This window comes from Ursus maritimus, unplaced genomic scaffold (assembly GCF_017311325.1).
Source record: "Ursus maritimus isolate PB19 unplaced genomic scaffold, ASM1731132v1 scaffold_3, whole genome shotgun sequence".
In the NCBI taxonomy this organism is placed as follows: Eukaryota; Metazoa; Chordata; class Mammalia; order Carnivora; family Ursidae; genus Ursus; species Ursus maritimus.
Window position 1 is genome coordinate 68,316,501 of NW_024425563.1, and position 53,819 is coordinate 68,370,319.

At 38.5% G+C, this 53,819-nt stretch overlaps 1 protein-coding gene across 1 annotated transcript; it reads right to left on the reverse strand.

Annotated features, from left to right (window-relative positions):
• Positions 1–44,923: 44,923 nt before the first annotated feature.
• LOC103658734 (guanine nucleotide-binding protein G(I)/G(S)/G(O) subunit gamma-11) lies at positions 44,924–49,166 on the reverse strand. The gene is made up of 2 exons (XM_008686252.2): positions 48,822–49,166; positions 44,924–45,351 (listed from the first exon to the last, which is right to left on the reverse strand). Exons 1-2 carry the CDS (start codon positions 48,915–48,917, stop codon positions 45,226–45,228), a joined length of 222 nt encoding a protein of 73 aa, XP_008684474.1. The 5' UTR covers positions 48,918–49,166; the 3' UTR covers positions 44,924–45,225.
• Between the last annotated feature and the right edge of the window lie 4,653 nt (positions 49,167–53,819).

Genomic DNA, 53,819 nt, shown 5'->3' on the forward strand with positions numbered 1-53,819 from the left:
AAAATAGAGAAGATTGATATAACTTCTTAATACATAGGAAAATATTAATAATTAGTAATATTTAATGAGTAGAATAGCAACATTAAAAATTCCTGCTTATTACCACAAAAGTTTCATAAAAAGATATGACATTAAGAAAAATTAAAACCACAATAAATTTCTATTCCACAAGAATTAATATAATTTTAAATTATTATTTTGGGGGCACCTGGGTGTCTCAGTCTGTTAAGCATCTGCTTTAGGCTCAGGTCATGATTCCAGGGTCCTGGGATTGAGTCTCACATTGGGCTCCCGGTTCAGTGGGGAGTCTGCTTTTCCCTCTCTCTCTACCCCTCCCCACTGCTTGTGCTCTCGCGCGCTCTCTCTCTCAAATAAATAAATCTTTAAAAAAATTGTTTCTGACCTGTACTTGCTTCTATTATCACAAGAAAGGAAAATAATATTTTTTTAAAAAAACTAATGGTTATGAAAGAGATTTTAGGGGCAATATGATCCACTTAAAAATTTAAATGTGGCCATTTAAAAAATGATAAGACTAAGAAATCATCAGATGAATTGAACTAAGATCACAGAAGTAGGTGGGGCAAAGTTGAAACTAGGTCTGGTTACCTTTAAATCAAGTGTTTGCTCACATCAGTATCTAGACTTCACCTCAGCCATGTTTGCTTCTCAATCACTTTTATCATGAGAATGTTAGTGAAAGGAAATAGAGTTAATGGCAAGTTTGTTTGTTTTAAAGTATCTAAAGGGACATGTGGCATTTTGTTCATATTTCACTGCCAGGGCCCATCTCATGGCCACCCAAACTTTAGAAGGCAGGAAAGGAAATCTTCCTGTGTGCCTAGAAGGAAAGAGAGATATTTGGTGAGCAGCATTAATAACTATACTTTATATATAATATATATATAACATATATATTATATAAACGGCTATATATATATATAAATGGCTATTCCCTTGAGCTTCGCAGGGAAAATAGTCACTTCATTATACATTCACTGATTAATGAATATTCATGTATCTGTGAAACTGTTACCAGAAGACAGAAGGCTGATGAAATTTGATATCGGAGTATACCTATCTGCTTCATGAAATATATTACTAAGCAGATTTTTAAATGGATAACATGCAAGACAAAAAAAAAAAATACCCTAGAATTTAAAACCAGATTCTGAAATCCCATATTGATTGGAAGATGTAATTTTTTCAAAAATACACTTATTTATTCATTAGGTCATGCTTGCTTTTCCCCTCAATTCAGCTTCACCCAACTTAGTAATGAAGTCAGTGCAGAAAAACTATGCTATAGGTATTTTTTTTCTGTTTTATTGAAAAACCATCATGGTTTGAGGGAAGAAACTGGAGAAAGAATGAAATGCCCTACATGTAGAGAAGCCCTAACCATCTGAATGGGGAAATATCAAGATTGTCACTAATAACACTAAATGCTTTTAAGGGGAAAATGCTAGAAGCCAAATAAATTGCACCTTCCTTGCTTAGAATGTATGTTAGCTCATTTAAACATCTGTTATGTTTCAGGTGCTGCGCAGCTTATACGACAGTACTATCTGAGAACAATTGCCTACACAAAGACTAATATTACCACAATTTTAAGAATGTAATTTACCCAAGGTCTTAAAAAGCCAATCAACTAAAGTTTTGATGGGGCAAGAAATTTGAGTCCGAAATACTTAGGTTTACATTTGAGCTTTTCTATTTTTAGCAGGGTGGCAAGTCATATAATCTCTCTCCAGCCCCGTTTCCTTTTCTCGGAACTGGGGATACTTTTAACCTATATCACAGGACTGTTGAGGGGGTCATTCATTCACTCACCAAATGAGATATTTAATAAGCCTCTCCATGTGCCATGCACTTTGCTAGGCATGAGGGATACCACGAAGCACAAAGCAGAGAAAAGAGAAGCTAAATCCACAGACTCCCTAAACAAGCCTATTTTGATAAAGAAGTAGGATAATCAGCATGAGAGTGATTGAGGAGGCCACTTTAGGTGGGACGATCAGAGAAGGCCTCTCTGAGAAGCTGAGATTGGGAGGATGCAGACAAGCCAAGCCAAGCAAAGAGCCTGGAGGAAAAGCCAGCTGAGCAGAGGAAATATCAAGTCCAAGGGGCTAGAGGCTGACTCAGGGAGATGGCGCTCTACCAGCCCCCACGCAACATGCAGCACTTCCGCGTCTCAGCTAGCCTCCCCCCCCATCCCCACCTACTCACACTCTTGCAGTCCTTCTGCTTTGCACACAAACACTTCACTGGATGTGTGCTAACAGCTGTGATGAGTTTCAGTGGCAGCAAATCTAATGAGTAAAATAGCAACCAATAAGAGCCTTTGGGGGAAATTCATTGTTAGTGTTAATATAATCATTTAAGCCTAAGTGCCCGAGACATTTTCAAAGAGGAGAAAAAGAGTAATCTTGAATACAGTTACCTAGGAATATGTAATCTTGGAACAGGTCATCAATTCTAAAACATTCAAATAAAAAGGAGTCTGGCACTTGCCTCTTTACAATTTAATTAGTAGGTTAATTGTCTGTATTAACTTTCCACCAAAAGAAACATTCTAACAATAATATTCCTTTTAGTCAAAATTACGTTCAAGTTCAGTTACTGAATCTCAGAGAGTAGTAGCTGAGGCTGCTAAATTATCCAGTATGAGCTGAACAAATATCTTGCTTATGAAAGTTTTCAGCTTGATGCCCCTTGAGGTATTTGTATATTTTACATGTCTTGTTAACTTCACTGAAAAATTGCCTTGAGGAAAACAATCACAGACCATCCAAATAAAATCATCTTTAAGAGGAGCAGTAACAAAGCTCCATCACTATGCTCCATGCAACATTTTGATCAAGTACTCCTGTCAAGAGCTAGGAAATCGTCTCCCGATTCAACATACATAAAATTCAAATGTACGAAGACAAACGTGTATTCAGGACCAGAAATACCCCAAGTACTATCCTGGTTTACAAGTTAGAGCAGATTCTAAGTCATTGTCAAAGAAAAATGCTTCATCACCTTCGAGGCTGAAAACTCTGTGAACAGTGGACAAATCTGTAACCCATGTTATGACCCTTTGACAAAGATCTATAGGACACCACACTGAAGTATCCAAATGTTCATCATTAAATCATGACACTTTTATTAACCACAAATGACTGAGATGAGGTAAAATATGAAACAAAAAGCATTGCAATGGTAAGCTAATTCCTATTGTTTCAAATACAATAAAAATTAAAATTTTTCTTTTACAGTTACCCAGAAAACCATTGTTCAGAGATCTTGCCTGTATTCGGCTTGACCAGTGAAAAAAATAAAGCTGATAGCATCAAAACATTCATATATCTGATTGTTATCCCACCACTTAATATGAATATTATATATAGATAGATATATAGATATATGGAGATAGATATATCTATCTCCATATGCCACTGAGGGGACACCTTTCAATGTATCCTGCTTAGTAAAGCTCTCAAAATGATCTTGTCATACCTTCTTTGCTCCACTTTTGAAAGTGAAAGCTTAACATCCTTTCTTTGCAATGTGGAAAATGATTCTGGATGTGAGGGGGGTGGGGAGAAACAGGGATAAAAGAATGATTTAGGTTTCCTATCATATAAGCCTTCCATTAATTCACTAATTATCTGTTCAGTTTTTCTGCAGCTCTCCTGAAACTATGTCTTCCTTCATCTTAAACAATTTTTTTGAATAGCTTAGAAACTACAATGTGGATTTTCTCACAGTGGATCCTTCAGGTTCCAAGTACTGATACCAGTGGAAACCTGTTTCTGCTCATTTCAGCTGTTCCTTGGCATTTGTCCAGAAGCCTAAAAAGAAACAGGCTTCCTTTCAGTTCCATCTATCACAGCCACAGAATTATATAATAACATGTCAAAATAATGACTCGGAGGCACTGTGAAATCCTGCAATGCCTTCCAAAGCTTCCAAAAAAGATGTAAGGTTTAGTTTTGTTTTTTTTTAACAAGTATATTTTGTAGACTCATAATACTTTAAAAATTGAAAATCAATATATGGCGGTATGGTTGAGCATAATATTAAAAGACAGTATCAGGACATTCTTCAACTATTAAAAAGAAAGTGGCATTTTCCACACTTGCTCATTCTTACTGGGATCATTTCAGCTTTGGAAAATGGTAAGAGACTGCTTGTGTTCAGAACAAAAGGATGACTGAATGACAATTTAAGTATCTATACAAACACAGCATTAACTGGCATGGAATTTCTCCTGTCAAAAGCTGAATCCCCTTTGCTGTTAAAGCTTTCAGATGCTTTCTAACACGTGATACAAAAATTTTTGCATTTTCTATTTTTAAAATAAAAATGTGTTAATTTTTTTTACAACCGAAGTCACACATAGAGAATTTCCTGACCGAACATTAAAATGATAATGTCTTTTCTGAATATACATGCTTACTGTATAGAGATTTTAGAAAACAGAAAAGTATGAAGGAGAAAATAAAAATCTATATGTTCACCTTCCGAAGATAACTGCTCTTAATATTCTGGTACATTTTGTTCGAAGTTTTTAAAGTTTTTGTTTTGAAAGAGTTTTAGACTTACAGAAAAGTTGCAAAAATAGCACAGAAGCTACCTTCTATGTTTCACACAGCTTCCCTTCATGTTAATACCTTGCTATGAACATGGTTAATAACCATAGTACAATTACCAAAACTAAAAAATCAACAATACTGTTTGCTAAACTACAGACTGTATTCAAATTTTTCCAGTTTTCCTATTAATGTCCTTCTGTTCCAGGATCCTTGAGGAGGCCTTCCAAAATGGCAGGCTTTGGGACAGTAGTAAGACTGGGGTGTCTTTAAGGACTCTCGATTCTCTTGTCCCATAGTATGGACAATCTTTCATCCCACATGTGAAGAAGTTTGGACATCTGTGGCAACCGAGACTGCAAGGAGCCCAGGACTTTTTTGATGTCTGTGAACTCTCCTTCAAATCAAATGGTTCATTGATCCTCAAGAGTTAAATGAAAAGAATCTCAAATTTTCCTGCTCTTCTTTGGATTCCTGATACTCTTTAATTTTGGAGCCAAGTTTCCAGATTTGAAGTTGAAAAGACTGAAGAACATAGCCAGTTTACAGCTTCAAAAAAATAAGTAAAATGGAGAAGATAAGGCTGTCTTGAGGCAGTACAATCGAGAGTCTTCCCACTGAAATGTACAATTGCCTTTAAAAAATTGTTAAGGGCAGATGGGAGAAGAAGAAAAAAAGGTAAGGATGATGCCGTCTGCCCACTTTTTTTCCTAAGGCGAGTGTTGAAGATTTCTCAAGTAAAATAGGAATATTCAATTTTATCTCCATGCAGGGATTCTTATTTCAGTCCAGTAGGAAATGGTTTTCTACCCATGTGAAAACGCTCTTCTCAGCCAGAGATCAAAGATTGGAGCTCGGGTTGCGAGCAGGGGTGGGGAGGAAAGAGCACACACGCTGAATCAATCAGCCAGGATTTGAATCAGCCTTCCCTCAATTACCAGCTAAGTGACTTTTTAAAGAAGTCACTTAATCTCCCTGGCTCTCTGTTTTCCTACCTGTAAAGTAACACAGACCTCATGGGTTGTTATTAAGATCAAAGAAAACATTTGTGCCTGGTTCTAGGTTTTCTAGAAATGTTAATTGAACCAGAAAATAACCGGCTATATGTGGTTCAACATACTTTGCCTTTAAGGCAAAGCCAGTGATTGCACTGCATGCATATTGGTTTTGTTCCCTGGCTACTTGGCACTAAGGTGGACATTATAACTCAGGAGAAACAAAATTTGTCTCCGATGGATGGCAGCTCATGCTCTAGAGCTGACACTTTACAGCCAACCACATATGAACAGGAAGATACACTAATGTCTACAGCAGAATTATGGCCAAAGAGCGGATGTAGAGAGTGTCATTCTCTGGGTGGGGAAGAATACAACAATAGCCTGACGCCTCCGATAAATCTCTACTTAAAAAAAAAAAAACAAAAACAAAGTCTGAGCCGTGGGTGTTATATACAACTGATGAATCCCTGAACTCTACCTCGAAAACTAATAATACACTATATGTTCATTAACTGAAGTTAAATTTCAAACATGTGACAAACAATTTAAAAGTAAAATAAATAAAATAAAAAAAACAAAGCCTCTTTGGGGAACTTAAAAAATCTTACTTTTTTTTTTTTTTAAGATTTTATTTATGGGGCGCCTGGGTGGCTCAGTTGTTAAGCGTCTGCCTTCCGCTCAGGGCGTGACCCCGGCGTTCTGGGATCGGGCCCCACATCAGGCTCCTCCGCTGGGAGCCTGCTTCTTCCTCTCCCACTCCCCCTGCTTGTGTTCCCTCTCTCGCTGGCTGTGTCTCTCTCTGTCAAATAAACATAAAATCTTAAAAAACAATACAAATAAAAATAAAAATAAAAATAAAGATTTTATTTATCCATTTGACACAGAGAAAGACAGCCAGTGAGAGAGGGAACACAAGCAGGGGGAGTGGGAGAGGAAGAAGCAGGCTCCCAGCGGAGCAGGGAGCCCGATGAGGGGCTAGAGCCCAAGACCCTGGGATCAGGCCCTGAGCCAAAGGCAGACGCTTAACGAGCCACCCAGGCGCCCCCCCCCTTTTTTAAAATCACAATTGGACTTTAAAAAAAAAATTGCAGCTGCTGAAAAGAGCTGCAAAATATAAAAAAGAATTTTGTTTAATATAGCATTTTTTCTGCCCCTTTAAAAGTTAGCTGACTTCATGGAAACTTACTGTTTAATTAAAAATTTTCCTAGTTAAATCTCATTAGCAACACAACCATATCATTAATAAAATTTCCTATTTGTTGCGTTAACTAAAATAGTGTAACTATATAATTTATTATCCAGACTGAAATGCTTTGGGGAGGAAAAGTGGGCTTCATTAATAATTATGCTGGGACCTTAAAACATATTTAGAGATAGTTTTGGGAAAACGTGGACAGAGGGCTACTCTAACTTTCCAGAAAGGTCAACTCGCTTGATCACTAATGTCTAAAAGGACTGCACAAGTGTGCTACGACAGGAAGTGGGGCTGCTTAGAAACACACTGTGATTCTTTTTCTCCTCGAATTGGAAGATTCACATGGAATTTTCATTTTAGCATTAACTGTTATTCTAAGAAAAACTCTACAGCCTTAAACTGTCCCCAGATTGCAGAGCAGGAGTAGATTTCTCTTATTGATGGCCTACACCTTGATTTACTGTTTGCTAATGCATTAGAGACAGCATGGCAATTTTGTGATGATTAGATTTGAACCTCATCATTCGGCACCCTCCTCCCCTGGGAAGGGACACATTATTTTCAACAGATATGAGAACACATGGTTAAAAGACAAATGTAGGCGTTCAGATCATGTGTGAAGGGAAAGAGGAGTGCCTATGTATATATTATTGTTTTCTGATATTTCTGTTTAAATATTACAGTGTATACAGTTTATATTTGAGTCTGTTAGATTTATCAATTAGGTGGGACTTGTCTTGATATTGTGCAGTATTCCTTCTGTCAAATAATTTGCCTAATAACATAAATATCCTCAGTAATTGTTATTATATGTAACTCACAGTTATTTAAAATGCTCTGCTAATGGCCTCTCCCCTTTTCCAGGATTCAGGCAAGGCCTATTTATTCTCTCTCTGCCCTGTCTTTTTCAAGCTTCCTACGTTCACTTCGAAAATTCACCACTTAGCTCTACCTTCTAATTAGTTATATTACTGGAGACACTAAAAGATTTAAAGAAAAAAAGAAATGGTTGCATTTTAAAACCCCTGATTAATAAGTTTTTTGTCAAAAGCCAGATACTATCTAATATTTAACATGTTTATCCCAGATACTATATAATATTTAACATGTTGCACTTGTAAATTCCCTTTTCCCTTCTTTTTTATATGATTCATTCATTTTATAATCCAACAAATATTCTTGAACTATTTTCTATATGCTCAGCATGAGTATCAGGGGGAGATGACTAAGAAAATAAGACATGGGCCCTGTGTCACAGGGCTCACTACCTCATTTCTGTTCTTTAGAATAAGGTAACAGGGGTAAGGATTATGACTGTGTTTTATATGTGCTCAGGGTTCAGAAAAAAACAGTGTGCAAAATATGCAAATTCTAAGCTTCTTTTGAAGTCTAGCTATTTAAAAGGTCAAAAAAAGTGTTTTCCTCTCCAGAGCTAATAGAGATGGAGGGATATCTGCCAAGCAAAGAGGTTCAATTTGGCCATGTATTCATTAGCTTCTCCATATACTGCCACTCTATTTAGACAAGAGGAGCTACTTACCGAATGTTCTGTGGGCGGTCAGGCTGAATGAGTGCATTTCCCAAAGGAGAAATCCCATTTTTCACTGATATTTAATTATTTCTTTTATTTTTTTTTCTCCGTTAAACAAAGGTCTTGATAAATGGTCTTTGCAAAACCCACCCATTTACCTCCTTCATGAATGTTAGATTATATGAAATTTCAGTTCAGAGTAAAATATCTTTAATGCAAATGCTCTTGTATAACATCAATTTTGTATAAGAGATTGATTGTGAATTTAGATATTTCATTAACAAGGAACCAGTGACTGAGCGTGATTAGCAATTTATATTCTCTCTGTGAAGACAAAAAGACTTGCCAAAATTCATCAAATTAATAAATATTTGGCTAATTGCGACTTACCCAAGGTTGATTTAAAATACTATATATTAAATTTCCTGCAGTTCAATGTCGAAATTCAAAGCTAAACTCCAAGAAGCTGACTAGACATTTAAAAACAAACTGACATTTCCAAAATTATAAAGAGGCAAGGTCAAAAGAAACATATGAAAAATAAGCACATAAACAACTTAAATAACCCCAAAACTAAAATATAGAAAGATCGGTTGTATGAGATTTCAGATTACTGAAATCTCATTTCCCAAACTGACAGAAATGGGAAAATATATCCACGAAGATAGCATACCCTTAGGAGAGTGTCCTGATTGTTATGACTTGGGTTTTTTCTGCTTCCCAGACAAAAGCAGGTCATAAACGCATCTTTATCCAAGGGGCAAAGTGGCCCAGCATCTATGTCTCCGTCCTGGTCACTCATATCCATCAACATTACACCAGACAAATTTATAAGCTGACTTGTTATATTGACAGTTGGAGAGTGACTACCAAGTTACAGTAATTTGCAAGGGAGGGGGCATTCTTTAGTGGAGCTAGGACTTTCTCCAGGGAAGACGGAGCCTTCCTAAAGCTGTTCGATGTTGGAGTCCCTTGTTACCAAATAATCACACACTTCTCCTGTCTGAGTTCTGAACAAATTGAGAAGTGGGCTCGAGAGTCAGATAGTGATCAAACCATCTACTGAAATTTCATTAAACCTGGATTAGAGCATTCCCTTGGACCCAAGAACAAAAATATGCCTCTAATTCTTTCTCCTCTGCACTCCCAGCTATTCACCCAGTCAGGGGCAAAGACACTGGGCAGCAGGGCAGGCTTTCCTCTCATCAGGAAAGAGGGACATGTGAGGCTCCTAAAGTAAGCTGAAGAGAAGAAGAGAGGGACAGAGTGACAGAAAGATAAGTGACATATGAGCTGGGCATTTTGCACCCTAATTTTGCCTAACAGGAACCAGTGGTTAGATAAATCACCTTAGAGAAAAGGAGCTGTTCTTACCTCATCCTTCACAGAGGGCTGAAGTCACTGGTGAATGGGTGGGGAAGAATGTGAGAAGGAAAGAATGAACTTTATAGAGGTTGAGGGAAAAAATGCAGATCCTCTAAACCAAATGCAATAAGAGACAAAATCCTCTTCAATAGGTTATACTTGCTCTGTGTGTGTGTGTGTGTGTGTGTGTATAACATATATATATATATACTCTGACTACACACACACACACACACACTGAATTCTGGTAGAAAATCATATTTAACTTCTCATTATTACTTAAATGTTTTACATGTGTGTTTTCCTTCCCCGACTATAGATTATAAATATATAATTATATATAATGTATATAAATAAAACATAAATTTATGTGCGTGTGTGTGTGTGTGTGTGTGTGTGTGTATTCCAATAGGAAGACAGTATAGTGCAGCAAAAGCATCTGGGCTTTAGGTTCCCAGAGACCTGGGTGCAAATTCCAGTTCTGCCATTTGCCAGGTGTGTGAACTTGGATGAGTTATTTAACTCTGCAGAGGCAAGATCTCCACCTCTATTAAATGGGCTAACTCCTAGTATTGTTATGGGGCATACAAACAATAATGCATATAAAACATCTACTAAATGTGTGTTAGTCATACTGACACTCGTATTTTTCCCCCACAGAAGGCATTCGTTATCTCTTTTGAATTCTATGCATTGTCAAAAGTGTTGAATGATTTAATGAATAGTAAGCTCCCTTGCCCTGCCTGGGAGCCGCTACTGAGTAGATACTACTTTTGTATGTATGGCTTTGGAATACTCGTATATTTTTAGAGTTCAAATATTCTAGTCTGGTCAATTAGAAATAATCTGCTTTTCCAATTAGATATCTTTTGTAAAACAATGCCACCACATTTGCAGTTAATTGTTTCTAAGAACAATTGAAGGCTTATTACAAGGGTACAAAGTTTCAGTTATACAAGATGAATATATTCAAGAGATCTAATGTATAGCCTGCTGACTATAGTTAACAATATTGTACTGTACACTTGAAATTTCCTAAGAGGATAGATCCTAAGTGCTCTCCTGGTAGCTATGGATACATTAGCTTCTTTGTGGTGGTCATTTCACAATGTGTATGTTTATCAAAACACAAAGCTGTACATATTCAATATTTGAAATTTTTGTCCGCTATAACTCAATAAAGCTAAAAAATTATTATTTGTTTAATTATGTTTACCAATATCTATAGATTTGATGAACCACCAAGAGAAGGATTATGCTAAACTTGAAGTGGAGATGGTGGGAGTAGTATGGAGGAAATAGATTATAACTAAACCGAAATGGATACAAATTGAATGTGCCCATTATTACGTTAAGAAAATAGAAAGATCAAACAAAATGCCATTTTACTGTCTCATGTAAAGCGGACAACTCTGTAGTAATATGTTCTGGTCAGTATGTGTCAAATGAGTTTCTCCCAGGAGTAAGTTTGGTTGTCCTTCATGGGCAAAGAAATTCTCAATGGAAATGCTCATTAGTAGCTTGGTTTTTCAAATACTCGTGGAATACTGTGATAATTTGCAGAGGTTTCACAAATAGAACTAAATATGTGATAAATTCTGTGGAATGAAATATATTAAACTAAAAAATGCAGCTCTTAATCATCTATGAATAACAGCATTTTTGGTCCTCTAGTGTGAGAGAATTCATTAGAGATTGTTAAAGATTTGTAAAGAAACAGAAATTTTGAGTTATGAGTAGACTTTTTTAAAAAAAGATTTATTTATGTATGTGACAGAGAGTGAGTGGAGAAAGAGAGAGTGTGTACCAGCAGGGGGAGAGGCCATGGGAGAGGGAGAGAGAGAGATTCCTCAAGCAGACTCCGTGCCCTAGCACAGAGCCCAACACAGGGCTGGATCTCAGGACCCTGAGATCATGACGAGCAGAAATCAAGAGTCAGATGCTCAACCAAGTCATCCAGGCGCCCCGAGTTATGAATAGACTTTCTAATGCAAAATTCCATTCAGCTTTTAAAAACAGATATAAAATCTAGTTTCAGTTTCTCCTAAATATATGATTTTCAAACAAACAAAACTTTTCTTGCCATCTGCCATTACTGCTATTACTACCGTTACTAATACTTTTGCACATACATGTTTTAAATGTAAACGAAGCCACAGGAGGTTGAAAGTCAGTAGTATACGGAATGGAAAGAGTGACATTAAACTTGCACACTTGTCACTGCCCCCTAACTAGCTCTCCTTTTTACTTCCGCATCAGGTGCAAGGGGCAGAATACTTCTCTAGAAGACCTACTCTACCTTCCGTTTCACACTCAGAGAGCATAAATGAAATTAGGTACCTGTCTACATTTACTACCTCTGTCATTTTTCAGGCAAAGTTTTCTTTATGTTCAAGCAAACTTACAGCATTTTTCCAGGGTGAGTCCTGATTTGATTTATGAAATATATTGTTTTTTTTTTGAAATAGAGAAATTTTATGTATTGAACTACCTAAGGGACGCTAAGATATATTTATTCTTAATTACCTTAGAAAAATGGGGAATTAACATCAACAAACAAGATACAGAGCCAGTTTCCAGAGTGACCACCTTTTGGTGGCTCAGATTCATGTTTCTCGCCCTTCATTTAGCGGGGTGCAACCTGGCGGCCACGTTGGTATTGAAGCTGTCAATGACCAGAACTAAAGTCAACAAATAACCCCAAATAAACCAATTGGATTGTGCTAAAATTAGGGCAGCTCTCCTTTTCCCTCCCTTTCCTCCTTCCTTCCCTCTTCCTCCCTCCCTCCTCACCTCCCCCCTACACACACACACACACACACACACACACACACACACACACACACACACACTTTTTCTCTAGCTGGAACGTGATTCATGAAACAGTTTCCACCACTTAGATAGAAAAGCAGCAGGGAACACTGGCATGCAAGAGGGAGGGGGAACAAACAAAACAGCAGAATAGGGGGGAATTGTGGGAGAGACAGTCTAGAGTCCATTTTAGTTCTCGGTTTTAGTTCTTTTGTGTCTTTGGCATTCTTAGGACATTTCTGTTTAATGATTTTCTTTTCAGCTCAAGCTTTTTCAAGTTTCTTCCTCTCACTTGTAATTAAAACAGTCCCAACTAGTATAATCTCCCAGTCATACCCACTGGCACAAGATAACATGGATTGGTTGCCAGTATTTTGCTCATACTCAGAGACTGGTATACATAACAGCAGTTTCCCCAAAGAGCCCCAGATTATATCTCTGTGAGTAAATGAACAACACGGGGACTCTGTCGACAATTTGCTTTGTGCTTCAACTTTCTTAGGAGTCGCTATGGCAGTACTAGATCCTCTGGGCCTGCTCTGTTCTGCAGTCAACTCAGGCTTGGCTCATTTATCAAAACTGTCTGGTTTTCTGTTCCCTGCCTGGCCAAAGTTATTTTTGCTACTTTGGCTAGAGGAAGGTGGAAAGGAACTAATGGGCAGAAAATTAAGAAAAGTCGAAAAGTGTGAAGAATGAGAGATGCAAGGAAAACAAATGATAAAAGGGAAGGAATGCCAAAACTAGAGACAGTGGGCTTGGTCAGAAATAATGGAAAACAGGTGGACATAATAAGTAAGGGGAGTGAAATAAATAAGGGGAGAGACTAATGCAAAAGACCGCATCTAACAGAGAGATGGTAAATTGCATTTTCATTGTTCTTTCCTCTTCCAGTCCCACTGTTTCCTGATTTTCAGTGAAAAGATGACATTCCTTAATGGCTCCTTAAACTCAGCAGGTATTCAAATCGTCTCTACCTTTCTTTACCGCCTGTATATATGGCCACCCTAGACTTTCTTTCTAGTCTGTGCTTCTCAACCCTGGTTGAACACCAGGATCATTTGGGAAATATTTAAAAATACTGATACCTGTATCAGTGCTCCACATCAGACCATATATATCAGAATCTCTGGAAATGTAACCCAGCATTGATACTTTAAAAAGCTGCCCAGTTGAATTGCAGACTGCTCACTTCCTACTTCCTATGATCAGAACCATATAATAAAATCTCTATTATTATTATTATTATTGTTGTTGTTGTTGTTGTTATACCTCAAATTTCTTCAGCTATCATCACTCATACATCCCTTCTTCTCTGAGATCTTAGAGGAAAATTATCCCATATACTTTCTAAGACCATGCCTCTGTGTGTACTCCCCATTTCACCATCTACTCTTTGTTACACTAACTTGCTCTATTGTTACTTCTCTTTCTCATTTCAACTTCTATCTTTTCTGAACCTAAAAAAACTGCCTCAAACAGCTTCTCATTAAGGAATCTTCTCTTTACCTTACTACCTCAGTTCATTCTCTTCACCATCTTTCCAGACTCTTAAATCTTATTTTCATGTTTCAGTAAGGTTTCATGTTCAACTCTGGTGGCACTGTTCAAAGGCCACTGGTAACTCCCTGGTGCCTGGATCCCATGCCCTCCCTCAGTCCTCATTCGGCCCCAGCTGCCTACCCCATTTGAAGTGCTGGTTCTGTTAGTCCTCCGGATGCTCTGCTCTCTCTCTCTCGCCTTTGGTTAACAGGTTCCATCTGCCTTCCTATATCAGTCCCTCAGAGTCTCACCCATCTTTAACCCTCATTTCAAACTTTCCCCTATCCTTAAAGCTTTTATTTCATTGAATTCTTACATTATAGAATTATCCTCAACCACTGTTAACAGTAACCCCCCACCCTTTATAATTGATCATTTTTGGCATTTTTAAATGTTATTTTAGCAAAATGTATCTACTTTTTGCAATAAAACTTTAAAAATTTTTCATAAAGAAATACCAATAGGTCTAGTGGGAACTATTTGGATGGAGGAGTAAAGAAGGCATAAGGGTCAAAGTTGGTTTCCAGGTGTCTGGCTTGAGCAAAAGACCTTTGACGAGGAACATTTAAAGGAGTGAAAGACAAAAATTATTACATTTTAGAACGTGCTGTATGCAAGAGGCCTGTGGGCCTTTGGCACAGATTCATAAGCAAGACAAAGACATACATTTTTGTTGGAGTTGGGGCCATGGAAGTGAATCTGTTTCTCGTTAAAAGCATTTAAGTGAGAAGAGGTGAAGGACAGAAGCCTGAAGACACCAATATTTGAGAATCAAACAAAGGAAGAGATTCCAGCTTCCTATTTAGGTAAAACTCACAGAAGGGATAAAACCAAATACTTTGAAATTTTTGATACCAAATAGATATATTGCAACTTTCTTCATATTCATCTTGTACACAAAACAAGGTACTGTACCATAAAAGGAAATTAAATCAATCTAGCAGAAGCTCTGTCTTCATGAACTCACTCTAGTTTTTAATCACCCCCTCCCACACTTCCACCACCACCAAGTCTTTGCTTGTGGCTCTGCCTGTGACACTTGAAGTTCTCTATGTCTTCTGTCAGAAGCTAGCATTTCCAAAGTATGTGGTCCTGTCTTTTAGTAAAGTCATTGTCCCTACAGATACCTGGGGATGTCTGAACCCCGAAGTACCTGCTGAAATGTGGTTCCGTGTTTGCTAGAGAATTTTTAGACGCTAACAACTGCAGCAACTGCTACAGAAAAGCATGAAAGAAGACACCACATGGGGAATAAAATAACCCATCTGATCAAATATGATTGCATCTTCTTCATTTTAAAGCCTTCTCTGATATTTCATTACCATTCATCCTCCTTCTCCCCAATATTTTGGAACATCATGTGTTCTAAGTGCCTTTCCTCCTTATAACAACTCAATTATGATCATCTTAAATAAAAGCAGAAACCAAGGTTTAGAACAAATTGCCTGAGATCACGTAATTAATTATTAATGCAACGATCATCATCCCATGTAAATGTATCACAAGGGCTCCACCACCCCGACCACAGGAACATCCCCTCTTTTGCTCTACCACCAGAACTGGAAACTGACTTACTAAAAGCTCTCTCAACCGACCTCCACTTAACAAGTGGACTGATGCGCTCTATTTCCTCAATAGCACAAGCGAACTGATACCTAAAGCACGCTGCACGATGTGGTCAGGATGTCCCTGCACTTCTCCCACAAGCTGAAACTGTGCGCTCACCAAGTCAGTTTGCGTGTCTTCTCCAAGCTGTTTATGCCATTTGTACATGTCATTTTAATTATATGGCTTAAGTAAACATGACATAAATCAATGGTATAGAGGGTTAAAGAAAGGAGGTTGTTGTTTAATGAAAACAAAATTGAAGACATTTATAAATAATGTTGAAGAAGAGGAATTGTTTAATACTGCCACTAAATGGGATGGGTAAGATTTTAGTGAAATTTCTAAAATTTTATTCAGCATTCAAATTGCTTTTCAAGTCTCTAAACTCATTTCATTTCTCTTAAAAGCCAGAATTGGGCACTAGGCATTGCATATGGTTGTGGTTTATGAGAAAAAAAAAGTAGGCAGTCCATTCAGCAGCAATTCATTCAAACTTCAAGTGAACATACCTTCGTAAGTTTTAAATTTAAATGAAATATTTACAGAATATATCAGTTTTTTTATGACTCACTATTTAATCAGCTTTTTTGATTACCTGACCAACTCTGGTCCCATTTGCATCAGATAGCAGGGTTTCTACCAAATATCTAATCCCACACTTTTCACAATGTAGTGTTTGCTAACACGCTTGTCTTCTAACTAGCTTGTGAACTCCTTGATTGAAGCACTATTGATCTCCTCATTGTTTTATATGACTTTGAAATATATCTTTGTACTTAATATTTTAATAAAAAATAGTCTGATAATCTGATAACTTGCAACAGCACAAAGATAAAATCAAGCCATTTGTGATCTTGATCCCGAGGAAACTTAGAGATTCAGTCATCACATTCTCTACCTGCATGTCAAGAACTATTACAAATATTACCTAAAACACAGTTGCCATTCCCCTTTTTAAATGATATTTTTCATCTGTCTTGATATGGTAAATAATTGGTTTAATCTAATACCCCCCCCCCATTTAAAATTCTTCTTAGGTGATACAGGGAAGATATCTAGTATTTATTATCCACCTACGACGTGGTAAAAATGGGTTAAGTACCTTACATGACATTTAATTGTTATAGCAACCCTGCGTGGTAGAAATTATTACACTCATTTTATGGATAAGAAAACTAAAACTCCAACGAGAGAAGTATTGTTCAGTGTTACACAGGAAATAAGGATTCAAACACAAGTTTGCCTAATTCCAGATTCTACGATCATTCTGATGCACCATGGTATTTATGTCACCAAAGAATAATTACATAATGTGGGTAAATAGCAATAAGAATTTGAAGGGAACAGAGTTTTGTACAACCGGCTTGTTACTTGTTTGTTTGTCACTTAAAGATCTCATGCTGTTTTTTAAATAGGCCTCTAAAGGCTAAAGCTTTGAAGAGGAATGATCTACTTATTTTGAGACTAGAAGTATCTTCATCCACAAATGCTATGATAGTATAATCCTTGTCTTAAAAAAGAGATAGATTGGGTAGATAGACAGACAGACAGGTAGAGGGAGAGAAGGAAGGAAGGAGGGAAGGAAGGAAGGAATTTGCAGGCTATTAATAATGGATATAAAATATACCTCAGGCATATATACATATACACATACAGATGTAAATATATACATATCAACTTATGTTGCCATTTTTCTAGACCAAATAGTTTGACCAAGGAAATGTATATTATATTTAGATATTAGCACCTGTATGTCTCTGTAAATTCTCCACCTGCAACTCTTTTTAAGTATTTGCTACAATGTGTTACCTAAAATACACAGAAATTCCTCCAAATACACATCTGTGATTTCCCACTATTCTAGCATGTCAGGAACTGCATCTCCTTTTCTGTGTCCCATTGGGTGCACTCAATTTTGTTTTCAACAGAAGTGTCATGTCCTAATCATGCAATGCTGACAGTCCATAAAATAACTTGTGTTGATGAGCAGCTCATCTTTTTAACATCTTGGCAGTTCTCTTTTTCTTTTATGTAACTCTGTGGAACCATTGTGAAAACCACCAATAGCAGGCTCCTGGTTACACATTTGTATGTGTGTAAGAGGGAGAGAACATTCAGGCTTAGCATAAACTCTGCCCTTCTCCATGTCTTTCAAACCAACAACAGGTATGGTGCACGAAACCTCCATCATGGTTTCTTGAACAAGGAGAGGGAGAATGTCTTCCTTTCCGTTGTACAAGTTCTAATCATAGAAGTTCTCCTTTGAGAGTCGGTGTAAATATTAGGGATATCTGTTTTTGCCCTGCTCCAATATGCAGATTCTATTAGTAACTGAATAACAAAAACATAGCTTAGAAGGGTAAAGTTACAAACCCTTCGGGAGGAAAATGACTTGTATAATGAAAATGCTACCAGGCACTTAACTAAAGCAGCTCTGGCAGGGACAATTATAATATAATTTATCACCAGAAAGCACACTTAGATGCAGAATACATAATCATCTTATCAGTAAGCTGAGAGCGATGGCAAAACTCATTTGAATTAAGAACCAAAAATGTAAGTCTCAAGGAAATTATAAGGTGTCAAGCAATCAGTAAAATTGAGATGAACGCTAACAGTCTTTCAAGAGGTATATTTAATTTAGGGGGGAACTGAAGTTTGTAACTATACAAAGGGTTAAAAATGTACTATAAGTTAAAGAGTAAGAAGGGCTTATTAGGGATGTACATGTACTTGAAACAGAAAAAAATGTTCTACCTTTTTTTCCTTTTAGAGAACTATATACTCAGGTATTATAACTATAAAAATCAAATTTTTTCTTGCGTGTCAACTATGCTCAAATAAAAGAATTTAAAAAAATAAAATTATTTCCATACCTGAGAGCCTGAAAGTACATCATCCAGAGACTAAACTGCATTAAATGCACAGCATTTAGGTTTTCTCCACTATAGTCCCAATTTTGTGTTGTTTTTAAGAGACTCTGTGTTGTGTATAAACAACACAGTTCTTTTAGACTCAATCTACCCACAGTCAACCGCACTAAAAATGTCATATCTGGCACACTTAAACAGTACTTTGTCCTTTTCAACCATTTTCACCTGTGCTTTTGCAAGAAAATTGCTCTGGGTAGGTGAGAAAAGAACAGTCTTTTTTGTTCCGTCCATTCTCCAGGGAGAACTTAATAATAAATGCCCGAGCCCTAGGGGTCTTCCCACCTCTGCTTGGACGCAGCCTTGTGAACCAGGGGTCCCTGTGGGCACAACATGGACAAGTCTACTCCTTTTCCTTTTTCTCTCCAATGCAGTCAAGCCAGGATATAATTTCCAAAAGGAACTATTCTAAGAAACAACGCAAAAGTAAACAAAGGAAATGCAAAAACATAAAAATAAAATACATTATTAAAGTGGCAGTGTCCAATCTAGATTATTTAAAGACTACAAAGAAGTAGCGGTAGCAAAGGAGAAAAGACATTAGATGTAGGCTTAACTTGTCTTGATTTAAAGTCTTTGGTTTGCCCTGCCTTATACCGGATCTGTGTGCTCGGCTATGGCACGTAATCTGCTCACCCTCAAATCTCTGCTTCAATTTATTTGCTGTAATGTATGAAATGTGATTAGTAACTCCCACTTTACGGGGCGGTTATAGAATTAAAGTTCTGGATGCTAACTTTCCTGGAAACTTCCAAGCATGATCAACCCTAAGGCATTTGTTACCCTCTTGAAGCAGTTTTGAACAAGAAAGCCATGTGCTACACTGTTACGGTTAGCACTGCCTTTCAGGGATGAAGAGTTTCCTTACTGTTCGTTTAAAACTCTTAAGTAAAATTAATCGTAGTACTCTCTGTGACCTCTCAGGAGCCGGGCCATGACCCACAGTAATAAATTAAAAAACAAAAAAAATTTTACCTGGTCCAGCAGCCCTGTACTTTCTAAGGGCACATGCCACCCCAAGATCTTGCCCTCCCCTCTCTACCCAATTTTCAATTTCTCTCCTAGGTGAGACTCTAGTGTTTACTTCATTTGGATAGCCCTATGTCAGGCTCATAGGTAACCCACTGAAGCCACTTCCTTCCCGGATTCACATTTTCAATTCTAAACACAGCTGAGAATCTCTTCCTCTTCCCTCTCCCATTCTTCCTGTAAGGGTGTGTTCTTCTTAACTGGGTGCTGTTTCCCAATATTGCAATTACTTAAGCATTTAAAAAGAATCCTATGCATATGTTCACTCCTTTGTATTGCCTTAGATCCCTCCTGGGACAAAAGCTTTGCTCATTAGTCCTCACACAAATCACTGCCGTGGCCAACCCAAGGCATCGTTCAGGACATAAAGGACGCTGAGGGACACCCCTCAACCTCACCACTGGGATGCAGGGGGTTTGCCTACGACTGAGGCAGAACAGGAGAACCAAGAAAAAACTTCCTGTAGTCCTGCTCCAAGTACACGGCAGTGATGGTCTACGTCAGAGGGAGGAGCGGCCGTGCAGAGAGGGGCCCTCGGTGAGGTGCAATAAATGAAGGCCCTTTCGTGTCTGGGGGTGGAGGAGAACCTACGAGGACTCTCCAGCACTCCTGATCTTCTGCTAAGTATGCCTTTTACACACAATGACCAGCATTCCATTAAAAAAGTTAAATATACATGAAAAAACAAGAAACAAGAATGAACAGTCAGTAAATGAAAACCTAGGCATGGCACAGACATAAAAACGATCAGACTGAGACTTTAAAATAACTCCTGGTATCGACCAGCAGTGGCAGAACAACCACAGCTCTCTAGCTGTGGCGAAAGTGCTTCTCAGAGTGTGTGCCTGGAAGACCACTACCAGCGGCATCTCCTGGGAGCTTATTGCAAATGCAGATTTGGGACCTCACACCATACCTACAGAATCCTGGAAGGGGGCCCAGCAATTTGTGTCTTAACAAGCCGGCCAGGTGATTGTTATGCCTTCTAAAACTTACAAACCACTCTACTAAAGAAATTGAATTCACTACCATCAATAAATACATGGCTTAAAATAGCAATGCAACATAAACATTTTCAGAACATAAAGGAAAGTGGAACAGTTTTGAACTCATTTCAGGAGGCCAGCATAACCCTGATACCAACCTGATGAAGACATTACAGGGAAAGCAAACTATAGACCAATGTCCCTAATGAACTCATACATTAATTTTTTTTTAAATCTTAGATAAATTAATCTAATAATATATAAAATGATAATACATCATGACCAATGAGATTTATTCCAGGAATGCCAAATTGAGTTGACAACAGAAAATCAACCATGCAATTCATACTAACAAAATGAAAGAGAAATATCATATGGTCCATTTAATAGATGCAGACAAAGTATTTGACAAAACTCAACACCCGTAAATGTTAAGAATTTCCCATCAAAGTAGGAGAAGAAAAAATCCTAAATCTGATCAAAGGAGTCTACAAAAACCAACAGCTAACTTCCTACTTACATGTGAAACACTATGCATAAAGCTTTCAGAACAGTACCTGGTACAAAGTAAGCACTAAAAAGAATTTGAAAAAAAAATTACATACATTTTTAATCTGTCTTTTCAGAAATGCTACAAGTAACTACATGTTGTGAAAATTTATGATACAATATTAACTTTCATCCTGGCAGAAAGTAGATGTTCAACGGATGTTTTTTTATATTTTCCCTTGGATCGCTACACTTTTTAAAGAAATTTTGTTTAAACTTAGTTTTGAAATTATGATCCTATGAATACTTCATTACAAGAAAAAAGAGACGTTGAGTCATAAAATTAATTTTAAATACTTTTACCATTTTCTTCTTCTCCAAAGAATGGGTAATGCCTTCCTATTTTCATAGACTGAAAGCTTTGCAGCAAAAATACAGGTTTCTCATGGTGTGTGTGTGTAGGAGTTTCTGAGAGAGCTTGAGTGTATGTATCTGACCTGTCTGTGAATTGGGGTCCCCCCTTTTTTTATTTAATAAAGGTTTTACTTATTTATTTTTAAGATTTTATTTATTCATTTGAGACAGAGAGATACAGAGAGAGAGAGAGCATGAGCAGGGGGAGAGGGAGAAGTAGACTCTCTGCTGAGCAGGGAGCCTGACGTGGGACTCAATACCAGGACCCTGGGATCATGACCTGAGCCAAAGGCAGACACTTAACGAGCTGAGCCACTCAGGTGCCCCCCATCGGGGTCCCTTTTTATCTCCACTATATTTCCATCTGCATGAGGCCTGGACTTTGCTTTCAGCATCATGTATCACCAAAGCACATACATTTAGGTATGGCTCAGTGGTTCCAACTGGACCTCTGTGTCCCAGGAATGTTTCCCAATACAGACCTTAAAAATAAAAAACCCATTTACAGAAGCGCAGTATTTCTCTACTTCTCTTTAGGTTTCTGAAGGATAAGAGGTTTTCTTCCTTAAAAAGCTGCCTTCAGAGATATGAACTATTCCTAACTCCTTATTTCAAGCTCTCTGAACTTCCATTCTCTCCTCAGAAAGAAAAAGCCCCACCTTTATCCATAATAATTCATATCCTCATTGCAGTCCTATGATCTGGTACTCATATTATCCTCATTTTATAGATAAGGACTCTGAGTCAAAGGCAGAATCGACAATTTAAAGTGCTGTGACTAGTAAGGGGCAGAGCTGAGTTTCAAACCCAGGTAGGCTGGCTCTGAACTTCCAGCTCTTAAACAATGCATATACTGCCACTCATATTAGCCGTTTGCTTCATGACATCATTAAACTGCAGGATTCATAAAGCCACCGACTAGTTACCTTGCTCACAGGACTTCACACATAGTAAATATCTAAGAAATAGAAAGATGCTGAATGAATGAACACTATCAGGTAGCTATTCTTATGCCTGATCTACAGATGAAGAAACATGGATTAAAGAAGTCAATGTAGTCTACTCAGAATCAAACAAATAGACAGTACATCCAAGATTGAACCTGGACCACTGACACGAATCTTTTTCTCATTCCTCTTAGAGCATGCCATACTAACTCTTCTTTAGATATCTGGACATCTCCAGAAAATTAATAGACAGCAAAAAAGCACTGGACAGAATTTGGCCCTTTGAGGGAGTGTATATGAAATCACTTTGGGCATGATGCCTCTATAAAAGGCTCATTCATCCACTCGACATCACCTACTGGTGATGACAATGGCCTTGAGGTACCTGATGATGATGACGATGATGAAGAATTAGGGGGAAAAAAGGAGGCCAATGTTCAACTCCTAGAACATAATACCTTATACAGCCATCAGGCATCAAGTTTGCAAACTTTGATGTGTTCTATAAGATAGATCTGTTACTTAATGGTCAGACATTATCTAGGTAAGTAAAAAATTCATGCAATTCAGTAATAAAACATCAGAATATTGATTCAGTCCTGTCATTAAGATAACACTGCACAATCCACTTCACAGTTGTTTATTTAAAAAATTGTTTTAAGCTTTTTACTTTTTTTTTTTTTTAAAGATTTTATTTATTTATTCGACAGAGATAGAGACAGCCAGCAAGAGAGGGAACACAAGCAGGGGGAGTGGGAGAGGAAGAAGCAGGCTCATAGCGGAGGAGCCTGATGTGGGGCTCAATCCCATAACGCCGGGATCACGTCCTGAGCCGAAGGCAGACGCCCAACCGCTGTGCCACCCAGGTGCCCCTAAGCTTTTTACTTTTTAACTGCATCTTTGACACTGTATAAAATGTGTTTAAACAGGAACATGGTAAAATGAATGTAAGTGAAGTTAGACAGACTGGACTGAAAGATATCAATACAATCATAATAAAAAACATAAAGGAAGTAAATCAGATTTGTTTGTGTTCTCTACAGATTCAGAGGTAAAAATGGAAAAATTCACATTTTAGCAGATAACTAATTATTAGTTTTAATAGGAGCAGACTTCTTGTCAACAGTAACAAAGTCAGAAACCCATTATCTTAACAGTGATGTTCAGTGTATTTCTATCTTGTTATATCCAATTGTTTTCTTAAAGAAGGAAACTAAAAAGGAATTGAAAAAGCAGCAGTTTGCTACCATTCAGGGTCAACTGCAGGCATAGCCATGGGGTCTGTCCACGTAAATAATGGTCTGTTGCTGTCCAGACAAGCTGGTGAGTCATTCCCAGACTTGCCCTCTGGATAGAATCACAATTACTGGAAAATTTCACAATTTTCTGCCTCATGATGTGAATAATAAGAAAGCACAAATGTATGTTTAATGAACAAATAAAACATTTGTTTTGTTGGTTTGAGTGACCTAATCTAATGCTTCAATCTTTTGATCAATAAAAGACTAAAATACATTCCACTAACTCTGAAAGTAGCCAGAAAAGGAAGAGGCATCAGTAAGACATGGGTTGACAACAACTTGTGAATAAAAAACAAACTATACTTGTCCTTACTTTTATGCCTTCTTTACTTCCTCACTTCGCTTATTCATTCATCCATTCAACAAATATGTTTGGAGCACCTATCATGAGCAACGCTAAGAGTGTGGCCACGGATGCTGTGCAGTCAGGACACCTGAGAAAGTAGGACGCTACACAAAACACGGCAGCATACGGTGGATCACGTTAGAAGGAGTGGTAAGCGGGGCTCCTGGGTGGCTCAGTCAGTTAAGCACCTGCCTTTGGCTCAGGTCATGATCGTAGGGTCCTGGGATCAAGCTCCGCATCGGGCTCCCTACTCAGTGGGGAGTCTGCTTCTCTCTCTCCCTCTCCCTGCTGCTCCCCCTGCTTGTGCACACTCTCTCTGTCAAATAAGTAGATAGGAATCTTAAAAGAAAAGAAAAAAAGAGCAATGAGCAGTTCAAACAATTGTGGTAAGTGAGGCTGGATCTTCATCCAGAACTTCTAGCTGGGGTAATGAGACAGGCATCTGAGACCCTTCTTGACTCTCATCAGGACCACCAGTCCAGTTACAACTCCTTTTTAAAAAATACACTAGCCTTATGTTTTTCTTCACTGTCCTCTGAACCAGAATGCAGGTATTCCATTATCCAACATTTCCGTAACACTCTTGGTCTTTCTCTAAATGTACGTATATCCCTACATTTTGATTTCATTGGTTTTATAAAATACCAGTCCTGGATAAACTCACCAATTGACTGTATCTTTGTTATATTCCTTCTTGGCATTCCAATAACTTTTTTCATATTACTCTGTAATCACATTACTCAGACGTGACTATTTTAAACCTTTTCTATTCTCCTGAAATTTTCATCCGGGCTACTTTCCACTTCTTCCTTGGTGTCAGCATGTAACATTACCTACCATCTCAGAAAGAAAATAGATGCCATCTGTTGGGCATTTCCTCAACCTCAAAATCACCAGACACACTCCTTCTCTGTTCAACCACCTGTACCCTCTCTTTTTGCAAGAGAGGAGGTGGTCCTCCTCCCTGTAAAATTCAAAATCTCCCAGCTGTGATTTGTAGCCTATTCTCTCCCACCTTCTCAGAAACTTCAGAAAATCAAATATTTTTTCTCTCTGCTATATTTTCTAATTTTCTTTTTAAACTTGAATATTTTCAATTGCTTTTAAGCTCTTTGAAGCCTGCCCTAAAGAAAAAATTAAAATGTTTACCTGATCCTTCATTCCCCTTCAGTGACAACAAACTTGTCAAAAACATTTACATATTTTATTGTTTCTAGTTGCTCATTTCCTGATCAACCTTCTATGTGGCTTACCCCTCACCATTCCACCAAGACAGCTCTTGTAAGGTCCCTAGTGGCCTCCATGTCATTAAGCGCAATTATCTTTTTTTATGTTTTAAGTTTTCACCTTGTTTGATTTCTCAGTAGCATTTGACAATGTGGAACACAGTCTCCTTCTTGAGACACTTTCTTCTATTGATGTGTCATGTCACACTCTCCTAGCTTTTCTCCTGTATTTGGCTATAGCTTCTTGGTGTTCTTTTCATGCTCTTTTTCTTCTACCCAGGAGGGAACTGATAGCTGTTCTCCTGGCCAGGCCCAGGCTCCCTTTTGCCTTCACTTCTCTCCCTAAGCAACTCCATGGTTTTAGTTAGCATCCTTGCCTCTATTGGACATAAATCTTGCGTACCTCCTAAGATGTCCCTCAACTGCCTCCTTCTTACTTTCTTGCTCAGCACCCCACCTAGACCTGGGCATACCTCTCTTGCATGGTAAATACTGGGATTATTTAATTTAGGTGCTAAAGGTTGAGGAGACCTTTCTGAGGTGATGTATACAAGTAGAGAAAATTATCCCAGATACCGAAAATGGCAAAGCGAAGGCAAAATCCGTAAGAATAAAAGATCAAGGTAAATTTTGGAATCAGGAAGTAACCCGCTTGTATGAGCACAAGCTTTACAAATAGGTTGAGCCTGGGTCATGGAGGCATATAAGGAGCTCAGGCCCCACTCAAACAATAATAGTAATCCCGTGATGGTTTTCAACAAGGGATAAATGGTATCAAAACAGTGCTTTAAGATGGTAAACCTCACTCAGGTCCTTATGCAAGGTGGCTCTATGGAAAAAGACAATAGAAGCTAGAACGTGAAGTTGGAATATAAATATTTCAGGCTTTCTGTTTGGGGTAATAAAGACCTTAATCAAGATGGCAATGAGAACTAGAAGAAAGAATGGGCTAGAAAACACAGTGAAAGATAGCAACTAAATTTGATGTGCAGGATATGCAGCAGATGAAAATTCAGGCTAAAAGTCTCATGAAGGTTGAAAGCAATTGGAAAAAGAGAATCACTCTTCAATATTCAGAAGGGGATTTGAAAACGTGAAACTAGCATCTAAGAAAGAAGCCTGGGGTGTTCATATTTATTTAAAAGTCACACTCAAAGAGATGATAGCAGAATTTTTGAAGTTGAGTTTTCCAAAGAGGAGAATGTAGAAAAAGGGAAGAGAAGAAGGTTGAGGATAAGACTTTAGAAGGCATAGAAAATGTTAAGGAAGGAAATGAAGAAAGGACAAACGAAGAAGAAATTTAAGTTGTGCAGGGCCAGAGAAGCCAAGGAAGAGAAGCATGTCAGGAATGTTGAGACACCGAGGGGGAGAGAAAAGCACTTGGCAAGTTCTGAGTGTTTTTAATCCTTGCAAAGGATTAGGAAGGGTTTGATGAAAATAGCCCAGTCTTTGAAGAAATGTTGTGGTTAAAGGGGAAAAAAAGTTATGTTAGTTTAAGGAGGGAGTAGAATTGCTGAAAAGTTGATATTTTTGCTTATTTTAGGCAAAGGAAAAGCTGACTGCATATTTATACAGTGTGGAAGGACAATTATTGGAGAGAGGAGACATAACATGGTAAGGAAACGATGAAGTGAAAAACAGCTTAGAGGATGGAAGAAACTAATGGAATTTAAGGAACAGAGAGAGATAAGTTCCAGAAAAAAGGAAGGACGCCTTGTCCTTCCAACCATTGCTGAAAATAGATCAGTTGTGAGGACCTGAGAATGATGTGCTCAGAAGTCTATTCAAAATGGATGGGATCAAGTTTTAAGGCACTGTTGGAGAAGAAAGATAAGGCAGGAATCGGATCACCCGCAGTCATTCATCTCCTAAAATGGCCATGTACAAAATAGAAAAGAGGGACTGCCAAGATAGTCTTCCAGCATTTTTTTTGAAAAGTGATTAATGATAACTTTTGCCCAAATAATTGTTGTATCTGTTATATTTAGAAAAGTCCAAACCTGAGAAAGAAAATGGGTTTAATCTGTCATGTCAACTCCAATTGATTAGTAAGCTTGCAGTGCTATTGAGAAGGACTATGAAACCTGTTCTACCTCAGCAGGGGAGTACCCTGTGATTGATCAGCCATGTCTACTTTGGGCCAAGCATAGAGGATTGATGTTTTTGCTAACTCTGGAACCATAACTATAAGTTATTTAGTCCAGTTTTCTGATATACAGATCAGAAGCAAGATAACATTTAGATATTCATCACAGGCATATATAAAAGTAGAAATGTCAGGCAAAGCCACCCTACTTTAAGATTCCTTAGCTGAGAGATTTGGATTTTGGAACCCAAGTTTTGAAACCTACAGAGTTCAAGTAGAAATGCCAGACCCCTCTCATTTCTCTAAACTGTTTTCAGATTTCATGTTCACTTCTTTCTTCCAAGTTCATCTGGGACTGGTGTGGAAACACATTTGAACTTTACATTAAAGAAAGTATGACCAAAATTTGCACCACTATCCAAGATTGGTTGTCTGATTTTTTTTTTTTCCCCAGTGGAAAGAAACACTATTCTGGATCAAATTGCTTTCAAAATGTACTCTTTTTAGTGGGATGAAGAAAGAGACAGGATGGTAGGGAGGGAGGAGAGGAATAGTATCTCTGTACACAGAGAAGTATCTACAGAAGTGGCAAGGTAGGTAGGATCGCCATGGCAAAATACGTTCTATAGTGTCAGCCCCTATCAAAGATGCAAATGTTGGTCAGGGCCCTAGAAAGAAGGGTGTGATTGGGGGAGGGGGCAGCAGTCCTCTTCATTGGCTTCAATGTCTCAATTTAAACTGGATGTAGAAATTAGCTATAGAAAAGTAAATCAGAAGGTCCACCATTTCATTAAACACATTTTACTAAGAATATAAATACTGATATATTTATTGAGTATAATTAATTTTTTGATTAACATTGTTGAAACTAATTTCTATATTTAATAGTTGCATTCTTGTTCCTATACTTGTGTTATAAAATTCCTCTGCTATTATGTATTGCATTGTTCATGTGAAGCTGTTTTTAAAGGAAACACAGCTCTGTCTTGATAAATATCAGGAAACTACCAGATGTTTCCTACTGTCTAAGCCAAACCAGTCAACAGTATGATCACGCTTTCACTGACAGTCGTGAACTATAATACCACCCACAGCCACCCTATAATACAGAGTCCAGTGCTTTAGCACCCAGCAAAATGTACAACTTGAAAAGTTAGAAAACCAAATAAAACAAAAAATGAGGAACTTCATTCTAATATTATTTTACCTTTCTTACCAAAAGAAAATTCAGTAGTCATATTTGGATTCTTACTTCAAAAAAAGGAATAGACTTGCTTTCTTATATCATGTAACACTTCCATAAATAGAATAGAATTTATATTTCTTTCTCTTCTGAAAGTAGAACATTATTTAAGAGAGCAGAGAAAAAGTCAACTTGTTGTTTAAGAATAATATATTAACACAGGCTAGTAGCTAAGCAAGCTTCTTATTGGAATAACCCAGAACTAGTTGTAGCTCCCTTGCTGAGCGTGCATGCTGACGTTGATGCCACATGGACAGGGGGCGAGGTGGTTTTCAGACTGAGTAAATGGCATCTGCAAAAACTGGGATGCAGAAAAGCTTACGGCTTACTTAGCCATCATCTAGCAGTCCCTTGGATAGGTATGCATAAGAACAACAGGAGGACAATAGTACATTCAAAATGTTTGGTGTGGAACTTTGAAGTCAAGCTGACTTGTTTGTACCTACATCTCAAGCAGGCAAAATAAGGCCAGGAGAGGTTTCTGAAAGAAATCTATTACAGGATTGCTGATGAGATTCTTCATGAAGGGGGTAAAGAGAAAAGTGTGAAGGGCAGAGGTCATGGCATGTCTTCATATAAGAGCCTGGAAAAAATGGCTTATCATACAGGGTGGAAAAGCTCCAAGAGGTAGAAGCAGGCGGAGAAGCATGGTGGATGAAGTTCTGGAGTCAAAGAAGCAAAGGGCTTTGAGTAAAGAGCCGCTTCCAGCGATAGAGAAGGTCACCAGTGAATGAGAATTTCAATGCACTGGATTTGACAGAGAGGTATATGGAGAACGTCAGTAGTGACAATGGAAGTAGGGTTGCAAGATTTCAGAAGAATGAGCAATTAGTAAGGGACAGAGTCAGGCAAAAGATACAGGCGATGCTCTCAACAGTGGAAACTGAATAAAAGCATGGAAGGTATTGTGCACACAGGAACCAGAACAAGGGAAAGTTTCTCCATTTATTTTATTATTATAATTGTCGTGGTTATTATCGATTTGGTGGAGGGGGCAAGTTACATTTTTAGGCAAAAAGAGGAAGCCCATGGAGGGTAAGAATTAGAAAATCTAAGGGAGACAGCATAATTTATAGACTTAAGTCCCAGAAGATCCACGGATACAAGAGCTCGAAAAGATAGGCTTAGCAACAAAAAGGAAAATGCTTGCTTGTCCATCAGAAAAGAGAGGGACCAAGAAAGATGAACGTTTGAGACCTTCTCCTACAGGAAGGAGGAGAAGTAGGAGAGTATATGCATGATGCTCCCCAACTTTTCTCCTGAGTAAGAGGGTAGGACAGCTGCTGGCAAGATGGCAGCCTGAAGGAAGGCTGGACTTTTGAAGAGAAGGAAGAGAGTTGGTGACTGATACGGTGGAGAATTCAAATGAAAATAACAGAATCCCAGTCAGCAAAGGGCCTCACCAAGGTTAGCCAGGTTTTCTCCATACCTACTTGGCAGCCTGAAAGCAAAAGAAGCCTCAGACGATGATAGTGGACAGATGGATTTTCACTACAAATTAACTGGAATTTGGAAGTGAGATAGAGAAGAAAATAGGGGGTACAGAGGACACACGCAGAAGGAGGACTGGATAGTGAGGCCTGCCAAGAAGGATGGCAGGAAGAGGGTACCAGAGACAGCAGACATTCAACTTAAGGTTGTTTCCTCTTTTATCTTGTAACTTCCTCTTCACTTAAGTGGTCAGTGATATCTGCTACACACAAAACTACCGTCTGAGAACAGTTGTGGGGAGGTGAAGAAAAGACTCAGAGCAGAGCACAGTAGCAGGAGGATGAGTTGGGTAGGATTCAGAACCAGAGTGACCTTGAGAAAGTAAGCCTCAGGAATTCACATCCGTGGGCCTTGGCTTCCAGCAGACTTGCCACGGAAGAGCTGAGTGAGTTCTGTCAAACTCTTGAAGGATGGTGTGAAATCATCTGACATTGGAGTGATAGAAGAATGGTGTGAAAATGGCTGGCTGGCTGGGCCAGGTTGGACAGAAGCAACAAAACTCAGACTGTGGGGGAAACAGGGGAAAGTAAAGGGACTACGAAAGGAGGATGTGGACAAATCTCTGGGCTTCTATAAAGAAGAGGGAGAGACAAAGTCCCCGAAAACTCACCACTTGGGGACTGAAGATGAACGCGTTTTCAGGTAAACCCGTGCTGGCAAAGATAAAGGGGAAGAGAAGGGAATAGAAACAGAGTGGTCCCTGCAACATGGAGGCACGAAGACAATGCTGGTATTTTGATATTTAAGTTGGTGATTTATCACAAAGCAGGATGTGGTTGTCATCAGATTCTATATTCCACCCGAGGTGCTGCTCTCCCTGAAAGAGGGTCAGGGTCCAGGCCTGAGGTGCCTTTGACCTTCTGGCTCAGATGATTGATGAAAAAAATCCTTGTTTAAATAAATCATCTAAGAGCACCAGGGGTCAGGCCCCTGACAATTTACCGGGCTTCAAATAAGAAGAGGAGGAGAGTGAAGTGCATCAGTAATCAGCCTACAGGGCCAGCCTGGGATTGGACGAGGTAGTGACCTCCCACCCTCCATTGCTCTCTTCTACCCCCACAGCCCCTACCGCACACCCTCCTAATCTCCCTGTTGTCCCTTTCAGAAAGTGCAGGACAAACTGGCTTTGGGAGAACTACAAATGATTAAAACATAAAATTCGAATTCACTGGTAACCTGGGGAGTCCAAATTAAAACAAGAACATTATCTTTTAGATAGCTTCAAAGGGGAGAAAGGACCTCAGAGTATTTTCTGTGATCACAAACAGTGCATATCTCATCAGAGAATACAGCACAAAGAAATATTTCACAAAGTGTGTAATGGAGGACCTCACTCACCCAACACCAAAAACATTACCAGCCTCCCAGAAACTCCCCTCCTGCTTGCCTGCAGTCACACTATACACCTAAGAGCAACCCCAATCTTGACTTCTTACCCCATAGGTTACTTAGGTTAGTTTTACATTAAAAAACTCACTGCCAAAAAGCAGAAAAGAGAAGAAAAGATACGCAACTTGCTCATTATTAAAGAACCACAAATCAAAACAACAACACAAAAATAAAAAAGTGAAAAGTTCACCGTCATTTTGTTCACATTTTTAATACTCTCTGGGATAGCTCTAGCTAGAAATTATTAATATCTCAGATGGGTGTTATGCCAACAAAAATACTAGTACTTTAATGCATTAAAGTAGCACAGTATAATGGAAGAGTGGGATGTGCAAAACCAGCATTGTAATCACCTGGGTAAAGGAGATGAGAAATTCCAAGTTTAAAGTGTTAAGAGGGTCATCGTCTTAGAAGCTGGCAGGTGGAGTCGAGGTCTCTGATGTCATCAAGGAAGAAGCAAGGGTGGCAGGTAACTAATTGCGTTTGAGAGGAGGGCAAAATCAACAGCCTGAATTTCAAACATTAAGTGAAGGCAATCACTTAGTGGTCAGGATCTGGCAACTCATGAAGGAAAACGTGTGAAAGAAGGAGCAGTCTTTTGGACTGACTGGGATAATAGGAAGAAGATAATTGGGAATATGGGTCAGTTTGGTTACTGTGGAATGGAAGGGAGACAGGGCACAGAGGAGGGTACATGGGGCTTGCGCTCTAAGTCTCCTGGAAGTCCTCAATATAGTGAGACAGTACCTGGTCTAGACTAAAGGCCCAACACAACCTCTCTCATATGGGTTATGTAGGCAATCTCCTTCTTAAGGTAAATACTCTTGACACTTTTAAGATTAAAATAGACTGTCTTGGGGTGCCTGGGTGGTTCAGTTGCTTAAGCATCTGCCTTCGGCTCAGGTCATGATCCCAGGGTCCTTGGATCGAGCTCCATGTCAGACTCTCTGTTCAGGAGGAAGTCTGCTTCTTCCCTCTCCCTCTATACTCTCCCTCTCTTCCCAAATAAATAATAAAATCTTTAAAAAAATAAAATAAAATAGACTGACCATGGGGGAGGGTGGTGAGCGTATATGCATGTTAAACTGAATTTCAGAAGGTTAGCTGACTCCTGAAACTCATTGACATATATTCATGCATACTACAGGTTTACAGCTCTGGGTTTAAAAAAAAAAAAAAAAGTGTGTTTGAAGAAAGAGCTCACCAACTGAGGATATTTATTTAAACAAAGGAAAGTCAGAAGTCCTGACTTAGACATATGACCTTCAGAAATTCCTTGACCTGGGTGGGGGCAGGGGGGTAAATCTTGTCATCTCTAGGATGAAAATAAGTCATAAGGTCTTTAGGTGTTCTGAGGCATTTCAGTGTTGGAGGGGTGCATGTGTGTGTGGGAGGGGTCGGTTCCTACAAGACACCAAGCAATTCTTGGACATCAGCTGCGTGTGTCGGAATTTGACTCAATTCTGATACTGTCCACCTGAGATAGCATCAGATCCCACAGGTTAAGGGTTCAGTGCTACAAGACTGGCCCCCCCACCTCCCACTTCAGATACCAGCTCAAGTCCAGATTGTTACCTACACTTCTGACAGACTGGCTATAAATCAGAGGTCCCCATGCCCTCCTCGTTGGGTTTGATTATTTTGCTACAGAGGCTCACAGAACTCAGAGAAACACGACTTACTAGATAAGGATCTAACTCAGGTCCAGCCAGGAGGAAGAGATGCACACAGCAAGGCAGGAGCAAAGGCCGCGGGGCTTCCATTCTCTTCTGGCACTCATTCCCTAATCTCCACTTACACACCAACCAGAAGCTCTCCAAACCCTATCCTTCTGATTTATTTTTTAAAGATATTATTTATTAGAGAGAGAGCGCGCCAGAGGGGGAGAAGCAGACTTCTGCTGGGCAGGAAGCCCGGGGCTCTGAGCTGAAGGCAGATGCTCAACTTACCGAACCACCCAGGTACTCCTGTCCTTTTGCTGTTTTAAGGAGGCTTCATTATATAGGCACGACTGAATCATGGGCCCTTGGGCATTGATTCAACCTCTAGTGCCTCTTTTCTCCCATGCCCCAGGTCAGGTGGGGGACTGAAAGTACCAATCTTCTACTCACTCACATGGTTGGTTCTTCCAACCAGCCCCCATCCTTAGGTGTTTTCCAAAAGTCACCTCATTAACATAGCAACAGACACCTTTGTTGCTCTCATCACATAGGAGTTGCCAAGGGTTTTAGCAGCTCTGTTGCCAGAAACCGGAGGAAGACCAGATATATATATTTACTTACAAATAACAATATCCCGTGGGGTTTAATACTTCCACTATTTCCCCCTCAGGATCAAATGAAATAATGTGATGGTGCCCAGAAAGTATCAAAAGACCACAGAGATAGATAGAAGTCACTGTTAGTGTTACGCTTATTTATTACTTTTTGGTTTATTCATCCCAAGAATCTAGCTTTTCCTAGAATATCGAATACATGAGGAGCAGGAAAACATCTTTTTCCTCCCACTGGTGAGTTAATGGGTGAATTTCCTCATTCCTACTCTGGAATTAGGATTGGAAAAAGAAATTAAATTAAATACATTTCAAAAGGGAGATTTCCTTTGGATTCTTTAAGCGGCCTAAATTATGAATTAGATGGTTAGAATAGTCTTTTTGACTTTAGATTTCAGAGCATTATAAATTATATGGGCAGGAATTATACAGTGCCTATTTTTCCATTGCTTGTTCTCAGATATCCTTTTATGGGTATCCTTACCCTAAATGCCTGAGAGGGGGTTAAGGGAAAATTTGGGTTCCATTGTGTAGTAAATAGCAGGAAAACACTGTTAAAGAAAGTATTATAGCAAAAAACTATTTAAGCAAAGTCCAACCAAATACTCCAGTCAGCTGCAATTTTGGCTTAACTCAGTTTTTCAAGCAATTAAGACATTTAGATTAGTCTAATCAGATTTTGCCAATAATAATAAAAATAATAGAGATGGGGGCAAGAATTAGAGGACACAAGGGAAAGGGGGGAGGAAAGTGGGGGAGAGAGAGGAGCGAAAGAAGAAAAAGATGCAGAGAAAGAAAACCAGTATGTCAACAACAATGTGGAAAACCAAGAAGACACATGTGATTCAAACCTGATGCCCTTTATCTTTTATCCTCATTCATTTTTGTCACCCTCTATTTGTTAAGGGTTAACTATGCCAGGTACTAAGGGGAATACAGAAGACGTGTATGATGCAGGTCTTTGTTATGTACATATGCCCAAGATAACCTGATGGTTTCATGTGAAGTAAATTAAAATCAGCTTCTCTAGAGAGTGGAATGTACAACATCCAAGGAAACGATATTAAGCAATGAGAGTATAAGATTCTGGTGGAAACAGAGTCTCTGGCTTTGAACCCTGGTTTCACCATTTAAACCCTGTATGATCCTGGGAAATTTACCTAAGCTCTCCAAACCTCAGTTTTGTTGCTATAAAATGGGTATAATCCTACTGAGATAGGGAAATTGAGGGACCCCAGGAAAAAAAGAACCTGCTTTTTTTTTTTTTTTCCTTTTCCTGCTTCTGTTCTTGCTAGGACCTGCACCCTGACCCTATACACGGTTTAGAGTACCAATAATGTCTTCCTTGTAAAGGTCAAGTTAATGATTTCTTTGGAGTCTTTCAGCACAATTGATAACATCTAAGGAGTGACCAGATGGGGACATCATGTATGTATTCCAAGACTACTCAGACACCTTGATGCCAAAACCCCCGGCTGTAGGGCATAAGTGACTTATGGAGGCCACCTGAGCATTCATCCTTGTTTTGACCAGTTCCTGGATGCTTGAGAGGACACACACAGCAGACCACTATCCTATAGAAACCCCAGACCCCCAAGCAAAGATGAGACTCTCTTTCCTTTCCTCTCTGAGACTCTCACGTGGTCTGTCTATCTCTGCTCTCTCTCCTCAATAAATTTCAGTAAACTCTGTTCCCACTTCCTCTCAGCTCACGTTTGATTTCTATCCTGCATGAAGCCAAGGATACTCTTGGTTGGTCCTGCAGAACTGCCTCTGGGACCTTGGACCTGGCCAGCCTGCATCACTAGTATGAATCTTATAGGGTCCTTCTGAGGATAAAATAGGTTAGTATGTACAAGGCCCCAGGGACAAAGTCAGATGAACTCAACAAATGTCAACAGGCATCAGGAATAGGCACAGGGATAGGAAGAAGCCTCTAAATAAGGAGACTACAGACCAGATACTCTCGTTGTGGTTTTACTGCACTAATTTGCTGCATGACCTTTATAAATGTCACTGACCCACGGCTCCCACATCTTAGAAACTCAAAGGCCATAGTCCACAGTAGTCCCTTCACTTGTGATGCCAATTACAAGTTCAGGGGTACGTAAGACCACTCTTAGAGTCAATAATTTGCTAGAAGAACTCACAGAACTCACTGAAAGCTGTTATATTCAGTTGCAGTTCATTGCAGCTGAAAGAGACAGGTTAAAATCAGACAAGGGAAGTGATGCATGGAGCTGAGTCCAGGAAAGTTCCAAGGATGGAGTTTCCAGTTGCCCTCTCCCAGTGGAATTATGGACAACATGTTCCTCTTTCTCTCAGAAACCATGTGTGACAATACGGATAGGGCATTGCCAAGCAGGGAAATTCACCAAAGCCTTGGTATCCAGAGTCTTTATTGGGGCTCCATAGTCAACTACCCACATGCTTGGTCTCAATCTCCAGCCTCTCCAGAGATCACTCTGATACCACAAGATTCAAAGACACACCAGAAGTCACACTGTTATTCTTCCTGGCGTGGTCCAAAGTCCCCAGGTAGACAAAGACACTCTTATCAGGCAAGACACTCAAAGGGTTTAGAGAGCAGCTGGTGGTGGTGGTGGGCTGGGGGGCGGGGTAGGGATGGAGGTAGGAAAAAAGCCAAGCTTCTCTTTGGGCAAGGCTGAAGTCTTTACTACATACTATCAAAAGCTGGACTTCAGCTCTAACACTCTGGACTAACAGTTTTCAGACTTTCACTAACTGGAACCTACAAAAAGAGATGAATTTTTGCATGTTGACTTGAACACCTGTGTTTTAAAAGATAAATACGTACCCTTTTACAATATGGAATGTATGCTGATATTTTATTTTATTAAATTATTGGTAACATTCCACTAAATTGATCACTAAGTGAAACATTGATCTAGAGCAGGGCCCTGTGGGCCAAATCCAGCCCACTGCCTATTCGTATAAAAATGGTTTTACGGGAACATAGCCACACCCATTTGGTTATCTACTTATTGCGTGTGGCTGCCTCCATATTGGAGTAGCTGCCACAGAGGCAGTATGGCTTGCAAAGGCTAAAATAGTTACTATCTGGCCCCTAGAGAAAAAGTTTGACAACCTCTGCTCTAGTGTACCAGTATGAATCATGACCTCAGGAAAATACATTTATAATATTGCCTTATAGCCCTTCTCATATACGACAAATGCATAACCTCATGCCCAGTTTTTAGTTTATACAAAGGCATGATGACAACACAAAGTTTAGATTACAGGTACCCAAGTAAGTTTTGTGAAGGAGAGTCTCTAGCATTGCTTTAGGAAATGTCCTTCTAAAAAGGATAAAAGAACTTATTTCCAGGCACTGGATGCACCAAGACCAATACTTGAAGCTCATGATTTGTGTGCCCTCAAACTTCTGATTGTGTTACTCGTATCAACCAAAAAGTATTTGCAAACTCCTTCCCTTCCAGATAAACTGCACTCTTCCAACTAGAACAAAGTATGAGGAATTATAAGAAACTTCTGGCATAATAAAAGAAAGCAGAAGCCTCAGAAAACATTGATCAGGATTAAAGAGAAGGAATTCTACTTTAGTAAGAGAAGTATTATGCAAAAAAAAGGGGGGGGGTCACTAGAAGTCTCTCTCAAGTCCAGATTCAAACTAAGTGTTCAGAAGAATTAAGACAAGAGCAAATTTGGGAGGTGACCTGTAAATTGAAGAGCAAACCGAATTCTCTGGACATCTCTCTCATTGCAGCCATCTAAGTGAATATTCAGAAAAGACTAGAAACAAACGCAGGCTGCCAGAGGGTGAGCTAGGAGTGGCACGTTATCATCAGTTTCTGAAATATTGGCAGGATTGGCTTATTATAGCCTTTACCCTCACCAGATTGGTTGGCCAGTGCTGGGAACAAATCCTGTGACTTCTTGGAGGTTGGCTCTATTGGAAACGAGTCTCTCTGCACAAAGTGGTCATCAAGTTGCAGGAGTCTTTTCCATTCTGTAACATAAGAGAAAAAAGGCATAATCAGAACCTTCAGTCTTTTGCTTTCTAGAAATTGATGTTTTTATAAATTGAGTTAGTAAAATTACTTTTGAGAGGCTGCTCATTTTCTCCTACATGTAATTTGGATTTGCCACAGTAGCTGTGAGGATTGGTCAAGTCTCAAATTCATTGTCATGCTTCTCCTCTCACAACAGATTTCTAACCCATCCCTTCCTAACTTTTTGAATTAATAAGTGTGTGCCCTGACCATCCCCCATGTTTTCCTTCGTCATCAGAACCTTCTGGCTTTTATCCTAACCAAGCATCTTTGCCCATGCACCCCTAGGTTACTCCTCTTGGCTTCCCGCTGCCCAAGGTTAGAGCCAAGATCCTCACCCAACATGGTGGATAGATTGTAAGCGGTCCCTAACTTTACCCTTCCTTATATCTATGCCTTCCTTGTATCTGTGCCTTTGCCCAATGACTTTGCCACTCCTGCACTCAAGAGGGGGCATCTGTTTTCCTGCTCTTTGAATCTGGGTTGGTCTTGTGTGTCTTCCTTTGCACAACTTAGTGCCGTGGAAGTGATGATGTGCCAGCTCTTTTTCTAGGCCCTAAGACACCTTTTATGCTTCTACTCTTCTTAGAACTCTGCCATGCTATAAGAACAAGCCCAGGCAAGTCTGTTAAAGGATGAAAGACATATAACCCAGTCATCAACTTTGCCCTAGTCGACTCCCAGCCAACACCCAGCTAACCAGTTGACGCATCCACCGACTGCACAGTGAATCAATGACACCAGGCACGATCAACAGAGCGAGGTCCAGATACACTGACTGGTAGACTCATAAGCAATAATAAATGTATTGTTTAAGTCATTGAATTTGGCATAATTTTTTCCCACAATAACTGAGAAAGCATTTCAAAGACTTTTTTTTTTTTTTAACCAAAGACCGTGGATCCAATTAGCTATAGGTTCCTTCTGCTCTTGTTCTATACATTTGGTAAATGCTTTCTTAGTCTGCTAAGCTGCACTCAATAGGTGAAATTTCTTCCTCTTAGTCTCATACTTTACAAATCCTTTTTCTTCATCGAAGCTATTGTGTCTCCTTCCATGAAATGTTCCACTAAAAGGCAGAAAATGTCCTGGTCTTACTTTACTAATATTCACTTATTATCCCCCTTTTCTCAAGCACTTAATCCACTTACATTTTGTACATAAATTGATTTAATTAATTGAACTTGATAAATGTCACTACCATTTGTTTCGACTGCCAATTCCTAGAATGCAAGAAAAATATTGGCTGAACTTGTCTAAGAGTGTCATGTTTACAGGTCCTTAATCCATTTGTTGAATCAAATTATAACAAATTATTTTTAAATGTCTAAATTATTCCCTGCCCCAGATTGAAAAATCCAAATGTTAATAAAAATTTATTCTACCATATATCTACTTTTATATTAATGCATGTAAATAAGAATCAGCTGAAAATCCAATTGCGTGCGATCTTTCAAAGATGAATTAAAATCAAAAAAGAAGAAAATGCCAGTCTCGGTATTAGTAATTAAAGAGCACCCACATCCATATTGTGGTGTTCCTTGCTAACACATAACTTCAGTTATAAAGATGAAACTTTTAGCAACAATGGCCTTTGAACTGTTCTTAAGTAATCAGTGAACAATGTTAATATTTATCAGAGTTTTTAGATTATGTTTTCCAATTATTTAATACAGATTGAAATGTTTCTCTCCTCTTCATTTTTCCTTCTTAGATTAAGACACGTACAGGTGTCAATAATATTTCAAAGCACTCAATAAGGGGAGACCAACTCCCTTTCTTTCCTTCCCTATGCTGCACCAAACAGAGCTGTGAAAGTTTGAATGAATACACTAATTCTGGGGTGCCTGTGTGGCTCAGTCATTAAGTGTCTGCCTTCAGCTCAGGGCGTGATCCCGGAGTCCTGGGATTGAGCCCCGCATCAGGCTCCTCCGCTGGGAGCCTGCTTCTTCCTCTCCCACTCCCCCTGCTTGTGTTCCCTCTCTCGCTCGCTGTCTATCTCTCTCTGTCAAATAAGTAAATAAAATCTTAAAAAAAAAAAAAGAATACACTAATTCTGCAGAATAAATATATATTTTATATATTTATATTTAATCTGATTACTTCCAAAAGGAATTTGAAGGTATTTACTGATAAATACTGATCTGTGGCAAAACATGAGGACCTTTTATGTATTTAAAGAGCTCTACTCATAGCCTAGAGAAGCAGGCTCAATAATTCCCAAACCAACTCTGGGAAGTAGGTCATTCAAATTGTGTCTCAAGCTGGCTGTAAGAAGAGGCTGAGACAACATCAGCTAAAGCCTATGGCTAACTTTATTAAGTAAAACATACAAGTTTTTGCAGAGAATGAGTTCAATCACTTCTTAGGAAAGATTCATTGGTACCTATACATAATTCTCTAGGCTAACTATGATTTAATAATTTTGATAAAGAAAGTCCTTACAGAGTCTGATTTATTTCTTCTAGACACTCTACCATAATTCATGTAGCTTCTATCAGATAAGTTTTGGTACTAAACTAAGATACTATATTATTCAGCAAATGAGCAAGTGCTACTTGGTATATAATTAGAGGTTATCACTGTTACAAAAATTTAGGTCGTGATATGTTTTTTACTAAGAAAGCAAAATTCACCCCCTTGGTATAGGTTAAAATTTTTATATCAGGCTGCGATTACAGAAAACCAACCAACCAACCAGTAGAAACAACTGAAATAAGCTACTGTAAAATGCTACGTCATACACCAGGGCTAAACATTTCTGAGGCTGTCGTAGCTGACTATATGTGTGCCAAAAACCACTTCAGAAAATTATTGAGCTGATAGTTCCTTTCACTCTGCATATATATTGGCTTCTACAAGAGACACGGTACCGCATATTGTTTAGGGTACAGTCCCTGTGTTGCCAGTTAAGTAGCTATATGAATTTGTGTAAATTATTTACCTGATATATAAGGTACTCGTGAGAATTAAAAGACATAATCTATGTAAAAAGGCCTATTCCAGCGCCCAACGAATATTAAGCATTTCATATGTGTAAACTATTGCCATCGTCATCATCATCATCATGCCATCATCAGTGTTATCATTAAAAAGTAGAAAAACCACTTTTCTATTTATCCTAACCTATATATTATAATACATGCTGTAATTTCTACCTATATCTGATTAATTACAATTTCTGTAAATTTCATGATGTTAAGGACTTTGTCTAACTCACCACTATATTCCTTGGGCCTAAACCAGTGCCTAGTGCATAGAGCTCCAAATATTGTTAGTTTTGAATAAATAAATACATACATTTTTATATAAGCCACTGTGAATTATTTTTCATGACTGTTTATTTTACAAGGACCTTTTCCCTTCATTTTGTTTTTTCTCCTTTCAAGTGTAACTTTTATACAATAACTTTGAGGTCAATTTCTGAAATTTATAATCCACCTATTTTAATCCTTCCTGCTCATTTTCATATTCAATGAAATTATGTACTCTTTAGTATCAGGTTTAAAAAAAAAAGGTCATCATTTAAGGTGTGTGCAAACCAAAAGAAAGAGGAAGAAATGGCATCAATGTGTCTCTACATTCTCCTAGTGTCAGTGGATGGTTTTTAATGGTCTGTGGATTCATCCCCTCAGAATGAAGGTAACCCAGGTGGAAAAGGTGCTGATGATGCCCTGGTCTTCCCTGGTTAGGACAGCAGACGTACAGAGTAGGGTATCAGGGTTTATTCTTACAAGAGAGATCCCACAGCATTTTCTTTCTATGACCGTTCCACTCCTCTATTAAATCAAAGATATCTTCTGATTAGTCCCTACTCTCCTAGATTATAATACTAGAAATAGGGGCTTATTCTTCATTGTTTATCATCCTTCTAAACCTCAGTTAGAGGGGATAACAGTTGACTGTAACTGTTACTGACTTAATATTTCTGTCTTACTTGGTGGGATAAGCTGAAGAGATCCAAATATACTATTAATCAGATCATGTTGACGATACAGACTTATTTCTGATTCATAGGGCATTGATACCATAATACACTTGCTCTCGAAAGCCTAAACAGTAATATAAAACTTGTTCTATTTTTTATTTTTAAATTAATTTTACTTTCTGAACTAGATAATACATTTACAGGTACCAAAATCAAAACTTTATAAAAAGAATATTCTTTGAGAAGTCTCAATCTCACCCTTTCCTACCTGGTTGTACCCAGCATTGACCCTAATAGGTAGCAATTATTATTGGTGTCCTCTATACCCTTCCAATGTTCCTCTAAACAAATAAAAGCAGATAAAAATAAGTACACGAAAAGGTGCTCAACATCACTACTCATCAAGGAAATACAAATCAAAACTATAATGAGATATCACTTCCTACCTGTTAAAGTGGCTTTTATGAAAAAGACAGGAAATAACCAGTGTTGGTGAGGATGTGAAGAAAAGGGTGGGAATGCAAACTGGGGCAGCGACTGTGGAAAAAGGTATGGAGGTTCCTCAAAAAAACTAAAAATAGAACTACCATATATCCAACAATTACTTACAATAGCCAAGATATGGAAACAACCTACGTGCCCACTGATGGATGAATGGATAAAGAATACATTGTAATTAGATGGAATATATATACAAAATGGAAAATCATTCAGCCTTAACAAAAGAAGGAAATCTTGGTCATTTGCAACAACATGGGTAGATGTTGAGGGCATTATACTAAGTGAACTAAGTCAGATAGAGAAAGACAAACACTGTATATAATCTTACCTTTTTGTGGAATCTAAAAACAACAACAACAACAACACCCAAACAAACCAAGCTTATAGATACAAAGGGTAGTTGTCAGAGGTGGGGGTTGTGAGGATTGAAATGGGTGAAGGTGGTCAAAAGACACATGAAATCTGGCTATAAATATATGGGAAATCAAGGAAACACAAATTTAGAAAATAATGAGATACCAGTTTGCATCCAACCTGTAAAATAAACTCTTAAAATACCAAGTACAAGGGAGCTTGTAATGTAGATTCTGCCTACAATTAGGAAAGCCAATTTTGCTAATTTAATGAGTTCATAGAACCTGAGTCTCAATACACAAAACATAGCAACTATTTAATCAGATACCAAATGATTAACACAACTATTTACTTGGAAGAAATTGAATGCACTATTTAAATTCTACTTAACAAATCCCCACTTACTAAAGGTTACTTTTATAATACACCCAAACACATAGTTACTGTATTTTTCATTTTCTTCCTAATGTAAACTAATAAGGTTTTAGCAGTTGAACACTTGAAAATCAAGAGGATTTTATTACACTTCTGCATATTTGCCAAATTACTATGATGAAACAGTAAGAAAAAAAGAACAGAATTAGATTTAGTAGAAACATCTATAAGATTGGGAATTTATTAAGGAAAAAGCAGACAGAAACGGGCTAAGTTGTGATCTGGCTGAAAGTACATGAAAAGCAAAGGCTAGGACTTGGAGGTGTACAGGAACAGATAGCTGAATGTGGCCAACAGAAACTCAGGGCACAGCCTTCTAAGCCATAACTCCAAAGAAGCTCCAGGATAAATGTGTTGACTTGGCCCCCCATGAAGAAAGCAGGTGATCTGATCTGCCTTATCAAGAATGAGAATAGATGCTTGCTTCCTCATGCAATACAAGAAAACTCCATGACTTGAGAGACATGAAATAGTCCGTTAAAGTCAAATTCACAAGCTCCAAAGTATTAAAATCCCAGGCCACCTTAAATATGAAATGACTAATAGTAGCAACACATCGCAATACAAATTGTTCTATGGCAGTTGGAAAAATTATGCCTTCACTTTTCTTAAATTTCACCTTGGAGTAGAGCATGCTTTGGGCTAAAATTATCCCTGGGCTCTCAGTAATCCCAATTGACGTCAACACTTGGAAAATGGCAGGAAACTGAAGGAAATAGTCCCCCTCTTGGTTTGCTGTAACCTGCTCTTTCAAAAGCTTGGGGCATCCTGTTCCTTCTCAGAGTGGGAAAGGAAAGTAATTTCAGAGTGAGGAGGCTGATACGCTTTAGGAAGCTGCTAGAAGTCACGGGCACCTCTCTGGCTTGATAAGTTACACTTTTGGGTCTAAACAGGAGAAAAAACCTAGTCAAGGACAAACCTGGGCTTCTGGTGTCACATTTAAAATTGCAGGGCACGTTAGTGAATAAGCCCATTTGATCTGGAAAGGTTTTGCTTGTCTTTCTTTTGGCTCAAACATTGAACTGTCATTCAAAAGACAGAGGGAAAGGGGGAGAAATGCTTCAAGAGGAGAAGAAAGGCCATTTTCTTTGAGGTCGCTGCAATAGGTGCCTTCATAAAGAATTTGAGTGGCCGTGTACCTTGCACGTTGCACCCAGGGGCTAAAGCTGTGGCAGCTACCATCCTGCCATGAAACATTAAGCCATGGACTGGATAAGGTATTTGCAACACCTATCACTGATAATAACCAAAATATATGAAGAATGCCTACAAATCAATGAGGGGGAGAATAAAACAAGCTAATTTTAGAAATGGGCAAAAGATTAACTGGTCCCTTTGGAGGAGAAGGTAAGGCAGTATGGTTGGCCTGGGCTTGCTGGAAAAGGCTGGTAGGAGTAGATCAGAGCCAAGTGTCTGCCAATGCCACAGAGCCAGAGGGTCACCATGCCCAAGACCTGCAGATCCTGTGGGAGGTGCAGATCTCCAAGGGTGGACATACGGGGGCTAACCTCCCGGGGGCTTCCCCCGGGCCCCAAACATGGTCCTTCTCCAAGATCACTGTTGCAGCAACACTTTGACCAAGATCTGTATGGTGAGCGGTAATGTGGTGCTCAAGGGCTAATGTGGTTCCTAACTCAGATACTCCGGCTCCTGTCAATGTTAGGAATTCTACTCACTCAGTTCCCTAATAGTTAAAATTTGATCAGAAACATTCCAGAAGTCAGAACTCAGCATTGTAAACCAACTAGGATTTGAAGTAGAGAGCTGGATTGGAGAACTGATCAAAACCCTGAATCCTTTGATACACGTCCCAAACATGGGAAAGGTTATGAGGAAAACTATAAAAGTTAATGCAAAAAAAAAAAAAAAAAGATTCCTTTTAAAGTTGCCAACACTCATTTTCCAGAGATAAAACTTTATTTAAGGCATCAAGCAATATACTGAAAGAGGTGAGTCATGCACAAGTAACGTCCTTATTTCCATAATTGTACATTTGATACTCTCTGCCCTCTTAACAAGGGGGTGTAGCGAGCAAAGATGAGAAGCACACAGCTTTTATACTTAACCATATCAATATAAGTGTTTAAGAAAGTCTTTAAATTTCGTTTTCCTTCTTTGAAAGGAATTTTGGTTTTATTTCAGAAAACCAAAACAAACTAGTTCTTCTACTGAGGATGAAATTTCTCTCCAGAGTTATTTATGAAATAATACAGCTGCCTTTCTCTTTAAAAGGATTCTTGTCTTCTGGAATTCCCTTCACCAGAGGATCCTCTCCAGAACGTTCTTCAATGTAGTTCTTTATTTCTTCAGAACATTTAGACACCTTAAGAAAAAAAAAAGAATGAATTAGGTCAGGAATGCCTACACCTCATTACCACCCTTTTGTGAAATTAATATAATTGAGTACAGCTAGCATTTAAAAAATGAAATAGTATAAAAATATTAGCACAAAGCATGTATAATATACATACTACATATGAATGACACAATCTACATAAAATATATTTCTCACTATGGTGAGGGTCAAAAAGCTTGACAGTCACTGTATTAAATAGATCATCCCCAGCAATTCCTATCCACTGTGCCTCATATGATTTCCTTCCTCTGCTAAAATACAATTATGATGTATCCATAATATTTTACAAACTAAAACATACCATACTTTTAATTTCTCATGCTAATGAACAGGTGCAGTAATAGATAATCCCCAAATGTTTTGGGCTGTGTCCTGCAAAATTCTCACTTATTATGGGTGTGTGCCATGTCCTGCAATTTTACAAAATGATAGAAACATTGGAGAAAGTCTGATGCTGGAGAGGTTGAGGTTGCCCAATCATACCATTTGTGTCTCTATTCAGGATTCCTTCCCATTGCTCGAGGGCAATGATCATAACAAAAGATTTATCTGAGGTTTATTAGATGTATCCGAGATTCTTGTCTTTATGTAATTAGTTGAAACTTTTTATGCAATGGAGAAAGGATTGAATAGTTTTTTTCAAAAACTCTATCCTTCAGAGACAGATTGTAAGAGTGAATTTAAAAAAGAAAAAGGAATAAAAAAGGAAAAAAAAAAAGGATTAGTATCTTAGTGAAGGCCTGCATTGCTAAGAAGAAATTAGAAGTAAAAATTACAGAAGCTCCAGCAAATTCTAATAGAGACCTCTTACCCCTAGGAAACTGTTCCCATTGAATTTGTAATTTAGGTTAGTAATCTTCAAATTGTTTTAATGGTGATCACTAAAAATGTTTGCATATGTATCCCCAAATGTACATAATTATGTAATAATATGTAATTATTCACTTATAAATAGGTACAGAGGCTACTGTGTTATGCTTAATGCATAATTATAAAACATAAACTGGAAACTGTCGAAAGATGAGATTTAAATCAACCTAAAATAGAACTTTTAATATTTTACTCCCATACCCCAAACACTTTTTGCACACAATGTGAAGACCACTGTTCTAAAATTTAAAACTAGTGGGTGTAGTCATATGACTTAAAATGTGGTAAAATAAAAATATTTTCAAGTACCATTCTCTTGGGTAACAATTGCTCTTAAATGTTCCTGACATTTATAGCCATGCATTTGATGTGACTTGTCAGAAGTACAGATGCAAGTAACCATAACCTTGGGTCTGTCTCCTCAGAGATATGTGTGGATAAGAGTAGAGTTCCCCCAGATTGTATCTGTTCCTATAGAGGCTTCTTCATTAGGTTTCCAAAGAAATCTGTAATCTCCAAAAGTGAATAATTACTCCTCTGAGCATTTCCTTCCATGATCAAGAAGATATGTTTGAACAACAATTAGCTGGAGCCAGGATTCCTCCTGTGAATTCTGTGTCCTTGGCCTGAGCAGAGCACACCGCTCAGACATGAACAATTTATTGACAGAATAGTGAACTGGGCATCAGAACACATGTGTTTTAGTACATGCCCTATCATTATCTCTGAGGTCTTAAATAAGGAGGTTACTTAGCCTCCTGTGGATTCAAGTTTTTTATCCTTAAAAGTGAGAACAATGAATGATCTCTAAGAGCCATAATGGTTGGAGAGCACTAATACTCTATAAATTGAAATGTGTGATAATATATGTTTGAATATTATTATTAGGATTTAGATGCCTCTCCTTGTATCCCCTAAGGCTATCTCTGAAGTTTTCTCTCCCTTTTGCATACACTTGGAGTTGGAAAACTGATCGAGCAGGGTGTGTCCTAAGGAGTGGAGGTGGGGAGCTGGCAGGGAGGAATGGTTCATGAATGATACCTTCAATTTCTACACAGTCAGCTGTATCCAGGTCCCTGCCCAATTTCTAATTTGAAGCTTAAAATACCTAGAAGACACTTGTCTCTCTTTTCTCCTCTAAGTTCTGCACACTCTGGTATTAGGATATTCCAACTTTGTACAATGCTACACTTCAGTATATGCAACTCTGTTTAATATGTAACCTCTCAGATGCATTGCATGAAAAAATCTAAGTGGCCAACACAGACTGCACTTTGCCATCCACGAATGGGTCCCTTAAGGTTTCAAGAAACTACCCTATTCTTCGGGTCCCGTAACTTTATTTATTCCTTTAAACAGAGCAGTATTTTTGAAGCCATGAAAACTTCCAACATGGATAGAAACAACTTTACACTCCAAAATCTAGGAAGAATAGGGATTTGGAATTGAAAGATCAAATTTCAGAAAAGAAATGTGTGAAGAGTAAACTCAAAAACACCTGCGTCTTCCAAATATCACTCAAAATGTTCATTCTGAGTACAGGACTCTGTCATGAATACATTTGCCATATCTAGAGCAGGAAATTAAGGGAGCTTACTTACTATACCTGCTTAATTTCTATTGTCCTTTTTAAAAAAATTTTTTTTTCTAGTATTAAACCATAGGGAAATGAAATCAGTTTACATTTTTCTTGCTGTGGAGAAAGGAGTAGATAATTTCCTTTTAAAAATATCTATCCAAAAAACTATTCCCAGACTGTAGGTTGCCTGATTGAGGAAAAAAGGAAGAAAAGGGCATACTCAAGTTACCAGTAAGAAGTCAGAAGTACAAAATCTCCAACATGTTTCATTCGAGACTTCTGAACACTGAAGATACATTCTCACTGAATTTGTAATCCATTTCAGTGGTCTCTTAAAATTTTTAATCATGATCACTAAAAAGAATTTTCATCTGCACCTCAGTATATGTAAAATTATTTATAAATAAATGCAGACACTACTGTATTATCTCACTGTGCATACTTATAAAACAAAGTGGAAGTATAAAGGGATGAGAGTTACAAATAAATAAAAACAGAAATTGCAATGTTTTGTTCCTAAGCCCCGGTAAGCTGTTCATTGCATACCGCTGGAGACGCCTGGTGAAATTCAAAATTATGTAATTCAAATTACCTAAATTGTGATGAATTAAATAGTGATAAAACACACTAAAATAGCATTCTTTCCCATAATGAAAAAGATGAAGGAACGAAGTAGACATCTGCCTTTTCCCTANTGAGTTTTTAAAACTAAGTAACAGCAGGCAGAATTTTTTGTCCATTTCCCCAATCCTAGGTTCAGATGTTCTGACATTTGGCTTTAAATTACTCAGTGGATCCTTGCTCTCGTTTACCCCTTTGATTTCCCCACATCCACTGGCAGTTCCTAGGTACCACCAAGGCCTACTTCAAGAGAAGCTGGGGGGGGGGGGGACCAAAAACCAGAAAAGCGGTACTGTTTTACTGTAACGAACCAGGAAAAACGGACCTTGGTTCATTTCAGAGAAGGAAATATTCTGGGACAATTTACCTGTTGCCTCTGCAACTTCACTTCTTTGCGAAGTTGCTCAACTTCCATCTTCAGCTTTTCCTTTTCTGGCAAATCTTCGATGTGAAGAGCCGGCATTTTCGCCCCCGAACCGGGCCCGGGCACAGCTCTGGAAGTGGAGAGGCTGGAAGCGCAGCACACCAGGGCGCGTCCCGAAATAACAGCAGTGCCCGCGCACCCCTCCCGCCGGCCAGCGCGGACGACACCGCCTCCCGCGTGCTACCCAGAGCCCCAAGAGCTCAGCTGCCTCCGGGGCGTCCCGTCACGCCTGCCCTGCGTCCTAGGATCTTTCTTGGGCCCCCACGACCGCGGGAGGCCTGCCCCAGCGAGCCCGGGAGGGTTGAGTGGAGAGGGAGCCTGAGAAGCTGGGCGCTGCCGGAGCTCCGGGTGGGATGCTGGCCCCCTGCCGGCTCCCGAGCCTGCCACGCCCTCGGGGGACCAGCCAGGGCTGCGGGCCCGACAGCTGGGGTTGCGCTAGCCCACTTTCCTGGAGAAACAACCAAAGTTTTACTTTTTGTTCCTTTTTTTTTTTTTTCCGTTCCCAAGTCACATCCGGGTTTTGTTTGTGAGCAAGAAAAGGAGGACACTACCCGGCAGGAAATAACGGCCCTTCACCTCTCCAAGTTTCAAAAATATACAGCATGTTACTTTTCCCCAGTTACATATGTATTGTGGGAAATATGAACGCTTAAAAAAAAAAAGGCCCAAGAGGAAAATGAAACTGAGCTGTAATCTCAGAGACACCCACTAGGTCTGGTGATGTATATCCATCCAGTCTGTTAAATGCCTGAAACATATTGACACATTTGGGGGTCAAGGGGGCATGGGGATGTGAATATTGTTTACAATTTGCAGGGCCATTTTCTGACATGAATAAATTTTCTGCATCCTCCACAGCAGAGTTCTTATTCTTTCTTCAGAGGAATGTTTTCTAATGATTTGGAGGATACACGAATGATACTAGGGAAGACAGAAGCAGGAATCTTTAAAGTTCTTACCAGAAAGTGTTTCTCTATTCCCCATCAGCCAAGGTTTGGGTGACTGTTGACACCAAGGGTTATGAATTCCTGGCTCCTGCAACTTCCTGGATGTAGGCAGTGGATTCACTCAGCCTCGGTTTCTCCACCATCTGGGAAGCAGTATTCGTCTTGCTGCTGTTTTGGTAAAGCCAGGAAAGGTGTGGGTTGTGACACGTTTACCTGCAATATAAAGTTTCCCTTTGACTATAACCTAAAACCTTATGTTTTGTTTGTTAATGATGCTCAATAGATTAGAAGAAAAATAAAGCCTGAACGTAAGAAACCTTCCCAAGCAGTCGGATATTTCTCTCTTTGGAGATGACCTCCTGCCTACAGAGTCAAATTCAAGTTAAGGGTGGTGGCCTGAACTGAGAATTTCAGAGTACCTGGCTTTAGACACTGCAGGCCACTCCCTATTTTATAAGCAAAGGTTTTTGTTCCTAATTTCTCTCTAGGTTGCACCTGCTTATCCTCAATGAATATATTGGAAGGAGAAGAACCGTGAGCTACTTGGTGAGTACTCTGGGTCTAGTCCCAGCTCTGCCACTGGCTAGCACTGGAAAAGACTCTTATTTTTTTCTGGTTTTTGGTTTTCTAATTTATAAAATAGGTCATGGGGAAGGGGAACGGTGAATTAGCTAAGGTATGTTTTGTTTCTAATTGCATTTATGTATCCACATCTGATAAATCACTTTCACAAAGAAAACTGTTTAGGAACTTTTTTGTATTTGAAATACCACACATTCCAGGATCTCCCAGGCTCAAAGAAGTTAAATCAGCTGCCAGAGTTTTCCCCTGTTAGTATGCGGTGAGCCACGACAAAAAACTCATTATCTGTCTCCAAAAGCAATTCATATTTTTTGATTCCCCATTGCTCAAATTTAAAAGGTTGGTTAAAAATAACTTAAATAAGTTAGTGAAAGTAGTTAACATGGCCCAAATTAAATAAGCTCAGCGCCCAAATTAAATAAGCTGGTTAAGTAACTTAATGGATGTCTGTTCTAAATCATAAAAATAGAATTATTTTGGCTTGGAAATGTCTTCTGTAGGAAATCATCTAGTTGCATGCAGTGATAAATAGTTATAAATCCATACAGGTTATTTAACTTCTTCCCCAGTACCATGAGACTTAAATTGGAGATGAAATACATATTAGTCTTTTTTTTTTAGTTTTTACTCTTATAAAATAATGCATGGTGCTAATATCATATTAAGTAAACTGATTAAAGTGAATTGGGAAATGCTGAAATCCCAGGATCACACAGCATTCTGAAAAATGTCTTTTGCTGTTTGGTTTTAAATGGTCAAATGATGGGAACACTTTTCTTTTTAGAAGAGCATGAAGCCCCCATCCGTAAGCATGGAATTTACCTCTCAGAGAGCAACCATGGTAAACAATTTCTTGTATATTCTCACAGAAATGTTCTATCAACAAAACTTTTTGGATAAACAAAGTTTAAAATCCACGAGTTACATCCAAACGTCATGTTAGCTTTTTACTTATATTTTACATATTACCTTTAATAAAAGTTGTTTTACAAAATAGTACGTGTACAAACCATTCTGCAATGAAAATAACAGGTATAATCAGAAAATAACGTTTATTACCCCACTGTCTTTTGACAAATGTTTTAAAGAAATCTGCTTAAGAAAACTAGCCATGTGGTTACTTCTACTTTTAAAGTATGAAAGAGCAAAGACAATGACATTTTTACCTTGACATGCAAAAAAAGGAAAAAAATAATTCTTTGGCTATTTTTCCGATGTATTAAGTGTGTTGTTAAAAAATCCATATAAAGGAAACTGTGTAAGAAAATATCAAGGGGAGTTATATTGGAGTTGATTTAATGCTAGGTTGAACTCAAAAAGACAAGAGTTCTGGTCTTACTTTATTTTGTGATTTTTTGCAAGACATAGATACTCTCTGCCTTTGTTTTGTTGGTGGAAATACATTAGGTTATTTCCCAAATTCTGCTCTTCTAGAATTTATAAAGTTAATGGTGACTGTTTAGGCCATTAAAATGATGGTGTTTAAGGAACATATTTAACACATGTTTGATGCACTCAGTTCACTTTTAGTTCAATTTATTATAACAATCACATGGAACATTTCATAAACTCACCCATTTCAGGTAACTATGTGCATAAGCTTCCTTTTCTAGGTGGAAATAATGTGAAGTTACAGGATGACCTATGTCTGATGCTCTGATCATCTTAACAACTATTTACAATTCATATCAAGATGATTTATTTGATCAATTTTACTTTTACAAGACTTTAATTTCCATTGTAATTGGTCATTCTCATTACTCAGTTTCCTCTTGTCCTCATGTTAATACATTCTTTTAGGAATTTAGGAAGTTTGATATTAGCCTTGTTTTGAAATCTGGCTAAAATCAAATCAATTCAAATTAAAATAATAGTGTAAGTTTTTGTTTTTCCTTGCTAAAACTTATACTCACCTATGTGTACAAAATACCCTCAAGGTGCAAGTATCTCAAATGATATATTACAGTAAGTGTATATACTTAATCCATTCTCATTACTGGTACCAGGAAGTTTGTGGGTGAGCCAAATGTTAAGGCTATGCCTAGAATATTTTTTGTTTCCCTCTAGTCTTACCTCATTCCTTTAACCTGGTAATCCATGGCCCTGAAATAACTGGGGGGGAAAAATCACTCACTGTTGTAGCTGTGTAGCCTGTGGGTTAGTCATGATCTCACATCCTTCTTTCTAGACCATCTTTCTCTCTGCTTCCTTTCTATGATTTTTATCTTATTCCAACTCCTGCAGACAGTCTGTATTTTTAAGCAACAGGAATGTTACCCTACTGTTCATTTATTCCTTAGTTGAGCTAATAAAAATTCTGAATTCTCCAAAATAAAAAGTACTGTCCTTTCCTGCTTTTAGTTGAACACTTATTAAGCCAATTAAATTGTAGAGACAATTTATGAGTTCGTATGGCAGTTTCAAAGACGAACAGAGCTTCTGGCTTGGGAAATATACAATACAGAATTGACAGTAAGACAACCACACAGACTATAATAAAAGAAAGCAAAGCAATGTTAAATGAGTTAGAAGATTTACAGAATACTCTAGGAGTAGGATTTCAAAAGGCTGAAATGAGTTAGAGTGGAGGGACATCTCAGGTGGAGAGATCAGTCTGACTAAACTGCAGAAAGTGGGGAAGTGGAGTGACATGTCAGGGATTATTTAATACTTAAGTTTGTTGACTATAGGAAGTCTTCAGGGTTTATTATAATAGAGGATATTTATCAGGTTTTTATCTATATCTGTTCTAAGTGATTTTAAATTTTCATATTAGAATCCATTCTATCCTCCCATTTTATCTGTGGAAAAAAAAAAAAAACTGATGTTCAAAGAGCTGAAGTAGAAAGTGGACAAGCCAGGGTTTTAACTTAGAATCATCTGCCTCCCAAAACTATTTCCAATGTTAGATAAAAGCTAGAGATTTTGGTTATGACCATACATGTTACTAAATGCCATAGCCAAGACTCTATATTTTTTTAATCAGGGGAAAAAAGATAAATGGCACACTTAATAAACACTAAGTTGCACATAGAAATACCTTTGAGACAGCTCAAGTAAAATGTATAGTATGCTAGATGGTGATGGGAGCTGTGGAAAACAAGAGTGGAACAGGGAGATAGGAAGGTGTGTGGGGGGAGTTTGGGAGGAGTTTTGTAATTTTAAACAGGGAAAAGAGTGTCTCCTGAGGAAAAAGATAAACTCCAATAGTTTATCCTGGAATCTCTTAATACCCAGAGCCTATTTGATATGTGGTAGAGTGTGGTGTTAACCATTCAGCCTGAGATCCACAGTCTGGATCTGAGAAACTTGCCAACTCACTTCTCTGAGCCTAGACTTCCTCCATTTCAAAACGTAGGGGTTGGACAAGGGTCAGCAGATCTTTGTTGAGCATCTACTACGGCCAGAGTGG

Bases quoted from the DNA above. Each gene is read 5' to 3' on its own strand.
- LOC103658734 (XM_008686252.2), bottom strand. From the start codon at position 48,917: ATGCCGGCTCTTCACATCGAAGATTTGCCAGAAAAGGAAAAGCTGAAG. The intron at 45,352-48,821 runs GTAAATTGTCCC...TTTTTTCTTAAG, and splicing joins TGAAGTTGCAGAGGCAACAG to GTGTCTAAATGTTCTGAAGA.